General features: G+C 44.2%; 2 protein-coding genes across 2 annotated transcripts; both read left to right on the top strand.

Moving 5' to 3' along the window:
* Nucleotides 1–16,634: 16,634 nt before the first annotated feature.
* LOC141176069 (uncharacterized) lies at nt 16,635–45,193 on the top strand. The gene is made up of 7 exons (XM_073660056.1): nt 16,635–16,723; nt 31,869–31,991; nt 32,121–32,300; nt 32,383–32,503; nt 32,587–32,684; nt 32,861–32,951; nt 41,488–45,193. The coding sequence occupies exons 2-7, from the start codon at nt 31,914–31,916 to the stop codon at nt 42,891–42,893; spliced, it is 1,974 nt and encodes a 657-aa protein (XP_073516157.1). The 5' UTR covers nt 16,635–16,723; nt 31,869–31,913; the 3' UTR covers nt 42,894–45,193.
* On the top strand, nt 44,461–49,683 carry LOC141176188 (posterior protein-like). The gene is made up of 4 exons (XM_073660182.1): nt 44,461–44,520; nt 47,632–47,685; nt 48,039–48,180; nt 48,272–49,683. Exons 1-4 carry the CDS (start codon nt 44,461–44,463, stop codon nt 49,681–49,683), a joined length of 1,668 nt encoding a protein of 555 aa, XP_073516283.1.
* Nucleotides 49,684–72,089: the final 22,406 nt, after the last annotated feature.

Here is a 72,089-nt window from a genome sequence, read left to right as displayed (position 1 = left end):
CTGCATTTCAGGGGACATGTACACTTGTGCCAAACACACGTGCACACACCCCTTCAGTGCTGCAGTGTTGAAGACACAAACACACACCCCATTAGTGCAGGGACACACAAACCATCACACAACCACCCCTTTATTGATGGGGCCATAGAGACACACCCCTTCATTGCTGGGGTCATAGACACACATCCCTTTGGTGCTGGGGTCACACAAACAGACACCGACACACACCTTCAGTGCTGGGGCCACACACAACGCTTCAGTGCTGCATTTCAGGGGACATGTACACGTGTGCCAAACACACGTGCACACACCCCTTCAGTGCTGCAGTGTTGAGTAAGCAAGCACACACACCATTAGTGCAGGGACACGCAAACCGTCACACAGCCACCCATTTATTGATGGGGCCATAGAGACACACCCCTTCATTGCTGGGGTCACAGACACACATCCCTTTGGTGCTGAGGTCACACAGACACAGACACACACCTTCAGTGCTGAGGCCACACACAGCCCTTCAGTGCTGCATCTCAGGGGACATGTACACGTGTGCCAAACACGCGTGCACACACCCCTCCAGTGCTGCAGTGTTGAAGACACAAACACACACCCCATTAGAGCAGGGACACACAAACCATCACACAGCCACCCCTTTATTGATGGGGCCATAGAGACACGCCCCTTCATTGCTAGGGTCATAGACACACATCCCTTTGGTGCTGGGGTCACACAAACAGACACAGACACACACCTTCAGTGCTGGGGCCACACACAGAGCCCTTCAGTGCTGCACTTCAGGGGACATGTACACATGTGCCAAACACACGTGCACACACCCCATCAGTGCTGCAGTGTTGAGAAAGCAAGCACACACACCATAAGTGCAGGGACACACAAACCATCACACAGCCACCCCTTTATTGATGAGGCCATAGAGACACACCCCTTCATTTCTGGGGTCACAGACACACATCCCTTTGGTGCTGAGGTCACACAAACAGACACACACCTTCAGTGCTGGGGCCACACACACAGCCTTCAGTGCTGCATTTCAGGGGACATGTACACCTGTGACAAAAACACGTGCACACACCCCTTCAGTGCTACAGTGTTGAGGACACAAACACACACCCCATTAGTGCAGGGACACACAAACCACACAGCCACCCCTTTATTGATGGGGCCATAGAGACACTGCCCTTCATTGCTGGGGTCACAGACACACATCCCTTTGGTGCTGAGGTCACACAAACAGACACAGACACACACCTTCAGTGCTGGGGCCACACACACAGCCCTTCAGTGCTGCATTTCAGGGGACATGCACACGTGTGCCAAACACATGTGCACACACCCCTTCAGTGCTACAATGTTGAGGACACAAACACACACCCGATTAGTGCAGGGACACGCAAACAATCACACAGCAACCCCATTATTGATGGGGCCATATCAACACACATCTTCAGTGCTGGGGTCACAGGCACAAATCCCTTTGGTGCTGAGGTCACACAAACAGACACAGACACACACCTTCAGTGCTGGGGCCACACACACAGCCTTCAGTGCTGCATTTCAGGGGACATGTACACCTGTGACAAAAACACGTGCACACACCCCTTCAGTGCTGCAGTGTTGAGGACACAAACACACACCCCATTAGTGCAGGGACACACAAACCATCACACAGCCACCCCTTTATTGATGGGGCCATAGAGACACAGCCCTTTGGTGCTGGGGTCACAGACACACATCCCTTTGGTGCTGAGGTCACACAAACAGACACAGACACACACCTTCAGTGCTGGAACCACACACACAGCCCTTCAGTGCTGCATTTCAGGGGACATGTACACGTGTGCCAAACACACGTGCATACACCCCTTCAGTGCTGCAGTGTTGAGGACACAAACACACACCCCATTAGTGCAGGGACACACAAACCATCACACAGCCACCCCTTTACTGATGGGGCCATAGAGACACAGCCCTTTGGTGCTGGGGTCACAGACACACATCCCTTTGGTGCTGAGGTCACACAAACAGACACAGACACACACCTTCAGTGCTGGAGCCACACACACAGCCCTTCAGTGCTCCATTTCAGGGGACATGTACACGTGTGCCAAACACACGTGCACACACCCCTTCAGTGTTGCAGTGTTAAGGAAACAAGCACACACCCCATTAGTGCAGGGACACGCAAACCATCACACAGCTTCCCCGTTATTGATGGGGCCATAGAGACACACATCTTTATTGCTGGGGTCACAGACACACATCCCTTTGTTGCTGAGGTCACACAAACAGAGAAAGACACACACCTTCAGTGCTGGGGCCACACACACAGCCCTTCAGTGCTGCATTTCAGGGGACATGTACACGTGTGCCAAACACACGTGCACACACCCCTTCAGTGCTGCTGTGTTGAGGACACAAACACACACACCATTAGTGCAGGGACACACAAACCATCACACATCCACCCCTTTATTGATGGGGTCACAGAGACACCCCTTCATTTCTGGGGTCACAGACACACATCCCTTTGGTGCTGAGGTCACACAAACAGACACAGACACACACTTTCAGTGCTGGGGCCACTCACACAGCCCTTCAGTGCTGCATTTCTGGAGACATGTACACATGTGCCAAAAACACGTGCACACATCCCTTCAGTGCTGTAGTGTTGAAGACACAAACACACACCCCATTAGTGCAGGGACACACAAACCATCACACAGCCACCCCTTTATTGATGGGGCCATAGAGACACAACCCCTTCATTGCTGGGGTCACAGACACACATCCCTTTGGTGCTGAGGTCACACAAACAGACAAAGACACACACCTTCAGTGCTGGGGCCACACACACAGCCCTTCAGTGCTGCATTTCATGGGACATGTACACGTGTGCCAAACACACGTGCACACACCCCTTCAGTGCTGCAGTTTTGAGGAAACAAGCACACACCCCATTAGTGCAGGGACACGCAAACCATCACACTGCCACCCCGTTATTAATGGGGTCACAGAGACACACCTTCATTTCTGAGGTCACAGACACATATCCCTTTGGTGCCGAGGTCACACAAACAGACACAGACACACACTTTCAGTGCTGGGACCACACACACAGCCCTTCAGTGCTGCATTTCTGGAGACATGTACATGTGTGCCAAACACACATGCACACACCCCTTCAGTGCTGCAGTGTTGAGGACACAAACACACACCCCATTAGTGCAGGGACACACAAACCATCACACAGCCACCCCTTTATTGATGGGGCCATAGAGACACACATCTTTATTGCTGGGGTCACAGACACACATCCCTTTGGTGCTGAGGTCACACAAACAGACACAGACACACACCTTCAGTGTTGGAACCACACACACAGCCCTTCAGTGCTGCATTTCAGGGGACATGTACACGTGTGCCAAACACACGTGCACACACCCCATCAGTATTGCAGTGTTGAGGAAACAAGCCCACACCCCATTAGTGCAGGGACACGCAAACCATCACACAGCCTCCCTGTTATTGATGGGGCCATATAGACACACATCTTTATTGGTGGGGTCACAGACACACTGTTATGATCTGCTACAAGCACTAAGGAAAGACAGGAGATCTGTCCCTACAATAGAACTATGCTAGATCCCTACGATGTAACGGGGAACCTGATCCTGCGATCAGACCCGCTAAAGTCCTCAGCTTGTCTGAACGAAGACCTATAGATGTGAGGGAGGGATCCCTACAAGAACTAGGGACTGGGAGAAAGATGGACACCTCCTAGCAGAAATTGTAGCAGTAAAAAGACAAACAAACAACATAGAACATAGAGGTCAAAAGACCAAGCTAAACTGACTGAGAAAGGTAACAAAGCACCTGGCTAGCTAAAGAGTAGAAATTACAATGAAGGCCAGCAAGGCCAGAAGGGCGGAGCAGGATTAAATAGGCAAAAAAGGTCATGTGACCAGCAAAATAGAAAAAAAACTAACAGGAGGGTTCTAACAGTACCCCCTCTTCTATGAGGATCCTCCAGATCCCCTAGGCCCAGGGTTATCAGGAAACCTCTTGTGAAATTCTCTGACAAGTCTGGAAGCAGAAACATCATCCGCCCTCACCTATGAGTTATCCTCGGGACCGAAACCCTTCCAAGCGACGAGATACTGCAAACTCCCCCTATACCGTCTAGAATTAAGGATGCGGGAAATCTCATATTCCCCGTGCTCCACCACCGGAGGAACAGTGGCAGTGGCGTCTCTATCTGATACATCAGCTTTTTTCAAAAGAGAAACATGAAACACCGGATTAATCTTCCAGGAGGTGGGAATCTCCAACCTAACAGCAGATTGGTTAACTACCTGAAGCACCTTAAAGGGCCCTACAAACTTGGGACCCAATTTTTTAGAAGGAATCCTCAACCACAGATTCTTAGAGTACAACCAAACCATGTCACCAACCGTAAACAAAACCTCTTGACGTTTCCTGTACCTTTTAGATTTTTTGTTAGCCTCCTGAAGATTACACGCACATCCGTCCAAACTCTCTCCATATCACCGGAAAAACTCTCCTCCTCAGGCACAGCCGATACCAATTTGGAGAATGACCCAAAAGACGGATGTCTCCCAGAACAACAAAAAAGGCGAACACCCAGCAGAAGAGGATGTATGGTTGTTAAGAGCAAATTCAGCAAGCGGCAGAAACTCAGACCACCCCTCTTGATTGTCTGCCACAAAACAACGCAAGAACTGCTCAACATCCTGATTCTTCCTTTCTGTCTGGCCATTAGACTCAGGATGATATCCAGAAGAAAACGACAAATGAACTCCCAACCTGTCACGAAAGGCACGCCAAAAACGAGCCACCAACTGAGGTCCCCTATCAGAAACAATGTCAGTAGGAACACCATGGAGTCTGACAATTTCCTTAACAAAGGCCTTAGCGAGTGTCTTAGCGCAGGGCAGTTTGATGAAGGGAACCAAGTGACACATCTTGCTAAAATGGTTCACGACCACCCAGATGACCGTGAAACCCTCAGAGGAGGGAAGGTCAGTAATAAAGTCCATAGCCAGATGTGTCCAAGGTGCACTAGGAACCTCCAGAGGGCAAAGCAACCCCACAGCAGGAGTATGAGAAGACTTAGATCTAGCACACACAGTACATTGACGAACCCACTTAATGACTTCCTTCTGCCATCCAGGCCACCAAAAACTGCGACCCACAAGTCTCTTGGTCTCAGAAACTCCTGGATGACCTGCCAACCGAGACTCATGACACTCAACAAACAAATCTCTCCTAAAGGTCCTAGGCACAAACAACCTCCCATGGGGAGTGTTAGATGGGGCATTCTCCTGTACTTTAAGAATCTCATCTTCCAAAACGGAGTCCAATGCAGCAATCACAACACCTTCTTGTAAAATGCTCTCCTCCTCAGCACCGACCATGGGAGAAAAGCTGCGAGACAAAGCATCAGCTTTAACATTCTTGGTACCCGGGATGTAAATAACAGAAAAATTAAACCGCGAAAAAAAAAAGTGCCCACCTAGCCTGACGGGCATTCAAGCGCTTGGCAGCATCAAGATAGATCAGATTTTTATGATCAGTGAAAACCTGAATGGGAAATTTAGCACCTTCCAAGAGATGACGCCAGTGTTCAAATGCGAGTTAAATAGCCAGCAATTCCCGATTACCAATATCGTAATTAAGTTCAGTCTCAGAAATTTTTTTTTAAAAAAAGGCACAGGGATGTACTCCATCCTTGATTTCCTGAGACAACACCGCACCGACCCCCACAGAAGAAGCATCAACCTCAATCAAAAACGGCTTAGTCACATCAGGCTGCATAAGGATGGGGGCAGAGCTGAACATCTCCTTTAGAAACACAAAAGCTTCAATGGCCTCAGTAGTCCACTGAACCGTATTAGCACCTTTCCTGGTGAGATCGGTCAGTGGTTTAACAATAATAGAAAAATTTTTAATGAATTTTCTGTAATAATTGGCGAAACTCAAAAACCTCTGTATCGATTTCAAACCAATAGGCCTAGGCCATTCCTGCACAGCTTGAACTTTAACCGGGTCCATCTCAAAACCCTCGCTGGAGATAATGTAGCCCAAAAACTAATTCTCTGTACAGCGAACTCACATTTCTCTAGCTTAGGAAAAAGCGAATTGTCAATTAATAACTGTAATACCTCACGTACGCTCCGCCAATGAGACTCCAGATCAGGCGAATAAATCAAAATGTCATCCAAATACACACCCACATTTTTGCCGATCAAAGGTCTAAGGATGTCATTTATAAGATTCTGAAAAAATGCTGGTGCATTGGTAAGACCAAAAGGCATAACCAGATTCTCAAAATGACCCACAGGAGTGTTAAAAGCAGTCTTCCATTCATCACCCTCCTTCATGCGCAACAAATTGTATGCCCCCCGGAGATCAATTTTAGAGAACCACTTGGCCCCCACTAACTAGTTAAACAAATCAGGAATCAATGGCAGTGGGTAGGGATTGCGTACAGTAATTTTATTAATCTCGCGAAAGTCCAGACAAGGACGTAAACCGCCGTCCTTTTTTTTAACAAAAAAAAAATCCAACAGCCACAGGTGACTTAGAGGGTCTGATATGACCGGCGGCCAAGCTCGTCTGTATGTATTCCTCCAAAGCCTTTCTCTCAGGAATAGTAAGATTAAATAAACGACTTTTAGGAAGAGTCGCTGCAGGGACAAATTCAATGGTACAATCATAGTCTCTATGGGGAGGCAAAATTTGCGACTCCTCCTCAGAAAAAGCTTTCCAAAAATCCTGAATAGGTACAGGTAATTCCCCTTTATCCACAGCAGCAATGCGCCTGTTACAACACTTGTCATAACACTTAGGGCTCCAGGACTTAATTTTATTAGTTGACCAATCCAGTACAGGATTGTGCAATTTTAACCAGTGTAACCCCAAAACTACTAGAGAAGGCAAATTATTTAATACCACCAAATCTAAATTTTCTTGGTGAATACCATTAATAGTGAGGGGAAATTCATAAACCTTGTGAGTAACACATTTCAAGGGAGAGCCATCGACAGAAACCACAGCAATAGGGGATGACAAAGGTTTGGGTATTAATTTAGGTTTTTCCAAGAATCCCCCATCAATCACATTCAGAGTAGAACCACAATCCACAAATACCCGAAATTCAATTAATTCTTCCTGAGCTGCAGTAGTAGCAGAAAGAAATACCCCCTTAGTGTTTAAACAGGCTATACGGGCGTAACTGACCTTTTTTTTTTCTTTGTTCATACGAAGCACACAGTTCTTAATGAAATGGTCAGATTTTCTGCAATAAAAGCACAAACCTTCAGAAAACCTGCGGTCTTTTTCCTGAGAGCGGGGTGACATCGCTCCAATCTCCATCGGCTCTCCAATGTCAGTACAGACCCTCTCAAGACTCGGAGCTGACATGGCAAAGGATTTACTCTCATTAACCCTTGCACGCAGTCTCCTGTCCACCCGTATAGCTAATTGCATTGCCTCCTGCAAGTTTCCAGGTGTAGGATAAGCAATCAGCAGATCCTTAACCCTTTCACCTAGCCCAGCAAGAAACAAACTTTTCAGAGCTGAATCGTTCCACCCCACCTGAGCAGACCACCGACGGAAGTGAGTACAATAATTTTCCACATTACCTGATCCCTGCCTCAAAAGTCTCAATTCCGTCTCAGCTGATGAGACACGATCAGGATCATCATACAACATCCCCAAAGCAGAAAAAAAACTATCCACTAATCTAAAGCACAGATCACTAGGTTGGAGAGAAAAGGCCCATCCCTGAGGTTCTTTGCGCAAAAGTGACATTATGAACCCTATGCGCTGTGATTCATCACCAGAGGATCTGGGTCTCAAACGAAAATACAATAAACAAGCATTTTTAAAGGAAAAAAAATCTTGTTGTTCACCAAAAAATAAATCAGGCAATCGTACCTTTGGCTCCACAAAATGAGCTCCAGATCAGCTACTCACGTGTTGTTGGAGCTCGGCCACCTCCAGAGAGAGTCCCTGCAGGCGTTGAGCCAAATCCTGAACCGACACCATGATGGAAACTAGAGGTCTTTCCTTAGAGATATTTTTGGGCTGGACTTACTGTTATGATCTGCTACAAGCACTACGGAAAGACAGGAGATCTGTCCCTACAATAGAACTACGCTAGATCCCTACGATGTAACGGGGAACCTGATCCTGCGATCAGACCCGCTAAAGTCCTCAGCTAGTCTGAACGAAGACCTATAGATGTGAGGGAGGGATCCCTACAAGAACTAGGGACTGGGAGAAAGATGGACACCTCCTAGCAGAAATTGTAGCAGTAAAAAGACAAACAAACAACATAGAACATAGAGGTCAAAAGACCAAGCTAAACTGACTGAGAAAGGTAACAAAGCACCTGGCTAGCTAAAGAGTAGAAATTACAATGAAGTCCAGCAAGGCCAGAAGGGCAGAGCAGGATTAAATAGGCAAAAAAGGTCATGTGACCAGCAAAATAGAAAAAAACCTAACAGGAGGGTTCTAACACACACATCTTTTTAGTGCTGGGGTCACAGACACACTTCCCTTTAGATCTGGGGTCACATAAACCTTCAATGCTGTGCCTACACACACAGTCACATGCACGCACACCTACCTTCTTGCTGAATCCCAAAAAGTCTACTCACTTGATAATTGCCGGAAGTATGATAGTTACTCCACAGATCTCAGAACTGCCTTGAGGAAGGTCAGGAAGAAAGAAAACAATGCAGCTAATAATCATGTGAAATATCATGGGGATGAGGACACAGTCCATACAGCGCACATTGCAGATCTCTTCCTGATCCTGCTCTGCTGTTTGTGCTGTGACACAATGCTGTGCAGCCAGTCCTTCTCCCTTTCCGATGTGATCCCTTTAAGTGATGAGCTACTTACCTGGACTGGTCCTCTTCAAGCTGTGACACAAGATGGCTCAGGAATAGAACTTTGTACATTCTGTAGCAGTTATGATTTCATGTGAGGTCTATGATGTCATGTTCTCAGTGCTGTCATGTGCTTTGTGATGTCATCATAACGGACACTGCTGTTTTATGTATCAAGTTTACACTTCAGGAAATAAATTACTAAACAAAAAAGTCACAGACTGCAAATATCCCCCAGCCCCATGTTATAATTCATGACAGCTATTTAAATGAACCTTTATTTTAATCCATATAACCTGCTGCTATATGAAAAAAACCTTGAGACCTGAACTGGAATTTAAATTGTCGTGCATGCAGCATGTAAGAGCATGTTCACACATGGCCACTAACCAGAAAAAAAAACTAAGACAGAAATACAATACACAAACACCCTGCAGTAAATAAATAAATCGCAATAGTGCATGAAAATAATAAAGCGTACTTAGTTAACAGAATTTTGATCTAAATAATGCGAAAGCCATCCTGCCACGTCACGGCGACCCTTATGGGACAGTCCTAACTCTAATATTTAAAACTTTACCGTTTGTCAAGTGACGTACATGTGGATAAGGTAAGAGAGACTGAACCAAAACAGTGGAAATGGAGACATGGGGCGCAAGATGAATAAGCTTTCCAGCTCACAGAAAGCATCTTGCGCCCCTTGTCTCTGTGTCCACTTGACAAACGGTATGGTTTTAAATATTACAGTTAGGACTGTCCCATAAGGGTCGTCGTGATGATGCGGGATGGCTTTCGCATTATTTTGATCAAAATTCTGTTAACTAAGTCCCCTTTGTTATTTTCATGCACTATTGCGGTTTATTTACTGCAGGGGATTTGTGTATTGTGTTTCTGTCTTTGTCTTCTACTGCTATGTGAGTTACAGGAAAACACTGGACTAAAATCTCTGACTGCGGTGGAATCCCCAATAAAATGTACATTTTATTTCCTTAAATAACATTTTCCTATACACACCTTACCTAATAATCGTGACATTTTGTGGAGCGTGCGAAATATTCCCCTCCATTTAAAGTCTGCCAGCTGTGTTTTGTTGAACCTATTCACACTTGGTCGCAGACCAATACCACACTACAAGGCCAGTGCCTAAAACCGTGGTCATCAGACGTGATCCCATATCACTGCCGTAAAAATCCTGAAATTTTTGGGAGCTGTCAAATATTATACTCCATTTAACCCCTTTAAAGCATGGGGCGTAATAGTACGCACTAGGCTATCACCTCTGGTTCAGTGAGGGCTCCGGCGCTGAGCCCGCACTGAACCGGGCACATGTCAGCTGATTTATACAGCTGACATGTGCCCCCAACAGCTGCGGGTGGAATCGCAATACACCCGCGGCTGTTAACATGTTAAATGCCGCTGTCAATCTCTGACAGCGGCATTTAACAGCACCGCGCCGGAAGCGCTTCACTTTCCCCGCCCATCGGTGACCCCGTCATGTAATCGCGGGTCACTGATGGGTGGGCATGAAAACCCTGGGTCTGCAGCAGACCCCAGTGATTGTCATGTACTGACGCTATGAGCGCCACCTAGTGGTCGGCGCTCATAGCACAGGAGCATTTCTGATACATAGAGTTGATCTGCTCATTCCCTCTATGTAGCAGAGGTGATTGGACAGTTGCTGCTTCTAGCCTCCTAATGAGACTATAGAAGCAAGCAAAAAGTGTAAAAAAAAAAATGTTTTTAAAAATATAAAAAAAGAAAAAATATATATATAAAAGTTTAAATCACCCCCCTTTCGCCCCATTCAAAATAAAATTCTAAAAATACCACCCACATACACATATTTGGTATTGCCATGTTCAGAATCGCCCGATCTATCAATATAAAAAAAAGAATTAAACCGATCGGTAAACAGCGTAATGAGAAAAAAATTCTAAACGCCAGAATTATGTTTTTTGGTCACCGCAACATTGAAATAAAATGCAATAACGGGTGATCAAAACATCAGATCTACCCCAAAATGGTATCAATGAAAACTTCAGCTCGGCGTGCAAAAAATAAACCCGGCCCCAGATCCCGAAAAATGGAAACGCTACGGGTCTTGTAAAATGGCGCCATTTTATTTATTTTTTTTAGCAAACTTTTAGATTTTTTTTTCACTGCTTAAATAAAAAAGAACCTATACATGTTTGGTATCTACAACCTCGTAATGACCTGGAGAATAATAATGGCAGGTCAGTTTTAGCTTTCAGTGAACGTGGTAAAAAAAATAAAAAAAAAACATCTGTGGTATTGCACTTTTTTTGCAATTTCACCGTACTTGGATTTTTTTTCCCGTTTTCCGTACACAATATGGTAAAACCAGTAATGTTGTTCAAAAGTACAACTCATCCCGCAAAAAATAAGCCCTCACACGACCATATTGACCAAAAAATAAAAACGCTATGGCTCTGGGAACAAGGGGAGCAAAAAAATGAAAATGAAAAACGGAAAATCCCAGGGTCCTTAAGGGGTAAAACTACAGTGTATACAGTGTGTGTGTGTGGTGCGTACAGCGTATACAGTGTGTGTGTGGCATACGGCGTATATAGTGTGTGTGTGGTGCGTACGGTGTATTCAGTGTGTGTGTGATGCGTACGGTGTATACAGTATGTGTGTGTGTGTGTGTGGTGCGTATAGAGTGTGTGTGGTGCGTATAGAGTGTGTGTGGTGCGTATAGAGTGTGTGTGGTGCGTACGGTGTATACAGTATGTGTGTGTGTGTGCGTATGGTGCGTATAGAGTGTGTGTGGTGCGTATGGTGCGTATAGAGTGTGTGTGGTGCGTATAGAGTGTGTGTGGTGCGTACGGCGTATACAGTGTGTGTGGTGCGTACGGCGTATACAGTGTGTGTGCGTGGCATACGGCGTATTTGCATATAAAGGATGTGATGTTGTGTTTTGTGTGTAACACAGACCTGTAGAAGCGTCTTCACGTGAATCAGCTGTTGTCGGCTTTTTTCTTCCCCGCTCTCCCTGCTCGCCGGACTTTTTATCCTCATGGAATAAAGATACTGCTTTGAAGGACTGGTGAGTGCAGCTCATTTTTCTTTCTTATGGTTATCTTGGAATTATTGACAAGTTTATTATGACATCATAAAGGTGAGTGCAACCAGCACTTATTTAATATATATTTGAATCTTGATACTGCACTTACAATCTGCGCTCTCTCCCCTCTACTTATTTTATAGTATGTTTTTGGAGTGTGGGAGGAAACTGGAGAACCAGGAAGAAACCCACACAAACACGGGGAGAACATACAAACTCCTTGCAGATGTTATCCTTGGTGGGATTTGAACCCAGGACCCCAGCGCTGCAAGGCTGCTGTGCTAACCACTGAGCCACCGTGCTACCCTACCTTTCCACCCCTCTTTGTTACTTCGGGAGCCGGGCTAACTATGGGGCAGCCGCCACTGGCCGTTGAGCGCTGGTCAGCTGCCCATATATTGATAGATTGGATGATTCTAAATGCAGCGACATCAAATATCTGTATATTTTATTTTTTTTGTTATTGTTTTATTTTGAATGTGGTGAAAGGGGGCGATTTAAACTTTTATATTTTTTTAATATTTTTAAAAACATTTTTTTTTTACTTTTCACTTCCTTCAATAGTCTCTATGGGAGAGTAGAAGCTGCGATCATCAGATCACCTGTGTGTAGCAGAAATGCTCACTGGCTATGAGCGCTGACCGCTAGGCGGCGTTCATAGCATCTTGGCAATGACAACCGCAGGGGTCTCCTGCAGACCCCAGGTTTTCATGCCAACCCATTGGCGATTCACGGTCATGTGAACTGGTTTTGGCTCCCATTCTTGAGAAAAAATACTGAACAAAAACTGATAGTGGGGCCATAGCCTTAATTTGAGGGTATTCACATCCTAATTGAAGGGTTTAAAATTACAGCTCTTTAATATGGAGCAGTATCTTTTTCATGGGACCAAAGTAATTGGACAATTATCTCAAAAGCTCTTTCATTGACTGCATGGGCTCTTCCCTCATTAATCCATCATCAATTAAGCAGGTAAAAGGTCTGGAGCTGATTCCAGGTGTGGCATTTGTATTTGGAAACTGTTGCTGTGAACCCATAACGCGGAAAAGAGCTCTCATGGAAGTAAAACAGACTATCATTATATTATATTAATATTAAAGTGTAAGAAATGCACAGTGGCATAAAGTAACCTCACCAGTCAAAAGGGAAAAACACACCCGACGCACGTTTTGCACCTGGCTTCGTCATGGGGAGATGGTGGACTGAACAACCAGGCTATTTACATGTAGGACCCAATCAAAAAAGTTGTAACGCATGTGGATTCCTGCACATACAAAATCAATGGAACATCATCCAATAAGCGGTAGTGACTTCAGATGCTATCTTCAGATGGCACGCCCACTGAAAACAAGGTGCCTGTGCGCATGATTGATGGTGCTGTTTTCATGTGATGCGACCAACACGTGAGAGGAAGCAGTCATCTCACCGGTGACGCGCCAATACTGGAGGTGCTGACGGATTCGGCACATAAAAAAAATCACATGATAATGAATAATGTGGTGGCAGAATGGGAAGTGATGTACGATCACATCATTATAGTCACGGTCATGTGGCTGGGCCGAGAAGATCACATGGACGGCAGTCACATGATCAGTTCTTCACAATACAGATGGACAATGACCCAAAACATAGTGCGAAAGCAACCCTGGAGTTTTTTACTGTAAAGTAGTGAAATATTCTGCAATGGCGCAATGGCCGCGTCAGTCACCAGATCTCGACCCCATCGAGCTGCATTTCACAGGCTGAAGACAAAACATAAGGGAGAAAGACCCACAAACAACCAACAACTGAAGTCACTGCAGTAAAGGCGGCAAAGCCTCACAAAGGAGGAAACCCGGCGTTTGGTGACGTCAATGGCTTCCAGACTTCAGGCCGTCATTGCTGCAACGGATTCTCTACAAAGTATTAATGAGCATTTTATTTATGGTAAAGTTAATTTCTCCAATTACTTTTCAGCCCCTGGAATGAGGAGGCTTCGTAGAAAAATGGTTGTAATTCCTAAACGTTTCACAGGAGATTTTTGTTTAATCCTTTTAATTAAACCTGAAAGTCTCCACTTCAATTACATCTCAGTTGTTTCATTTTAAATCCAGATTAGCGGCCTGCAGAGCTGAAATCACGAAGATTCACTGTCCAAATATTTCTGGACCGAACTGTATTCATATATTTACACTATATGGACAAATATTGCATCTCTTGCCCCCAAAACAAAACCCAAAATGTTCTCCTTCCCCTTTTCCTAACTCCCAATCCCCAAATAGACAAGGACATTCGGAGTTTCCAATCCTCCCTCTTTGGCCACGGCCCCACTATCAGTGTTTGGTCAGTAATCGGTCAGTATTTTTTCTCAGGAGTGGGAGCCAAAACCAGGTGAGGAACAATCAGAGAAAAGGTATAATAGAAACAAGTCACCAATTCTACATTTATCACCCACTCCTGGTTTTGGCTCCCACTCTTGAGAAAAGATACTGACCGAATACTGACCAAATACTGATAGTGGGGCCGTGACCTTTTGTAGACAAAGCATCTTCAGCCTCGGCTCTTTACCTCCTACAGACGAAATGGTGGGAAAACGAACCACTTTTTATTAATCCGTTATATTTTATTACAGTTTTTACTACAGGGAAATTACAATAAAATGTCCCCAATCCCTTTTCCCTTCCCCCAATCCATAATGCTGGGGTAAGATTATCTCTACAGAGACCCCTGTACAGGAATATTAGGGCTCCAGCGACATCACATCTATTATACAGAGAATAGCGCTATCTCCATAGCTCTGTACACAAGGACATAGAGATCAGACAAGGTCCTCATATTCAGGCAGCTTCTATTTTACTCCAACCCTCTTTATAAGAACAAGATCAGTCTCATTATACCGAGCAGAGAAGCTCCAGGGACAAAGACCCCGTCTGCTCCTAACACGCCGGGGGCCCGGAGTATCCAGCCACGGGGCCCGGATTCTCTCATTTGTGGCCCCAGCGTTTCTTGTAGAATAAATCCCTTTCTCATCCAGTCCTGTAGTAATGACTTTGTTATCAGGTTTTGTAGGAGGGTTCGTCTGACTCCATTTTGTTATCAATACCTGTGCGAGAAACAGGAGACGTCCGAGCGCAGCTTTACCGAGTGTCCAGTGTCAGTTCTTCTACAGTCTGATAAAGAGCCGCGGTGTCTGCGACTGAACCTGGGAGTATACAGCTATAAACAGCGTACACACACGGCTCCTCTCCGTACACCTCTTACACACGCGGCTCCGCTCCGTACACCTCGTACACGCGCGGCTCTGCTCCGTACACCTCATACACACACGGCTCCGCTCCGTACACCTCGTACACGCGCGGCTCCGCTCCGTACACCTCGTACACGCGCGGCTCCGCTCCGTACACCTCGTACACGAGCGGCTCCGCTCCGTACACCTCGTACACGCGCGGCTCCGCTCCATACGCCTCGTACACACGCGTCTCTGCTCCGTACACCTCGTACACACAGCTCCGCTCCGTACACCTCGTACACGCGCGGCTCCGCTCCGTACACCTCGTACACGCGCGGCTCCGCTCTGTACACCTCGTACACGCGCGGCTCCGCTCCGTACACCTCGTACACGCGCGGCTCCGCTCCGTACACCTCGTACACGCGCGGCTCTGCCTCGTACACGCACGGCTCTGCTCCGTACACCTCGTACACGCGCGGCTCTGCTCCGTACGCCTCGTACATGCGCGGCTCCGCTCCGTACGCCTCGTACACGCGCGGCTCCGCTCCGTACGCCTCGTACACGCGCGGCTCCGCTCCGTACGCCTCGTACACGCGCGGCTCCGCTCCGTACGCCTCGTACACGCGCGGCTCTGCTCCGTACGCCTCGTACACGCGCGGCTCTGCTCCGTACGCCTCGTACACGCGCGGCTCTGCTCCGTACGCCTCGTACACGCGCGGCTCTGCTCCGTACGCCTCGTACACGCGCGGCTCTGCTCCGTACGACTCGTACACGCGCGGCTCTGCTCCGTACGACTCGTACACGCGCGGCTCTGCTCCGTACGCCTCGTACACGCGCGGCTCTGCTCCGTACGCCTCGTACACGCGCGGCTCTGCTCCGTACGCCTCGTACACGCGCGGCTCTGCTCCGTACGCCTCGTACACGCGCGGCTCTGCTCCGTACGCCTCGTACACGCGCGGCTCCGCTCCGTACGCCTCGTACACGCGCGGCTCCGCTCCGTACGCCTCGTACACGCGCGGCTCCGCTCCGTACGCCTCGTACACGCGCGGCTCCGCTCCGTACGCCTCGTACACGCGCGGCTCCGCTCCGTACGCCTCGTACACGCGCGGCTCCGCTCCGTACGCCTCGTACACGCGCGGCTCCGCTCCGTACGCCTCGTACACGCGCGGCTCCGCTCCGTACGCCTCGTACACGCGCGGCTCCGCTCCGTACACCTCGTACACACGCGGCTCCGCTCCGTACACCTCGTACACACGCGGCTCCGCTCCGTACACCTCGTACACACACGGCTCTGCTACATCCACACTGTAAACCCCTCCTGACCCCACACATAAACTTCAGCTCATCCAGCACCATGACAACCAGCACAGCAGAGTCCTGCATCCACTGAGGCCCCTGATCATGTGACCCCTGACTCCTCCCCTCCTGTGACCTCATCACAGCTCCTGTGCGCACAGAGCAGCCATATATGTGGTGGCGGCCCTGCAGGTGGAGGTAAGTGGAGACCCCATTACTGGGCGCAGGGGGCATTAACCCCTTCAGCACGGAGACTCTTTTGGGGTCTTGTGTTGCCCCTTTATAAAAATCATAAGGTTTATGTTCTGTTTCCTGTAATAGATACATACGACCCAACTATGGAGACAGGAAGGGAGGAAACGTATTGTTCTCATAGTACAGGACCCCTTTACTGCCCCACAGTGTAATGCCCACATTATGCCCCTTATGCAGGATGTATGATGCCCCCACACAGTGTAATGCCCCCATTATGCCCCTTATGCAGGATGTATGATGCCCCCACACAGTGTAATGCCCCCATTATGCCCCTTATGCAGGATGTATGATGCCCCCACAGTGTAATGCCCCCATTATGCCCCTTATGCAGGATGTATGATGCCCCCACAGTGTAATGCCCCCATTATGCCTCTTATGCAGTATGTATGATGCCCCATACAGTGTAATGCCCCCATTATGCCCCTTATGCAGGATGTATGATACCCCACACAGTGTAATGCCCCCATTATGCCCCTTATGCTGTATGTATGATGCCTCACACAGTGTAATGCCCCCATTATGCCCCTTATGCAGTATGTATGATGCCCCCACAGTGTAATGCCCCCATTATGCCCCTTATGCTGTATGTATGATGCCTCACACAGTGTAATGCCCCCATTATGCCCCTTATGCAGTATGTATGATGCCCCCACAGTGTAATGGCCCCATTATGCCCCTTATGTAGGATGTATGATGCCCCCACACAGTGTAATGCCCCCATTATGCCCCTTATGCAGGATGTATGATGCCCCCCACACAGTGTTATTCCCCTTATGCAGGATGTATGATGCCCCCACACAGTGTAATGCCCCCATTATGCCCCTTATGTAGGATGTATGATGCCCCCACACAGTGAAATGCCTCCATTATGCCCCTTATGCAGGATGTATGATGCCCCCACACAGTGTAATGCCCCCATTATGCCCCTTATGCAGGATGTATGATGCCCCCACACAGTGTAATGCCCCCATTATGCCCCTTATGCAGTATGTATGATGCCCCACACAGTGTAATGCCCCCATTATGCCCCTTATGCAGGATGTATGATGCCCCCACACAGTGTAATGGCCCCATTATGCCCCTTATGCAGGATGTATGATGCCCCCACACAGTGTAATGCCACCATTATGCCCCTTATGCAGTATGTTTGATGCTCCCACACAGTGAAATGCCTCCATTATGCCCCTTATGCAGGATGTATGATGCCCCCACACAGTGTAATGCCCCCATTATGCCCCTTATGCAGTATGTATGATGCCCCACACAGTGTAATGCCCCCATTATGCCCCTTATGCAGGATGTATGATGCCCCCACACAGTGTAATGGCCCCATTATGCCCCTTATGCAGTATGTATGATGCCCCCACACAGTGTAATGCCCCCATTATGCCCCTTATGCAGTATGTTTGATGCTCCCACACAGTATAATGTTCCCACAGTACCACCATCCCCCCACACACAGTATAATCAGTTGCGAAACTAGGATCTGATGGGCGCCTGTGCAAATTTCGACTGACGCCCCCTATCTGGTTGAAAATATGTATGCCCCTTTTCCTGGGCCCTATCCAGGTATATGCCCCCCTTATTCTGTCGCTGTTCTTTAATGTATAGAAAAAAAATAACTATTATACTCACCAGATGCGAACTTAGAAGTCATGGGGCCCCATAGCAGAAGTATAATGCACTCTCCAGGTCCTCCATACAGTATAATGCACAACCTATAGTCATCCATATAGTATACCTCACCGTCCATAGTCCTCCATGTAGTATACTATACCATCCATAGTCCTCCATATGGTATACTGCACTCCCCATAGTCCTCCATATAGTATAATGCACTCCTCACAGTCCTCCATATAGTATACTGCACAGCCCATATTCCTCCATATAGTATAACGCACTCCCCATAGTCCTCCATACAGTATATGGCACTCCCCATATCCCCATAGACCTCCATATGGTATAAGGCACTCCTCATAGTCCTCCAGATAGTATAAGGAACTCCCCATAGTCCTCCGTATAGTATAAGGCGCTCCCCATAGTCCTCCGTATAGTATAATGCACTCCTCATAGTCCTCCATATAGTATACTGCACAGCCCATAGTCCATATAGTATACTGCACAGCCCATAGTCCATATAGTATACTGCACAGCCCATAGTCCTCCATATAGTATAAGGCACTCCCCATAGTCCTCCATGTGGTATAAGGCACTCCCCATAGTCCTCCATGTGGTATAAGGCACTCCCCATAGTCCTCCATGTGGTATAAGGCACTCCCCATAGTCCTCCATGTGGTATAAGGCACTCCCCATAGTCCTCCGTATAGTATAAGGCACTCCCCATAGTCCTCCGTATAGTGTAAGGCACTCCCCATAGTCATCCGTATAGTATAGGGCACTCCCCATAGTCCTCCATATAGTACAAGGAACTCCCCATAGTCCTCCGTATAGTACAACCCCGGAGGATATTCATTCAGTTGTTTAATGTTGTTGAAAAAAAGTAGATCACAGACATGGCACAAAACTAAAGTCATTTCAAATGGCAACTTTAGGGCTTTAAGAAACACTAAAAGAAATCAAGATAAAAAATGTGGTACTCAGTAAGGGTAATTTTTTGCAGACCAAGCAAAGGGAAAAAATGATGGAATCACTCAATTCTGAGGAAAAAATGATGGAATCATGAAAAACAAACACACAAAAGAACACGCCAATACATCACTAGTATTTTGTTGCAGCACCTCTGGCTTTAATAACAGCTTGCAGTCTCTGAGGCATGGACTTAATGAGTGACAAACAGTACTCTTTATCAATCTGGCTCCAACTTTCTCTAATTGCTGTTGCCAGATCAGCTTTGCAGGTTGGAGCCTTCTCATGGACCATTTTCTTCAACTTCCACCAAAGATTTTCAATTGGATTGAGATCCGGACTATTTGCAGGCCATGACATTGACCTTATGTGTCTTCTTTCAAGGAATGTTTTCACAGTTTTTGCTCTATGGCAGGATGCATTTTCATCTTGAAAAATGATGTCATCATCCCCAAACATCCTTTCAATTGATGGGATAAGAAAACTGTCCAAAATATCAATGTAAACTTGGGCATTTATTGAAGATGTAATGACAGCCATCTCCCCTGTGCCTTTACCTGACATGCAGCCCCATATCATCAATGACTGTGGAAATTTGCATGTTCTCTTCATGCAGTCATCTTTATAAATCTCATTGGAACGGCACCAAACAAAAGTTCCAGCATCACCACCTTGCCCAATGCAGATTCGCGATTCATCACTGAATATGACTTTCATCCAGTCATCCACAGTCCATGATTGCTTTTCCTTAGCCCATTGTAACCTTGTTTTTTACTGTTTAGGTGTTAATGGTGGCTTATGTTTAGCTTTTCTATATATAAATCCCATTTCCTTTAGGCGGTTTCTTACAGTTCGGTCACAGACATTGACTCATTTCCTTATTTGTTTTGTTGTGCATTTCCTGTTTTGGAGACATATTGCTTTAAGTTTCCGGTCTTGACGCTTTGATGTCTTCCTTGGTCTACCAGTATGTTTGCCTTTAACAACCTTCCCATGTTGTTTGTATTTGGTCCAGATTTTAGACACAGCTGACTGTGAACAACCAACATCTTTTGCAACATTGAATGATGATTTACTTTCTTGTAAGAGTTTGATAATCCTCTCCTTTGTTTCAATTGACATCTCTCGTGTTGGAGCCATGATTCATGTCAGTCCACGTGGTGCAACAGCTCTCCAAGGTGTGATCACTCCTTTTTAGATGCAGACTAACGAGCAGATCTAATTTGATGCAGGTGTTAGTTTTGGAAATGAAAATTTACAGGGTGATTCCATAATTTTTTCCTCAGAATTGAGTGATTCTATATTTTTTTCCCTCTGCTTGGTTTGCATAAAATTACCCTTACTGAGTACCACATTTTTAATCTTGTTTTCTTTTAGTGTTTCGTAAAGCCCTAAAGTTGCTATTTGAAATGACTTTAGTTTTGTGCCATGTCTGTGATCTGCTTTTTTTCAACAACATTAAACAACCGAATGAATATCCTCCGAGCCCGGTGATTCCATAATTTTTGCCAGGGGTTGTATAATGCACTCCCCAAATTCCTACATATAGTAGAAGTTTCTCCCCATAGTCCTCCGTATAGTATAAGGCACTCCCCATAGTCCTCCATATAGTATAATTCACAGCCCATAGTCATACATATAGTATAATGCACAGCCCATAGTCCTCCATAATGTATAATTCAAAACCCATTGTCATACCTGTAGTATAATGTACAGCCCATTGTCATGCATGTAATATAATGCACAGCCCATAGTCATACGTATAGTATAATGCACAGCCCATAGTCATACGTATAGTATAATGCACAGCCCATAGTCATACGTGTAGTATAATGCACAGCCCATAGTCATACATGTATTATAATGCACATAATACACATCCCATAATCATACATATAGTATAATGCACAGCCCATAGTCATCCATGTAGTATAATGCACAACCCATAGTCCGTACATGTAGTATAATGCACAGCCCGTAGTCCGTACATGTAGTATAATGCACAGCCCATAGTCATCCATGTAGTATAATGCACAGCCCATAGTCATCCATGTAGTATAATGCACAGCCTATAGTCATACATGTAGTATAATGCACAGCCCATAGTCATACATATAGTATTATGGCCTAGGGTACCATGTACTCACTGATTTGAAAAACAACACATTATATTACCTTCACTCCGCCGCGCAGCGTATTTTTCTAGAGCTGGCAGCTGACTTCAGCATGCATGCAACAGGAGCGCATGATGTCACTTCCATTCGCCCCTAGTCAAGTGCCCGCCAAAGTCAGTGTTGATTGGTCAGCAGCGTGTATTGTGGCACACGGACCCGATGTGAGTGAAATACTAGGGATTAATGAGGATCTGGGGGGGCTGGGATATGCAAAGAAAGTAGGGAGCTGAGTAGGAGTAATAAATGTGCTAATAGTATTAAATGTCTGCTGGCAAATGCAAGAAGTCTTGCAAACAAAATGAATGAACTGGAAACTCTTATATCAGTCACAGAATACAATGTGGTGGGCATTACGGAAACCTGGCTGGATGAAAGCCATGACTGGGTGACAAACATAGAGGAATATACTACATTTTGGGACATAGTCAGCAATGGTTTGATGCAGGGATCTGTGCTAGGACCGATTCTTTTTACCTCTTTATTATTGACCTTGGGAATGGGATTGTAAGTAAAGTGTCAGTCTTTGCTGACGACAACAAGCTATGTAGGATATTAAAATCTGATCTTGACATTACAATATTGCAAAACGGATAAGGTGACTAAAAGGGCAAACACTTGGCAGATGAGGTTTAATGTAGATAAATGTAGAGTAATGCACCTAGGACGGAGTAACCCCGTTGCTGCATATACTGTACACTAAATGGGAGTATGCTCACGACTACAGAACAGGAGAAGGACTTGGGTATTCTGGCTACAAATAAGCTGAGCAGCAATACTCAATGTCGAGAAGCAGCCGCAAAAGCAAACAAAATTTTAGGATGTATAAAAGATATAACTAAAATTGCGTGATCCCAATGTATGGGATTCAGTTTTGGGCTCCACATTTTAAAAAGGATATTCAGAAGTTAGAGTCAGTTAATAGGCGGGCAACTAGATTACAAGGGATGGAGGCCTCTCATATGATGAGAGGTTGAAAAAGTTGAGCTTGTTTAGCTCAGAAAAACAACGCCTCAGATGGGATCTTATGTACATGTATAAATATATGTGTGGTCAGTACAAAGGACTACCACATCACCTATTCCTTCTAAAGACCATACTAAGGACCAGGGGGCACTCATTACGGGTGGAAGAAAGGCAATTTTGGCACCTAAACAGGAAAGGATTCTTTGCAGTCAGACTGTGGAATGCCCTACCACAAGAGGTAGTAATGACAGACACTATAACAGCTTCAAAAAAAGGGCTGGATGATTTGCTCGATACACATAACATTGTGGGTTACAGTTAAATTAGACAAAATGTACAATTGGGGGAGGAAGGTTGAACTTGGTGAACCTAGGTCTTTAGTCAGCCTACATTACTGTGTTACTATGTTGCTATGAATGTGAGTCTGAAGACACACATTTAGCTGAAACGGCTGGCGTTGTCTAGGCCCAGTCGTAGCTGTGACTGCGGTCATTAAGCTTCTAAATATAATGCTCCCACAGTACCTACAGCATATACAGTTACAAAAAAAAACAAGAAAACTTACTACACCAAATCACAGAGACAATTCAGTTTAGCCAAAGGAGAGCACTTAATTTGGCCGTTTCGTGAACGGGGGTTCCTGCGTGAACGATATGTATCTCTCTACATGAACATATCCCACACATACACTCCCCCGTGATGACCTCACATGGGCCAGGTTGTGCGCTTGTCTCAGTCCTTCATGATTTTATGCAACCCCCAACTTATGTGATAATTCCACTCCGGATGATCGCAGAAGTTGTAGATTGATGCCATATTTTCCATCTGGATTTTATCTTTACTTAGAGACCAAACATGGCATAGCTGTTGTCAGTTATGTGGCCAGTGTGCATTTATGGCTCATTGGCAGGGGCTACAGTAATGAGAAAATATGTATCATTTCTCTGGCTATCTCCAGTGCTGAGCATGTATGTGTGAAGATATTCAAGGTAATCCCCTGTCAATCACTGTGTACTACGTGACGGTGATTACAGAGATCTCCATACACAGTATAATCTGACTCTTTTGAATACACTGCAACTTGAAAAGGAGGGGGCTGAGAAGCGAGGAGTGAGATCTCCCACAGCAGCTGACAGCTACACAGGATGTCCCATCCCCCAAGCCATGAGGCAGGCTCTTTGTGTAAGATACTATAATTTAATGTTGAGTTATGGGAGAACGATATGTCCCAGTGATAAACAAACCAGATTTTTGGAAACTGGAAGGAAGGGAGAATCTCACCAGCCCTTTCTCCACCGCCCAGCTAGCAAGGATAGAGAGATATGCAGCACAGCCTTTCGGAAGCCCCCAGGGCCACTGTGTTTGGTCTCCACGTATAGCAGAGGCCTAGCTGGGTCCATTGACACCAGAACCGGTTCCCTGGGACTATCCAGTAAGGAGGTATAGCCCATTTTAGTTTTGGGAGTCTCTTAACTAAGAGAGACCAGGGGAGGAAATTTGGGCGCAGCCACAAGGCCGGATTGGGAGTGATCCAGAGGGGTTAAGTACTCCTGGAACCCTGACATCATCGTCTTTGTTCCTGGGGAGGTCGTGCCATCAAGACATGTGGGACAAGTCCATCAACCAAGTGAAGGCCCACAAACCTCTCCTGTGGCAGCCCTTCCCCAGAAAGACAGGTCATCCATCTAAACCAGTAACTGACTTGTAATAACTGCCTTATACCTTTTGCACCGATGCTTTTTTGCTTGTAACTCTGACCACTGTATATGTATAACCCTTATGTATATAGTGTATTGTTTAGTGTGCCCTTATGGCGATTAAATATATAACTTAATCTTGGGCTGTTCTTTTATCTCGACCCACGAAACTTACGCCTGTTGTTCGGTCCAACGAACAAGCTACTGGACTGGTTTCTAGCCCGATATAGTCTATTATATCAAATAGAAACTGATGGTAGCTCTCCCAGGCTGACTAGGCTCTGCTTCACTGGAGCTAGTGAGCGGAGCCTCTCAGCCTATCAGGGTTGTGGGCGAGTGTGGTGCCACATCAGTGACTGAGTGGACCACCTCTACCCACTCCCTGGTTCCTTCCTGTCCCGTGTGGACAGGGAGTGTCTGCGCAAAATGTACCAACCTGACCTTACGCGTCCTTCGGGGGGGTGCGGAATGTCACGTAGGTGCAGAGGGCAGGTCCTTACCACGTGCTCCATCTGACATAACTGTGACGTCAGGTGGGAGGCGGGGTGTGAATCCATCACAAGAGGCGGCAACAGCGAGGTTCTGCGGGGTCACCCCGTTGCCGCTTCTTCACATTATGTCTCATTAATATTGGATTCATATAAATTCCAATATTCTATATTTTCTTTCGGAGACATCCTTACTGCTGAACCTGTGCTGATGAAAGGAATGTGTATGCTGGGTGACCTTGGCTATTTCTAAAGAGTGTGAGATATTCCCTTTTATCCTTAAAATACCTTTTCCTGTCTGAACAAATAGTTTAATCTGCACTCTTTGTCTATGCACAATACACACCCTCATAGTCTTTCCCCTACAAGAAGAAGCTCTTGCATGTTAATTAATCTGATTCACTGTTCCGCAACATTCAATTTTTTACTGGTATTAGTTTCTTGTCTAAGTCTTAGAGACTGTCAGCTGTTTGTCTTACTAGAAAACCTTGTGCCTGCTTTAATCCTCTTACTTCACAAGGGGCGGCCTGCATGTTGATGAGGCTGGTTCACTTCACACTATAGGTAATTTGTTCAATCCTACATCTAAGAGTGTCAACTCAGATTGCAAATGACAAAGGGAAGGAGGGAGGGGGACAATTGACTTCAGAGATTTTTATTTTCTATGACATGTCCAGAAAAAAAACAAACACTGTAACTGGAGACATTAGCATCAAGTCACTCCTTTATTGGTGTTCTTATTAACAAGCTTTTATAAATGAGATCTAATGTGATAAAAAGGTTACAGCCTGGGTAAGACAGAAAACTTTCATATAGATTACCAGTGATGATGTAATCAGTGAAGGACTCTGGCCAAATATGTTTCTAGAGCCATAGTAGAAGATGAAGATGTTATCCTAATCATGAAGTAGTTATTTCTTGGGTCATGTGTAATGAATAAAAACAAAAGGTGTTCACACCCCTATAGGGAAAACATATAGCTACTACCTAATTCCCCGAAGGTAAATGAACCCTAATTCAGGGATGTGTTGAAACATGACTTTTAGTTTTTCTTCTTAAAATAACTGTGATCAAAATTTTTTAAAAACACATCGGTGTGCCAGTGCCAGTCCTATACAATGTATGATCCACTGATCTATTCAGTAAGCAACGTGTTTAGATCATACCTAGCTATATATATCTGTTCATCATGACTGCAGTTCATGGCTTATTATTGAACTGAACTGAACCTATGTTGCTAATGCACTGACACCACCAATGCTGTTTAAGAGACAATCACATAGCCACCCCAAGGGCTTCCTCAGGTGGCTGGAGCTATAATGAATACAGAAATATGCTGTGACCTTTTTAAAGCCTTTGGATATGCACCATAGGTCCACAAAGAACCAATAGACTTTCCAGCACAAATCAGCCAATCACATTCTGTATTTTTCGGACTATAAGACGCACTTTTCCTCCAAAATTTTGTAGGAAAGTGGGGGGTGTGTGTTATAGTCCGATATACATAAATACTGTGGATGTGGGTGGTGGGGGAAGCGACAGCGGCGGAGGAGCGGGGCACAGGAAATGAATATTCATCGGAGTGGGGAGTAGTGAATTTCATTTTCCTTCATAGCCGTCACACTGTGCCTGCAGTGCGGCTCCTGGTATGTATGGCACCTTCATCCCTCTTCCTGGTATGTATGGCACCCTTCATCCCTGTATGTGTGGCCCCCCTCATCCTGGTATGTTTGGCACCCCCTGATCCCCCTCACGCTGCACAGAAAAAAAATAACAATTAAACTCCCCTCCTCTCTCGTCCAGAGCTGTGTCCCGCTCTTTGCTGGAATAGTCACTGCTCCCCATGCCGGGACTGTGTGCGTGGGAAGCAGTGACCATTCATTCTCCCTAATAGCGCGTACACTGTATGCACAACGCGGCTCCTGCTGGGCTCGGCGGTCACCGTGCCTGCTATTAAAGTCCATGAATATCCATGGGCTTTAATAGTGGGCACGCTGACCACCGAGCGCATCAGGAGCCGCGCTGCGGCTACAGTGTGCGCGCTATTAAGGTGAGTGAATGATCACTGCTCCCCACGCACACAGTCCTGGTGTGGGGAGCAGTGACTATTCCGGCAGAGCATCTCGCTGCTTGAGGGCGCATGGCAGTTACGCCATGCGCGGCTCACACAGTGAGATCCCTGTCGGCAACAGAGCTGGACGCAGTGCTGGAGGAGAGAGGAGGTGAGTATGATTGTTTTTTTGTTTTTTTTGTGTAGCGTGACAAAGCGGAATGAGGGGGGCCGTACATACCGGAATGAGGGGGGCCATACATACCGGGATGAAGGGGGCCATACATACCGGGATAAAGGGGGCCATACATACAGGGATGAGGGGGGCCATACATACAGGGATGAAGGGGGCCATACATACAGGGACCAGGATGAGGGGGGCCACACATACAGGGATGAAGGGTGCCATACATACCAGGAAGAGGGATGAAGGTGCCATACATACCAGGATGGGTGTGAGGGGGGCCATACATACCAGGAAGAGGAATGAAGGTGCCATACATACTAGGATGGGTGTGAGGGGGACCATACATACCAGGATGAAGGGTGACATACATACCAGGAAGAGGGATGAGGGGTGCCATGCATACCAGGATGGTGGATTGGGGTGCCATGCATATCAGGATGCAGATGGGGGGCATGTATACCAGGATGGGGGATATTAACAGAATTGGGGGACATTACTCCTATAACAGTGTCAGCAGCAGACCCCCTCCCCCTTAACAGTGGATCATGATCACATTTTTTGCTTATAAATTTTTTTTTATTTTCCTCCTCTAAAACCTAGGTGCGTCTTATGGTCCTAAAAATACGGTATATATCGCATATGCTTAGCAAATCTCATAACTGATACAATGACCAATCGTGACAGTTATGTATTACTTTCCCAAGATGCCTCATCTCAGAGAGCCTATGATTCACCACCGCATCAGATGCCAAGGGGGAACCAACCTATATCCTAGGACCTGATAGGTGTTCCCGTGTCCACTTGCAGCGTCGATAGCCCGTGTACGCTGATGTCAGGTTATTTACCTTTTTCCCTATTGGATAACAGAGCCAGCCACTCATCGCATGCCATGTCTCGCCCTCTGATAGGTGAGTGTCAAATGACATCGCTCTCCATGGGTAATGGAGCCGGCCACTCATCGCATGCCACGTCTCGCTCCCTGATAGGTGCGCGTCAGATGACATCACTCTCCATGCGGTGACATCACCAGACATGCGCACTCACCAAAATTCCAAACTCAGGACACATTGTGTTTCAATAACAAACTGCGCATGTCCTCAAATCTCTTAAAGAGACATGATCCACATATGCAGAAAAGGAGAGATAGACAAATAATCATCATCTCTCCCTATCAGCGTTATTCATTACTCAAATCGAATGTCTGTGAACTATATAGAATAGTTGCAGGGACACAATATTTATATAAATATGAATAAATTCTCTATGCTAATCTCATTAATTACTCAGATCAATTTCATATAAGCCATAAATTAATCAGTTGAAATTGTCTAAATCCTACTATTTACATAAAAAAATTAATTGCTGGTTTACTCTCAAAAGGTTGTAACACTAACCATCAGACATATTTCCATATATCCTAATAAGTCTTGTTATCACAAAAACTTATATATAATTAACTCAATAAATTAATCATCTACTAGTATGTTGTTATTCAACATTCATAGTGTAAATAGGCATAATTCATTCATGTCACTCATATAAATGCTCCTATAGGAAAGCACTATAGCTAAATAAATCCTTCATTAAGCCCCATAGGACTACGTGAATTAAGCTTATAGATCCATCTAGCTTTTTCCCTCAAACATAATTGGTCAAGGTTACCTTTCCTAGGGCCAAGGGTCATTTTACAAATGCCCCAAAATAGCAGTTCCAGGGGTTTTTCTGCATGTAAACCTCTCATATGCTTTGAGAGAACCGTATCTGCACCAGTATTAATAGAGCTAAGATGGTTAGATATTCTCCTCCTAACCTCCTGGATGGTCTTCCCTACATACAATTTAGGGCAGGGACATTTCACTACATAAATTATCCCCTTAGATCTGCAATTAATTTGGTCCCTAACGAAATACTCATGTCCATCAGTTGGATTCGTAAAAGTCGTAACCCGAGTCATATATTTACTAAAGGAGCAGCCCCTACAAGGATCGGAGCCTCCATGATGTTTCGATTGCCAACTCAGAATACTGCCTGCTCCTCCTAAAATTTCTGTAATTGAGGAAATCCCTCAAATTTTTCCCTATATGGAAGGTAATTTCCGGATGTCCACCAACAATCGCCCTCAAATCGGCATCAGCTGAGAATATAGGCCATTACTTCCGCATGATGTTATACACTGTGCTTGTCTGATCATCATAGTTTCCTATATGTCAGACTCTATTATTCTCTGGTGCATTCCTCTTGGGGCATAGCAGCGAATCCCTGTTAGTTGTCTTAGCCCTATTAAAGACTTTGTATAGCACCTGTTTCGGATATCCCCTTGCTGTAAATCTTGAGAATAGATTCCTACTCTCTTGGATAAAAGTATCCTCATCCAAACAATTATGTCTCGCACGCAGGTATTGACCTACCGGTATACCTGCTCTCAACACCCTGGGGTGCCAGCTATCCCAATGAAGGAGATTGTTGGTGGGGGTCGGCTTACGAAATATGTCCATATGAATATTACAGATCCCATCAATTTGGTTTGTCAGGTCAAGGAAATTGATCCTCTTAAAACCGATTTCATGGGTAAAGAACATTCCAATCCGATTCTTATTCAAAATAGATACAAAATCCCAAAAAAATCTGTCACCATCCCACAAAATCAAAACGTCAATGAACTTACCCCAAAATAAAATGTGACTAGTATGAAAACTGAAATCCTCATTGAAAACGTGTTGGTCCTCCCACCACCCCAAAAATAAATTTGCAAAGGTTGGGACACATGTTCCCATTGCGGTCCCTTTCTTTTGATAGTAGTAAAATATATCATCAAAGGTGAAAAAATAATGCGTAAGTACGAATCCTAAGAGTGACAAAACAAGAGTTATGTGATAAGAATTGTCTACTCTTCATATTTAAAAAAATACGCAATTGTCCCAATGCCCAGCTCATGGTTGGTATTACTGTAGAGGGCCTCCACGTCCAGACTAGTCAGAATGATGGTATCAGATACAGTAATATCACTTAGTTTAGAGACTAGATCTTTTGTGTCACTTATAAATGAGGGTAATGCATGAACAAATGGTGTTAAAATTTCGTCAAGATATGTACTCGCGCTCTCTGTCAAGTGGACTTCAAGCACTTCATGCTTCCCTCTGCCGAGAAGCTTTTTGGAGAAGGAAATTTCATTCTCCAGCAGGACCTGGCACCTGTCCACACTGCCAAAAGTACCAATACCTGGTTTAAAAACAACATCATCACTGTGCTTGATTGGCCAGCAAACTCACCTGACCTTAACCCCATAGAGAATCTATGGGGTATTGGGAAGAGAAAGATGAGACACCAGACCCAACAATGCAGATGCGCTGAACGCTGCTATCAAAGCAACTTGGGCTTCCATAACACCTCAGCAGTGCCACAGTCTGATCGCCTCCATGCCACGCCGCATTGATGCAGTAATTGATGCAAAAGGAGCCCCAACCAAGTATTGAGTACATTTACTGAACATGCATTTCAGTAGGCCAACATTTCGTGCTGACTTTGGTCTTGATAAAACAAAGGACCTACACCAGCAGATGACATGGCTTCCCAAAACATCACTGATTGTGGAAACTTCACACTAGACCTCAAGCAGCTTGGATTGTGTGCCTCTCCATTCTTCCTCCAGATTCTGGGGCCTTGATTTGCAAATGAAATGCAAAATTTACTTTCATCTGAAAACAACACCTTGGACCACTGAGCATCAGTCCAGGTCTTTTTCTCCTTGGCCCAGGTAAGACGCTTCAGGCGTTGTCTATTGGTCTTGAGTGGCTTGAGACAAGAAATGCGACACTTGTAGCCCATGTCCTGGATACGTCTGTGTGGTGGCTCTTGAAGCAATGAATCCAGCAGCAGTCCACTCCTTGTGAATCTCCCCCAAATTTTTGAATGGCCTTTTCTTAACAATTCTTTCAACCGGTTATCCCGGTTGCTTGTGCACCTTTTTCTATCACACTTTTTTTCTTCCACTCAACTTTCCATTAATATACAACCCCTGGCAAAAATTATGGAATCACCGGGCTCGGAGGATGTTCATTCAGTTGTCTAATGTTGTTGAAAAAAAAGCAGATCACAGACATGGCACAAAACTAAAGTCATTTCAAATGGCAACTTTAGGGCTTTAAGAAACACTAAAAGAACACTCCAATACATCACTAGTATTTTGTTGCACCACCTCTGGCTTTAATAACAGCTTGCAGTCTCTGAGGCATGCACTTAATGAGTGACAAACAGTACTCATTAGGGTAGGGTCTGAGCACATTGCTTACTGAATAGTTCAGTGGATCATACATTGTATAGGACTGGCACTGGCACACTGATGTGTTTTTATCAAATTTTGATCAGTTATTTTAAGAAGAAAAAATAAAAGTCATGTTTTAACACATCCCTGAATCATTTACCTTTGGGTAATTAGGTAGTAGCTACGTGTAATGAATATCTCCTTAAGTATTGCTAATGCCGATTCCAGTGCCAGTAAATGAGACAAGAATTAGCGTTATGGAAGATGAGTCTATGAGAAAAGTGTTCAGCTGCAGACTCCAAGGAAGAAACTGCTTGTTGTCTGTGGCCTAAAATATATAGGTTTTATTAGTAGATGACAGGGAAAAAAGTAGAATGTTGTAAACTAATAAAAATACCATGGTTGCTTGGGTCCTCCTCCAGTCTCTTCATTTCCTGGTCAATCCCAATGTACTTGTGATTCCTACAGCTAATCAGTTGCCAAAGCAGTGGCCAACTTAGCCAATGATTGGGAGCATGGAGGAGATGTCCTTTTCTGCAATTCAACTTATGTTCCAATCCATACAAGACTAGAGAATATAACATCTACATGTTCTATCTCCTGATATATTTCCCCTTATTGTCTCCAGTAATTGTATTATTACACAGAATTCTTTATGATGTTCCATCACTTTCCTATTTAGGACATCTTCTATATTAAGAGAATTTTTCTGAATCACCTATCAAGGATGGATATTGACAGAGACAAGATGGCGGAGAGGATATTACACCTCACCCTAGAGATCCTCTTCCGGCTTACTGGAGAGGTGAGAGATTCTGATGACGTCACATTACATCATTCTTATCTATGGGAATAACATATGGACAGAACTGGAGAGGTGAGGACTCTGGAAATGTCTGTAGTGATATTTATTATTGTGTCTCTCCATAACCAGGATTACACAGTAGTGAAGAAGACCTCTAGTGAGCGCTGCCAGGCCCCTGTGTCTGAGGGATGGGGAAGACCCCTGAGCCCAATCACGGGACCTCCACCTCACCCCCTGATACATGAGGACATCAATGACCAGAAGATCCTAGATCTCACCTACAAGATGATTGAGCTGCTGACTGGAGAGGTGACACTTCTGGGAATGCTGGGACATTATTAGTAATTATATGAAGGGATCGGGGGGATGACGATATCATTGTATGTGTCAGGTTCCTATAAGGTGTCAGGATGTTGCTGTCTATTTCTCCATGGAGGAGTGGGAGCATTTAGAAGGACACAAAGATCTGTACAAGGACATCATGGAGGTTCCCCAGCCCCTCACATCACCAGGTAATAGACAGGACTAAATACACACTGCCTATAATTATCTGTATGTAAAGAATGAATTCAGTCCCTGTATGTGTTTCCTCCAGATCTATCCAGTAAGAGGACAACATCAGAAAGATGTCCCCGTCCTCTTCTTCCACAGGACTGTAAGCAAGAAGATCCCAATGTTCCACAGGATCATCAGGTAGATGGAGAGAAGGTGTCATGAGATCTCCCCTATGCTTGTGCTCAGTCTTGTTTTATCCACCAGTATTATATCTTTTATATTTGTGTAATGAGATCGGTGGAGATGGCAGGATTAGAGCTGATCATAGATGTGACTTCTCCATCTGTCTGTGACTTTTACATTATTTGTTTCAGGGTGAAGATCTGACCCATATTAATACTACAGAGACATATGTGAGGGATGATGAGCAGTGTAAAGAGGAGATTCCTACATATGACTACCCAGGTGAGTAGTAACCACTAAATACAGAAAAATCACAGATTCTTCTCAGTCACTGGCTGTGGCTGCTTTATCAGTCGGATAGTCCAATCATATCTCAATCGTGTGATCACCATTTTGCCGCTAGACTACAACATTCGCCTCCAAATGAAAAATTGTTCTAATTACTTGGTGAAATTGTGAAAGCCCTTTTCTATAGATCTTACAACCTGAAGGATCCACCTACCCCCTGGGTTTAGAAGACGCTGACCGTTACCTGCCCAGATCTGTGAACTACAAAGCCAAATGACAGCGTACGTAGAATGTGCTGACAAGTGAGAAAATCACTTGAAGAAAAATATTATGATGGGCCTGTAAGAGAAAGCGGAGGGTAATGATGCTGTTGGCTTCCTAGATCCCTGATATCTTATTGGATGAATCTACCTTCTCTCCCTTCTGTGCTGCTGAATGTGCTCATATGGTCCCTACAAGACCAGGTCCAGTCTTTCTGGCCAAACTTCACTTTTATGATCGACAACATTAAATGTGCAGTGAGGGCCAAGTGTGAATTTCTGTACAATAACAACAGAGTTTCCCTTTATCCTGAGTTTACAATTTCTATTGCAAACCAACTAACTTCAAACAGGATTGTGATAAACTATACAAAAAACATTACACCTGTGCCATGATATATCTCTAAGCTGTGCGTGGCTGATGGCTGTAATATACATTTATTCACGCCTGCAGGAGATGTGTTGGCTCCAGCCCTGGTTTCATGGATTCACTCCACGTCATAAATTCCATTATGTTTTTAATCCTCAGGAATTCAGATTACTGCACAATCTCTCCTGAAATGGGGGCGCTAATACTTTCTCTACTCTTCTGGTCAGGACTCCCAGTAACGCCAATGGTCCACCATAAATGAATCCAACTCCGGTTTAGTGTTGGAGTTCTCCCCTCATACATAGGATGTAACATTTTTTTATTCATGTCTTTTTTATCCCTGGTTCCTTTTGTTTGATACCGTGTTTCCCCGAAAGTAAGGCCCTGTCTTACATTAATTTTACCCCCAAAAGTCCCACCCTGCCTTACTTTCGGGGGAGGCCTTACATTGGGAAAAAAAACAGGCTGAACAATATGCAGCCTCCCCATACAGTGGTTCTGCCCCCCACTCTGCCACCACACACACACACACACACACAGCCCCATACGGCACCCATACACATACCGTACACATATCGTATACACACACACACACACACACAGAGAGAGTTTCGGAACTTACCGTTACTTTCCTTCTGTTTCGATCTCCTCTGCGGTGCCGGGCTGACGATTCGGATGCCGGGGAAGCTGGACCAATCGGAGCGAGCCTGCAGGCGGTGACGTCGCAGCTGATTCGGCCAATCAGCTGCGAGCCGGCTAGGGAGCCTGTGACGAACAGGCTGATCGGCCAATCAGCTGCGAGCCGGCTAGGGAGCCTGTGACGAACAGGCTGATCGGCCAATCAGCTGCGAGCCGGCTAGGGAGCCTGTGACAAACAGGCTGATCGGCCAATCAGCTGCGAGCCGGCTAGGGAGCCTGTGACGAACAGGCTGATCGGCCAATCAGCTGCGAGCCGGCTAGGGAGCCTGTGACGAACAGGCTGATCGGCCAATCAGCTGCGAGCCGGCTAGGGAGCCTGTGACGAACAGGCTGATCGGCCAATCAGCTGCGAGCCGGCTAGGGAGCCTGTGACGAACAGGCTGATCGGCCAATCAGCTGCGAGCCGGCTAGGGAGCCTGTGACGAACAGGCTGATCGGCCAATCAGCTGCGAGCCGGCTAGGGAGCCTGTGACGAACAGGCTGATCGGCCAATCAGCTGCGAGCCGGCTAGGGAGCCTGTGACGAACAGGCTGATCGGCCAATCAGCTGCGAGCCGGCTAGGGAGCCTGTGACGAATCAGCCTTACATTCCCCGGCCCCCCCCCCCCCCGCTACCCTGCCTTACAATCGGGGGGTGCCCTACATTGGCGGACCCCCCCGAAACCCCCCACCCTGCCTTACTTTCGGGGGGGTCTTACTTTCGGGGAAACACGGTAGTTTAAAGTGGGATCGGCCGGCCTCACTTAATGTTTAACTCCCTGGTAGTCTTTCATAAAAGATCTCCATTACCTCTTCCAAATGCCCGAGTTCTGAATTTAAGACACCTCATCTCTGCACTATCATAAGTTCTCTTTAAATGTCTAACATTTCTTCTTGAAACTCCATGTGACAGAAAATATTGTCTCTTACGATAGTTTAGATTCCTAAGAGCCGCCGAGCCCCATACTCTAATTACCAGAGAGGTTTCACCACTAGTTACTCATTTTTACTGATGAAGACTGTTGAGTTTGATCATTTCAGTTGACGTGTCATTATTAGTGTTAAGCGAGCATGCTTGTTTAACCCTTTAAACGAGCACGCTTGGGTGCTCGGTGAGTATTTTCGTCGTGCTCGGCGTCTATGTTTGAATCGCCACGGCTGCATGTCTTGAGGCTGTTAGACAGCTGTGACACTTGCAGGGATTTCCTGTTTGTTAGACAGCTGTGACACACACAGGGATTGCCTAACAGCCGTGACACATGCAGCTCAAACATAGATTCCGAGCATGCTGCAAATACTCAGAGAGCACCTGAGCACGGGTGAGCACCTGAGCACGTGCTTGTTTAAAGGGGTAAATGAGGATGCTCGCTCAACACTAGTCATTATCTATGGTCACATTTTTTGACTACAGTAGTTAGTGTCCAAAATAATTTGATTTAACCACTTCCCGCAGACAGTTTTATGTTGCTAATCAGGCTCCATTTTTCAAATCTGACGTGTGTCACTTTGTGGTGATAACTTTGGAATTCTTTACAAAGGATAATAGGAAACAAATGGACCTTAAAAATTATTTTCCAACTTCTCTTGAAACCGACAATACCCTATATACGGTCGTACACTACTGTCTGGGCACATGGCAGGTTAAGAAGTGGAGGAGAGCCATTTAGCTGCTTGAATGCAGATCTTGCTGGAATAGATTGCAGACATAATGTATTGGGGACACTGTTCATGGTCACCTGACAGCTCAGAAAATGGCTACCACGAACAGGGTTGGTGCTATCTACTCCCGTTTTTCAGATCCCAGGGATTGCTTGGCTCAACATTCTTTAACCCCCTTACATGGATCTGGACTTACAAAGAGACCCCTAGGCTTGGGCCACGGTATTACCTGCTATTCTGTGTTGTGAGATGGCAAGAAGAATAGTCAGGTTGCCGGGTCAGAACCATGAGGGCAGAGAAAAATCAGAAAACACGAGTATTCAGTAAATGGGCCGAGGTCACAACCGGAAACAAATACACAAGATGGGAGATGAGCACAGGGGACAGAACCAGAGGAGAACAAGGCTGTATCTGGCAGCTTCCGGCAATATACTCCGAACTTTAGTAGGGTGTGGTGCTTTCCAGTTGGCTGAAGCACGGAGCGAGATGTGCCCTTAGTCATAGGATATCCTATAACTAAGGGCCCATCTCGGTGCCAGAAACACATAAGGAAGTTTGATTTTAACTCGGTTTTAATGATGCACTAATAAAGAATCAATTTTTACCTGGATGGTGATGCTGAATTACGTTCCTCCCCCCTCCTTCCTTGATTCAGACATAAGCACTGACCTAAAAAGGTGCAGGGACATGTGACATAAATAATTTTTAATGTTTTGACCCTGCCAGAATCTTATTTATAATGTCGCTGTGAAAAAAGAGAAAAAATCTATAAATGTCAAAACACGCATACATATTTACTTATATACCGAAGTTATATACATAAGGCTTTCACATGTTCATCATCAATGTGCGACAGTTACAAGTACAATCTTCAGCAGCTTCTAGGACATCCGTCCTGCAGGTAAGTATTGCTGATATTCTGGGCGCATGGTTAGTCATTGGTAAAAAATGGGACAATGGAAGCAAAAAGATTAATGATTAAGTGGAGGAGCAATGGAGCCGGAGGAGGACCAAGGAGTAGAATGATAGAGCTTAGATGGTAAAGAAGTTAGGTATCAGGGCAGTGACATAAGGAAAATGGGTCACCAAATAGATGAGTATAAAGGCATGTTAGGTATAGGGCAGAGACATATGAGGAATAGTGTTGAGAGAATCTGTTTGACATTTCAAATTTGTGTTCGTGTGCGGGGTTCCGAATTGTTCTCGCCAAAAAATCGGCTCCACCCATGAACATCCCTGATTTTCCACGCTGTCACGCAGATGACAGCTGCGTGACAGCGTGGCAAATTAGGGATGTTCATGGGCGGAGCCGATTTTTTGGCGAGAATAATTCGCAACCCCGAACACGAATTTGAAATGCCGAACAAATTCAGTTAACACTAATGAGGAATATAGGTCCCCACTTAGATAAGTAATAAAGCTTTTTAAGTAACAGTTAGAGACATATAGGGAGTACAGGTGCCCAAACAGATCAGTATAGAGGCATGTTGTATGATCTTGCCTGGTGGCTTGCTTGACTGCACAAAGTATGCTGGGTGGGTACCTTTAATGGAGCTGTGAACAGCTCGTGCATCTGTCTCTGGTTGAGAATGAAGGGTTTATGTATGTTTCCGCCATTACCACCGGACCGGAAGTGCGTGTGCTCAAACCCGCCCCCCAGAAGTTGCGTCAAGGGCGGGTGATGTGGCAGGGAGAGTGGGTCTGTTGGGGCGGGCCCGTCCCCCATAGGGCCATGTCACATGTGTAGCGTAACCATGGCGACAGATGAAACCCGCGCATGAGCTCTAGGTTATATGCAATAGTTATTTTATGTTGTCATCACGGTGCATCGATGAGGGGCAAAAGGGAGGTTGATCTGGGTGGGAGAATAAAACGACTTGTGCTGGTTGGATCAAATGGTGCCCGGGATTAAAGCAGTAATGGAAGGGGGTGTAAGGAATGTATGGAGTCCTGTATTAAACTATAGAGTGTGAGGCCATGTTTTTTTTGTATGTAATTAGGTTTGCAAGAATAATACATGGGAGTTGTGTGTAAGAGGGTGAGGAGAAGGTGAGGAAGGGAAGGGGTGGAGAAGGAAATCAGTGGGGGGGGGGAGGTGAGAGGGGAAGGGGGTTTGAGGAACTCACCTGGCGAGAAGGAATAGGAGTAGGTTGTAGAGCTGATCTAGTGTGTTTTGAAAAAAGATTAATCAGGTTAGCCAATCTATTTCACAGTTGAGTCCCTGTGTCAGTGTCTGGAGGGTGGGTATCCAGAACCACTCCTGTTGTTTAAGGTGTTTGATATGGTTACCATCTCGTCTGGGTACTTTTTCAATCACCTGGAACCTGAGTTGTGATACTGTATGCCTGGCGCTGGAGAAATGATGGGATAGTGGTAACCAAGTTTTGCCGCAACGAATCGTGGAATTATGGCTGGCAATGTGGTCCCTGATGTGTTAAGTAGTTTCCCCTACGTATAGTAGACAACATTTGATTACATACAGTACAGACCAAAAGTTTGGACACACCTCATTTAAAGATTTTTCTGTATTTTCATGACTATGAAAATTGTACATTCACACTGAAGGCATCAAAACTATGAATTAACACATGTGGAATTATATACTTAACAAAAAAGTGTGAAACAACTGAAAATATGTCTTATATTGTAGGTTCTTCAAAGTAGCCACCTTTTGCTTTGATGACTGCTTTGCATACTCTTGGCATTCTCTTGATGAGCTTCAAGAGGTAGTCACCGGAAATGGTCTTCCAACAATCTTGAAGGAGTTCCCAGAGATGCTTAGCACTTGTTGGCCCTTTTGCCTTCACTCTGCGGTCCAGCTCACCCCAAACCATCTCTATTGGGTTCAGGTCTGGTGACTGTGGAGGCCAGGTCATCTGGTGTAGCACCCCATCACTCTCCTTCTTGGTCAAATAGCCCTTACACAGCCTGGAGGTGTGTTTGGGGTCATTGACCTGTTGAAAATAAATAATGGTCCAACTAAATGCAAACCGGATGGAATAGCATGCCGCTGCAAGATGCTGTGGTAGCCATGCTGGTTCAGTATGCCTTCAATTTTGAATAAATCCCCAACAGTGTCACCAGCAAAGCACCCCCACACCATCAAACCTCCTCCTCCATGCTTCACGGTGGGAACCAGGCATGTAGAGTCCATCCATTCACCTTTTCTGCGTCGCACAAAGACACGGTGGTTGGAACCAAAGATCTCAAATTTGGACTCATCAGACCAAAGCACAGATTTCCACTGGTCTAATGTCCATTCCTTGTGTTCTTTAGCCCCAAAAAGTCTCTTCTGCTTGTTGCCTGTCCTTAGCAGTGGTTTCCTAGCAGCTATTTTACCATGAAGGCCTGCTGCACAAAGTCTCCTCTTAACAGTTGTTGTAGAGATGTGTCTGCTGCTAGAACTCTGTGTGGCATTGACCTGGTCTCTAATCTGAGCTGCTGTTAACCTGCGATTTCTGAGGCTGGTGACTTGGATAAACTTATCCTCAGAAGCAGAGGTGACTCTTGGTTTTCCTTTCCTGGGGCAGTCCTCATGTGAGCCAGTTTCTTTGAAGGTTTTTGAAGCTCCACTTGGGGACACTTTCAAAGTTTGCCCAATTTTTCACACTGACTGACCTTAATTTCTTTAAGTAATGATGGCCACTCGTTTTTCTTTACTTAGCTGCTTTTTTCTTGCCATAATACAAATTCTAACAGTCTATTCAGTATGATTATCAGCTGTGTATCCACCTGACTTCTGCACAACACAACTGATGGTCCCAACCCTATTTAAAAGGCAAGAAATCCCACTTATTAAACCTGACAGGGCACACCTGTGAAGTGAAAACCATTTCCGGTGACTACCTCTTGAAGCTCATCAAGAGAATGCCAAGAGTATGCAAAGCAGTCATCAAAGCAAAAGGTGGCTACTTTGAAGAACCAAGAATATAAGACATATTTTCAGTTGTTTCACACTTTTTTGTTAAGTATATAATTCCACATGTGTTAATTCATAGTTTTGATGCCTTCAGTGTGAATGTACAATTTTCAAAGTCATGAAAATACAGAAAAATCTTTAAATGAGAAGGTGTGTCCAAACTTTTGGTCTGTACTGTATACCACCACGTTAGATTCTCTGCAGAATGAATGAGGACAGACATGGTGAAAGAAGTAGACATCGCAGGAGTAGATCTCAGAGGAAATGGGACACACGCCCTAATATGACAAAATGGCAGAAAACCAGAGTAGTAGAAATTCCCATAAGGTGACTCCATTTTGGATTTTATAACCCTCAGTGAAATAATCTATAGGAGTAGTGACTATTTTGACTCCACAGCCACTTTCCGGAAATTAGCACACAGTGGATGTTGGAACGTGAAAATTGAAAATATACTATTTTATTGCCCAACACATACCAGATTGTGCTCCAGGAGACACAGACATCATAAATGAAGTGGGTTCTTCTCACTATAGTAATGCCAAATACATGGATGCTATGTGGTTTGGGCACACTGCAAGGCTCAGAAGCAAGGGGGAGATCTGACTTTGGGAGAGTGGATATTGCTGGATTGGTTTATGGAAGCCATGTTGCTTTTCAAGAGCCTCTCAGACCAGTGCCGTAACTATAAACTTCGGGGCCCCAGGGCAAAACTTCATTGTGGGGTCCCTCAACATTTCAATCACTAGAGGTTGTGCGTAACGTGGTGAAGCCTGCTACGCATTGCTGTATACAGCACACAGGCTTCACCACGTTCCGCAAGACCTTTAATAGATTTTGTTGTTTATGATGCAAGTTTTAGAAGTTAAATATTCAGTGAATATGTTTGGAAAATTAATAAGGTGAATAATTCCAAATATTGCACAATTTTAAAATAACTGTATATGTTTATTAAATAGCAGGGCTTCTCACATCTGTCACAGAGATATGTGGCCTCGCCAACTCTCTGTGATCTCCAGACTAACATATTGTTACAAATCTTGTGCTATGAGACTTTCCAGGCCAGTGCAGGTTTCCATTCATTGACAGCTGGCAGAGCTCCTGGAAATTATTGAAATGATAGTCTCTCCTGTCCTCCGGGTGACATTGTCTGACAGGAATATAGGAGCTGGGTATTTTATGAGATATTAAAGTATTAAAATACAATTTTTTACCATCAGTTTGGGGCCCCTTGGGTGGTTGGGGCCCCGGGGCAGTGCCCCGGCTGTAGTTACGGCCCTGTCTGAGACCCTAATAATGTGGAAACTTCTTTTTTTCCTTTGACAGATGATGGATCGGAGTAGGGACTTGTTTTTTGTGAGATGAGTAGAAGTTTCTATTGGTGTTATTTTCACCTACATAACATTGTTTGGTGGCTTTATATTCCATATTTGGGAGGCAGAATTAACAGACAGTTGAACACCACGGTCTACTGGTTCATCCTATGAGGTTTTCTATTAGACTGTGAACTGTCATTGTCTTGGTGAATCATTCAATGTTTTTACATAACTTGCCATTCCTACAGACACTTTAAGTAGATATGTTCAAAAATATAAAATTCAAGGATATTTTATTCAAAAATAGTAATTTGTTTTATTTTTCGCAGATGACAGTACCCAGAGATCAGAGGGACAGCTGACATCTTCAATTTTTAAATCAGATGATCTTGAGATCCCACATAATACAACTGAAGTGAATGCCATTACTCCAGATATACCATCATCCTTTCACACAAAAGATTTGTCATTTGATTCTTTAAAACAGGTCCTGTCTTCTGATTTATTACTGACTACTAAGGAAAATCATAGCCACAAAAGAGGCATTAAGAAACAAACTGCTCCTAAAGCAAAGAAGCCATTATCAGAATATGGAAATAGTCATCAAAAAATGTATACAGCAGGGAATAGATTTTTTTGTTTCAAGCATGGGAAATGTTTTAACCAGAAATCCAATCTTGTTAGTCACCAGAGAAGTCACATAGCGGAGAAACCATTTTCATGTTCAGAGTGTCAGAAATGTTTTACAGAGAAATCCACTCTTATTTCACATCAGCGAATTCACACAGGGGAGAAGCCATTTTCATGTTCAGAATGTGGGAAATGTTTTACAGAGAAATCAAGCCTTACCAAACATCAGAAGACTCACACAGGGGAGAAGCCTTATTCCTGTTCAGAATGTGGAAAATGTTTTGCAAGGAAATCAAATCTTATAGCACATCAGAGAACTCACACAGGGGAGAAGCCATTTTCATGTTCAGAATGTAGAAAATGTTTTACAGAGAAATCAAGTCTTGTCAAACATCAGAGAACTCACACAGGGGAGAAGCCTTTTTCATGTTCAGAATGTGGGAAATGTTTTACAAAGAAATCAAGTCTTACCAAACATCAGATAACTCACACAGGGGAGAAGCCTTTTTCATGTTCAGAATGTGGGAAATATTTTCAAAAGAAGTCAAATCTTATCAAACATCAGAGAGCTCACACAGGGGAGAAGCCTTTTTCATGTTCAGAATGTGGGAAATGTTTTACAGAGAAATCAAGTCTTATCAAACATCAGAGAACTCACACAGGGGAGAAGCCTTTTTCATGTTCAGAATGTGGGAAATATTTTACAGAGAAATCAAGTCTTACCAAACATCAGATAACTCACACAGGGGAAAAGCCTTTTTCATGTTCAGAATGTGGGAAATGTTTTGCAAAGAAGTCAAATCTTATCAGACATCAGAGAACTCACACAGGGGAGAAGCCTTTTTCATGTTCAGAATGTGGGAAATATTTTGCAAAGAAGTCAAATCTTATCAAACATCAGAGAACTCACACAGGGGAAAAGCCTTTTTCATGTTCAGAATGTGGGAAATGTTTTGTAGATAAATCATCTCTTGTTAGTCACCAGAGAACTCACACTGGGGAGAAGCCATTTTCATGTTCAGAATGTGGAAAATGTTTTGTGAAGAAAATATCTCTTCTCAGTCACCAGAGAACCCACACAGGGGAGAAGCCTTTTTCCTGTTAAGAATGTGGGAAATCTTATACAAGGAAAACGAGTCTTATCGCACATCAGAAAACGTACACAGGGGAGAAGCCATTTTCATGTTCAGAATGTGGGAAATGTTTTGCAAAGAAATCAAATCTTATCAGACATCAGAAAACTCACATCAGGGAGAAGCCTTTTTCATGTTCAGAATGTGGAAAATGTTTTTACCATGAATAGGATGTTGTTATACACTAAAGAAGCCACAAAGGGGAGAAGCCATTTTCTTGTTTAAAATGCGGGAAATGTTTTACAGAGAAATCAAATTTTATCAGACATCAGAGAACTCACATAGGGGATAAGCCTTCTTCATGTTCAGAATGTGGGAAATGTTTTAACCAGAAAGTTCATCTTGATAGCCACCAGAGAACCCACACGGGAAAACGTCGCAACTACACCCAACTGGTCTCTGTATAGACTAAAAAGGCCCTAGCTGCACAACTTAAAACACCACCTCGGATCTAACTCTGTAATAGGCCGCTGAGGGGTTTCTTGTACCTTCTGAGGAATCAGAGGAGAGGTCGCAACACATTGTCAACAAGGGGAAAGGAAAGGGAGAAGTAAGATACAAAAACCATGGGTGAGAAACTAAGATACATTCATATAGGGCAAAGAAGGCAAGCTAAGGAGAATCAAAAATAAAAGGAACAAGTATAACCTCCCAGAAGCCTAACTGGTAGAAGGAAAAGCTGCTGGGAGGGAAAGCAAACAGATGGGGAGGATAGTTTCACCTTTGATGAAACTTACAAAAATCATCCTCACCCACAATTACTGTGAATTTGATAACCACACATATCTACATGAGACTGGTACAGATATAGGAAGTAAAATGGCTTAACAGTATGCAAATTTTCATGGTCAAGCTTGAAAGTGACTTCATGTCCTCACATCACATCAGGCCTCTGGCCTACTACCGTTACATTGACGATAGTTTAATCATCTGGACAGAGTCTGAGCAACAGCTAAAGATGTTCCTTGATCTGATTTAATCAATTTCATCCCACCGTCAACTTAACACTCAACTACTCCTGTACTGAAATTAACTTTTTGGACACCATCATTAAGTTGCAGAACAATGAAATAGAGACGTCCGTGTACCAGAAGCCAATTGACCTTCCAACATACCTTATATGGGTCAGTTTCCATCCAAAACACACAATCTCCACTGTCTACAGCCAAGCCATTAGAAAAAATCGGATATGTTCCAATACTATGGACAGAGACAAATACCTTGGTGGCCTCTGAAACACCTTTTTGAAGCAGGGCTACCATCAAACAACAATTGAAAACCAGATTGCAAAAGCCATCAGACTATCAATCATGTCCTACATTTCAAAACTAAACAAGAGAGCAACCGGGTGCCTCTCGTAGTCACTTACAATCCAAATCTGGAGGTGTTAATGGGAGCTGCACGGAAATTACAACTATTATTACAAAAAGATGCCTGATTACAATCTATATTTTGAGACCTCCCACTTCCTGTCCTCTCCAACAGCTTCAGGTACCTTTCCCTGCAGCCAGAAAAAAATGTAAAACCTGTCCATTTATAATGAACACAGACAAGATGAAGATACACAACTCACATCAGGAGACAACCACAAGATCCCAGGTACTTTCAGCTGCATCATATCTAATGTAGTGTACTTAATTATATGTTCCAAATGTTCAATTGGGGGTCTGCATGTAGGGAAAACAGGGCAAAAACTTAGAACAAGGATGAATTCTCATCGCCACACAATAAAAGAAAAAAGAACAGATCTACCTATGGCCAAACATTTTTGTATCCTTGATAACCGCATCATGGACATGAAATTACTTGTATTAAAATGTAACTTCAAATCTCAGAAAGACAAAAAAAATTTGGGAGTACAAGCTTATGACAATCTTTGACACACTCACAGAGCAGCAATGAATGTATCGTATGGATTTATGTCTTTCTACATCAACTAAGGAATGTGCTCCTCAGACCATTTTGGGAGTTTTACAATCATGGACCAGACCTCAATCACAGGACAGTAAAACTTTCACACTCCTTATCTATGAACTGTTCCAATATTTACAGCCACAACGACTTCTCCCTCTTCAATACTGATCGTTCTTCTTCACGTCACTTGTCTTATCTATTGCATTATTCCTGTGCCCTGCTGCGTATAAATATGTGACTCTTCAGATTGTGTTATAGTATGCCTGATGAAGAGATCTGAGTAGTCTCGAAAGCTTGAAATTTGTTACCATCTTTTCAGTTAGCCATTAAAGGGTATCAACCCCTGAGGACTCTCAAACCTTAATATTTTTCTATCTACTGGCTAACACGATACTATGATATATATTTTTTGCGAAATTTTTGCTAAACTTGAGAAATGTGTTTTTTTTTCTGTTCAGGAACTTTCATTCATGGGTGTTACGGGTCCGGGTGGTGGAACCTCTGTGCTTTGGTGCAAGGAGGGACCAGAGGGGCGTAACTAAGTGCCTACTCGGACCGACCCAAGTCACACGGCGGCTTAGTCGACTCCGTGAACCAGGGAGGGACCGGGCAGGTGAACCAGGTGCCACTCTAGGACCGACCTTGTGTGATAGCAGGTGACTTCCATGGGTCAGATGACAGGAGCTGACCGGTACAGCGGATGAGCATGGCAGGAAGGCTGGCGGGTGATCCGGGTAGATAAGCAGGCAGGTATGGCTGATAGCCAGACAGGTGCTCCGGGTAGGCAAGCAGGCGGGTGCAGCAGATAGCCAGACAGGTGCTTGGGGCAGGCAAGCTGGCGGGCAACGCAGGTAACTGGCAGGTGCTCCAGGTAGATAGATTGGAGGGCATGTCAGGTAACTGGCAGGTGCTCCAGGTAGGCAGGCTGGCGGGCACAGCAGGTAACTGGCAGGTGCTCCAGATAAGCAGACTGGCGGGCACGGCTGATAGACTGGCAGGCAGGATTGTTAGACAGACTGGCGGGCAAGGCTGACGCAGCGGGACCTGAGGGCTGAAGAAAGTGTTAGCACACAAAACAACAACCTTGCACAGGCACCTTCATTTTGGAGGAGGTGCCTTATAAAGGGGAAGTCCTCCGGGGACTCTTTAGGACGGCGCCCGGCCCCTTTAAGAGGAAGGAAGCGCGCGCGCACCCTAAGTACTGTGCCCGGGAAGCTGCGCGCGGTGCGCGCCACAGCAGCAGCAGGAGGGCGCCGGACCGGGACCACGACAGTGAGGGGAGCGCCGTCTCTGCCCGGCAGGAGGCAGAGACGCCAATGCTACAATGGGGTTCATTTTATCAGCTGAAGGGTTTAAGATGGATCCTTGAAAAGTTTTTTCTTCATTATGGTTTCCATCCCCATTTTGGTGGATTTTCAAAGATAAGTTCTGAATGTACTGAGGTGGAGGACGCCAAAGAGAAACATGGGGATGTTACATGGGTTGAAAAAAAAAACCTAGGTCCATCAAGTTCAACCCTTCTCCACCAATTATACATTTTTTGTCACTAAATTATCTATAACCCACAATGTTATATGTACTGAGGAAATTATCCAGCCCTTTTTTAAAATTTGTTAGTGTTTGCCATTACTACCTCTTGTGGTAGAGCCTTCCACAGTCTGACTGCTCTAACTGTAAAGAACCCTTTCCTGTTTGCCGGAATGGCCATTCTTCCACCAGTAATAAGTGCCCCCTAGTCCTTAGTATGGTCTATGGATGGAATAAGTCAGCTATTGATAGTCACCATCGTGCTCTCTAGAAACCCCAGAGCATCACCTAAGAATAAAAGTAAATCATAAGCATACAATGCCGCCTTCTCTTCCTTGGTCCCATATTTAAATCTCAGAGGTTTTACTAATTATTGCCACAAGAAGTTCAATTGCTATTTGTCAGGGAGATATTGGTATCAGGAAAATATTCTTCCATATTTCCCTGACATGGATATTGACCATTTCTCCCTTTTGTCAGTACAAAGCTGCCTCCATAAAAATCTTAGCACAAAGCCCCAATTAACACAGTCATGAGTAAGGCCTTAAACCAACTGCTGTCAGCCAAGAAGTGTTACAAGCTACTTAGAATGCGAGCCTCTTGTACCTGGATGACGCAGGGGGTGATTAAAACGCAGGATTGCCATAATTTGCGTGTAACTGGGAAAGCTTGTTTCCCGAGCTTCAAACAGAAATCTATAGACACTTCGACTTCCAAAACGAAGTATGAAATATTGTAAGTTTCATACTTCCGACAATAATGGGACCTATATTTTTAGTGGCAGGGACAGCCGAGAAACGTATACATAATTTTTCATTATTGTAAGCAAGATCAGGGAGCTGTAGCGCGAAAACACCAGAATAACAGACTGCAGCTATGCAATGTGTGGTCTCTAAATGCAGGTAAAATCATAACAGAAAAAATGGCATAGTTTGCAAGCTTCTGCGATCAACGAGCAATGAGTTATCGCAGACGTTAGCATTTTTAATAAAAATGTGCAGGCTGGAGACCAGCCCACATGATGTCACCACAAGGGGTGTGTAGACAGATCTCCACTTAGGTATAAGAGAACCCATGGAAAATACATAACCACTCATTTCCAGGGGGGTATAAGGATTATAAGCAACGGGTCTCGTTCGATAACGCTCAAATCAAACTGAGGAGCCACTCCTCCACCTATATTGAATCGTTTCAGCGATCGTATAGTAAGTTATCTTTTTTTATCCTGTTTATTTTATGTAACTGCTTATGTATTTTAATGTCTCCTAGGTTCAGGCCTGTTTGTCTTATTTGTTTAGTGGATTGTTTGTTGAATTGTTGCCGGTAAAGTTAGGGTAGCACCCTGTTGATTGAAGTTCTCATAAGATCTAAAGGGTAAAACCAGACATCTCTGAGAAGAAAGTGAGGTAGAGGTTAAAAGTCTAAATCTCATGTTAAGGGGAAGTAGCCTTATGCTTCAATAGGAGATCACTCTTGGCCTGGATCTTGGATCTGTAGTTGATCAAGTGCATGAGACAAGACTGTGGCAGTGATTGCCTGAGGGAAAAGATTATATTCAATCTGTGTCCCTGTTTTAGTGAAGTGATATTCACTGGTTTCTGTATTGTGTTTCGTTAATTTGTAATTTTTGTTTGGAAAGCTGATTTGTTTATTTTTGTTGTCTTCTGTGAAAATAGTTGGAAGTAATTAACATGGAAATAGTCAGTAAATTTATTGAAAAATATGCCTCTGCTCAGTTCAGTACTTGTGCAGATGATGCATTGACACATCAGTTTAATGACCTTATGAAACAATGTGAAGGGCAGAATGATAACAAAAGTAAATTGTCGAAAAAGAAAGCAAAGAAAGAGAAGTTAGCAAATGTTTTGTGTATGTTGTTGAAAATGAAAGGAATTGCACTGGTATTCAGAGAAAGCTCAATTAAGAGGTGAAGTGGACAAAATTGAACAGGAAGTCAGTCTGGCTATTGCTAGTGCTGAAGATCATAATTGTGAGTGTGAAGATCTAAGGGATGAGGTAGACAATATGAATTACCAAAATTGTGAATTAGAAGATAAGCTGGCGGAGTATAAGGAGAGATGTAAACTTAGGGAACAGCGTATTGCTTTGCTAGAAGGAAAAGAAGCGAAGTATAATGATGATATGACAATACTTAGGAACCAGTTGTATGATGCTAATGTAAAATTGGAGCTAAAAGAACATTGCATTATGTCCTTGAAATCACAAGAATGTACTAGAGTGAATAACCATAGTTATTGTAATCAAATGTGCAAGTCTGCTGATCAGGAGGAAAGAGATTGGAAAAGAGGGGAGGAGCAGCCTGTGTGCACGGCTGATAACCCTGAGTATAACCCAGATCATAGTTCCTCTCTCTTTACTCCTGAGTCAGGAGGGAGCAGACAAAGGAGAGACAATTTGCTTAGTAACAGCAGTAATTTAGTCCAATCCACAACACTCTCCATACAGGATAAGACAAATCTATGCCAGATATTAGGGAAGTTTGATACAAGTGCCTCAGCCATTAGTCTTTCCAATAAGTTAGAGGCAGTAGTGACACAATACAGTCTGGGTAATAGAGCTGCATGTGCCTTACTTCGGGTATGGCTCCCATCTCAACTTTGTGAAAAACTGCAGCCCCCTGTAGGAGCTCACAAAGGATTATCTGCAGATCTTGAATGTAATTGGGGAAATGCTAGTGACAGAGTGGAGGAATTAAAGAGAGTTATGGGGGGACGAGATATGAGAGGTACTAATGCCTTAGAAAATGCAAAATTAAATAGAGGAGATGATCCTATTATTTTTTGCAGTGAATGTTTGACATTATATCGTTCTACCTATAACTGCCCTGACATGTCTCCTGATGATAGCCGTTTTCTATATTCAATGGCTAACAACTGCACCTTTGTTGATTATCCAACAAAGGTTGCCTTGAGGAACGCAAATTCCTATCAAGCCTTTGTAAATATATTAAAGGATTGGATTCAGGATACAAGTCATGACAACAAGCCCCAAAAGAGGATATCAGAGGTAGTCAAAAATGAAGGCAAAGTAAGATTTATTGGAAAATGTTATAAATGTGGTTACACAGGTCACACTATGAAAGAATGTAGAAGTAGTAAAAGAGTTATCAATAATAGACCTTTTAATAATAGGAAGCAAAGACAAGAACCAAATACTGCAAGGAATGGAGAGCATAGTCTTCCTGAAGTTACATTATATGGCCCACTTCTGGATGAACTGAGGAAGATTGGGAAGGCAATGGCAGAAAAGCCAGAGGAATTAAAGACCCCACCTTCAACAAATCCTTATGTAAAACAATAGGGATGTCACGCCCCAGTGTTGTCCCTAGTGAGTCAGCTTAGCAGGGACAAGGGCGGGAGACCCCTTATTCAGGGTACGGTAGGGGGCCATCGTACAAACATTTTACTGGATACAGGGGCTGCTGTCAGTTTGACTAATCTGGATTTGATTAAAGACCCTGGTGGTAAACACATTTTTCTGAGAGGATTTGGAGGACAGTTAGTATCTTCAGAACAATCTTTACCAGTGACAATAAACCTGGGAAATCTATGTGTTGAGTATGGCTTATATCTTTCACCAACACATGAAGGTACCATTATTGGGTCAGATATTATGAAGGAATATGGACTTATTCTTGATTTATGCAACTGGATGTTGTGGAGAGGATCACGGTATAAAGGCTATTTAAAAATGGTAACTGACAATTATGGTATTGATTCCATCAAAGGTGCTCAATCTTTAGATCCAGCCATGATATTGAGAACAGATTATGAAATATTGGCCGACATCTTGTGGCAACATAACAATGTGTGGGCAAATTCAAAAACCCAATGTGGCAAGGTGTCCAACATGGTAGTAATGGTAGAGGGTCCTGATCCCCCACCCCAAAGACAGTATAAAATACCACCAGAGTCAGTCCCCTACATTAAGAGAATACTGGATGATTTGCTGATTCAAAATGTCATCAGGGAATGCCAATCCACTAATAATGCACCCCTATGGCCAGTTAAGAAACCAAATGGTTGGCGTCCGACATTGGACTACAGAGCTTTAAATAAGTGTACCCCTCCTGTCACTAATGTGGTTGCCAAAATGCCTGACATGTTGACAGCACTCAAACCCTTCTCCACTGTGTATTAATCAATAGACATCTCAAATGGATATTTCTCCATTCCTTTACACCCTGACTGTCAATACAAATTTGCATTTACATTTCAAGGGAAACAGTTAACATTTTGTCGGTTACCACAAAGATTCAGGTCCAGTTCTACTTACTTTCATAAGTGCATGGTTGAAATTTTGTCATCTTTTTCAGAACCTGATTGCATTGTACAGTATGTAGATGACGTTCTGCTCCAAACTGACACAAAAGATCAGCACTACACATTGTTGAATGAGCTGTTAACACTCCTTGAGAAGGCAGGCCTCAAACTTAATCCTAACAAAGCCCAGCTGATGAGAGATTCTGTGTCATTTTTGGGAGTAATAGTTTCAAAAGGGGGGAGAATTCCTGACCCCAACAAATGTGAAACTATTAGGAAGTTGCCTAGGCCAAACACAAAAACAGGAATGAGACAGTTCTTGGGACTTGTCGGATTTTCCAGAGATTTCATAGAGGGATTTGCTGAGAAAGCAAAACCCCTCTATGAACTCCTAAAAGGTGATCAGGGAGAAGCTGACCCACTGGAATGGATGGAAGAGCATGAAGGAGCTTTTGTCAGGTTTAAAATCAGCCTCACTCAAGCACCTGCTCTGAGCAATCCAAACCCAGATCTACCTTTTGCATTACAGGTTCATGCCTCTGTGATAGCAATTACGGCTGTATTGCTGCAGGAGAGGCAAGGAAAATGGGTTCCAGTCGGATACCTATCAAGGTTGTTAAGTCCTGTGGAAATAGGATTTGATGATTGTGTTAGGAATCTGTTGGCAGTGCATTGGGCAATACTATCCACAGAGTACATAGTAGGATTTTCTAAAATCATACTCCAAACACCCCACACTCCTATCAAAATGCTCTTGGAGCGAACACTCAGTGGTGTATCTTCTCAAAGGGTAGCAAGATGGCTTGTACATTTAACACCTAGGAACATCACAGTGACTCACGATACTAACTACATCCTGCCACAGTTGATGCAATACAAAGGGGAAAAACATGACTGCGGGGAGTTACACATGACCAAGACACAGGAAGTGTTTAGGTTAATGACAGGAAAAGAAGATCTAAAAATTTGGGTGGATGGAACAAGGTATTGGGAAGAGGGACAATTTTACACAGGTTATGCCCTGTGGTGTCCTCAAGCAAATTAACAAATTCTCATTAAATGCCCAAGGAAATTCTCAGCGCAAAGAGCTGAACTGGAAGCTGTGAGGGAAGCAATTTTGCATTTCAGTACAGGGCCTATCACAATTTTCTCTGATAGTGCATATGTCACAAGATCACTTACTGAGTACATGCCTTTATGGCACACAAGAGGATTCAGTGATGCATCAGGTAAGACACTAGTACATGGTTCAGTTTTGAAAAACATTTGGGAAAGGACTAGTGCAGAACCACGAAGAGTGGCAATAATAAAGGTGAAGGCACATCAAAAGGGCAGTGACGAAATTACAGTTGGTAATAACAAGGTAGATGAATTAGCCAAAAAGGTAGCAATGATAGGAGAAAAGTGGACTTCCTATGATATAGAGGGAAAGCAAGCCTGGGAAGAACAAGATTTTGAGGACAAGGACAAAGATGAGGTTGAATTAGAGTGTTTACCTGTTGTTAAAACACCTACATCTTGTTTGGCAGCAGAGCAGGATAAAGACCCAGTTTTAAATCAAATAAAATGCAAAATTAAGGAAAAATCATCAGATAAGCCCCAAAAATATATCCTGCAAGATGAGCTATTGCTGAGAGAGACTTCAGAAGGCCCTAAATTTGTAGTGCCATCTCAGTACCAAAAGGATATTGCTAAAGAAAACCATAGATTGACAGGACACATGGGGGTTGACAACACTTTAAAGTTTATTCAAACCAAGTACTGGTGGGAGAACATGAAAACTAGTATTACAGAAATTTATCCAAGAATGTTTAATCTGTGCCCAAATGAACCGTAGGCCAAGGGGACAAAAACCTGTGCTTTCCAGGGTGCCTTTGGCTGAGGGGCCATGGGAGAGATTACAAATTGACTTTGTTGGTCCCTTGCCAAGTGCTCCAGGAGGTTATCGGTACCTGCTAGTGATAGTTGATGTTTTTTCCAAATGGGTGGAAGCTTTGCCCATAAGGAAGGACACTGCTACCGCAACAGCAACTGCATTATGGAGGGAAGTTTTCTCAAGATGGGGATTCCCAAAAGTCATTGAATCAGACAGAGGTACACATTTCACCGGCAAAATCATGACTAATATGTGTGAAATGTTGAATGTAGAACAGAAGTTTCATGTCTCATATCATCCGCAATCATCTGGGATGGTAGAAAGAATGAATCGGACTTTAAAAGAGAGATTAAAGAAAATGGTGTTGCAATCCGGAAATAGTTGGCTGTGTCACTGTCATGGTTGTGTCGCCACGAAGATCGTCACGATTGCACAGCCTGACTTCTCGCAGCTGAGTTTTTGGTGTTTTGTGCTTTTCGGCAGTGAGGGAGTTAACTCTCTCTCTCTGTGCTAGACAAGGTCCAGCCTCGCCCAGCTGCATTCAATGCTGCAGTAGTGAGATTCCTTCATATGTCTGCTGATCTGTTAGGGAAGTTGTCGGTGAAAGCATTTCATGCAGACTAACAGAGCTTATCGTGGTATTTGGAGTTTCAGAGCTAAGTGTATTTGGAGTGGTTTTTCCCTTCCTCGCTTTATCATTTATCTCCTTTCCCGTTGGTGTTCCCTCTGTTGTGGTTGTGTAGTTTTTGTATGCAAGGTGGTTTTGGTTTTACCCTTGTACTGTCTCGTTCGTCTAAGTACTGAGTGTTGGCATATTATTACCTGCCCCCTTTTGTTGTGATCGGGGTCCTTCTCAGGACTAGATTACTTAGGTGCAGGGATCCTCAGGAGGTAGGGGTTACGCTGGGGGCCTGGACCTCTGTACCTTTAACAGTACCTCCAGGTAGAGGGATTAGTCAGGGCCCCAGCTTAGGGTCAGCTTAGGCCCCCTACCTCCAGTACACAGAGACAGCGTGACAGTCACCTGCCTGCAATTCTACTGGCAATACGGGGCACGGATGCAAAGAGCACTGCAATCACCCCATATCAATTAATGACTGGTAGAGTAATGAACCTTTGCCATCCTGCGGATCCCAAACTTAGTACTCCCATGAGAGAAAGTGCAGAGAAGGAAAAATTCCTGATTCAGTTACAGGACCAAGTGCAAAAATATTTAAATTTTGCAGCTGCCAATATGGCTCCAAAGGCAAAGGAAGAACCAGGCAAGCCACCAATAAAATTACAACTAGGTGACAGGGTGATGGTAAAGAATTTTGTACCCAAATCTTCATGGGATGCAAATTGGACAGGACCTTATGTGGTAACTGTGACGCTGAGTGAACAAGTGGTAAAAGTTAAACGAGTAGAGAAGAAAAGCGTCAAATGCATGAAGAGAAGGGATATAGAAAAGTGGGTTCATGCAGATCAGTGTAAACGGATATAACTGATAAGAATTTGATGCCGCTCTTGTTCTTGTTTTCCAGGATCCTAAATGAAGCGTGAATTAAAAAATGGAAATTTCTGGATTCTGGATATTAGAATTGCAGCAGTTTTGTTGTCAATTGGGATCATCAATGCTATGGAATCAACTCACATTGATCACTCTGGAGATATCGATCAGGGTATATTACCTAACGAGAAATATGGGAACGTAATATTTACACACCCAGACATAAACATTGATGCAGATTCTAACTATAAAAATAATGGTGTTAAAAGTAGGACAGTGAGACTGATACCAGAGGGTAAAAGGGTAACTGGGAGATATTATCAGGGTCCCAGCAATCAGTATAGTGTTGTCTTTTCATTTGGGAGAGTCAATCACAGTTCTAGTACCCAGAGGTTAACATATATGGAAGGTGTACAAAATATAGATCCAAGATCACTGCAACCATTTATGATGGCTACAGTATATGTAAATGAAACTGGGTACTGGTTGGGGGAGGAGTCTAAGTTACCCAACAAAAATGAGCAAAAGGGGATAGATTATGGGTCCTTTAGTGACAACTTAAAAGAAGGAGAATATTTGTTTGTATGTGGAATATATTGGCATAATAATATACACCCAATGTTCAGGCCAAAAAGGATCACCTTAACATATCGTAAGGCGTGCATTGGAGATTCCACAGAGGTTGAGATGTCAGTTCAGCAAGGGCAAAATTATATAATTGGTTCCCTATCTAAACCATATAAATCCTATAGGGAAATGGTTGGTTATTGGGCATGTGGAACACCAGAAATAGAAATAGGTGAGATGCACATTATTGATGCCGCTCCAGATCATATCAAACCATGCGTGTCCAATGAATCTGACAGCAATCAACGGACAATGTACTTAGAAGAAGGCCACCCTTTACAGGTCAACCTAGATTCTACTAAAACCATTGCTAGTGACGTTCAATATGCATTTGTTACTTGGCGAGTTAATATCTCTCTATGGTTGATAAAGACCTACTATCCAATTTGTGCAGGATGTACGCTAAATCATGTATGTGCACTATATCGGTGGTTTACTACTAAAAATGCAGAAAATCGGATAAAACACCATCATAAACTATTTAATTCGAGGAATGACAGAGGGCAAAGGGATACTTTCAGCACACTGTTGGGAGGATTAGGAACAGGTATGGGTGTAATTAACGAAGCTGATATCAGTAGTTTAAGGACAAAACTTGTAGATATAGCAACCAATAGCAAGAAAGGTTTTGAAGTACAAAGAAAAATCAATGATATAATTAACAATTTACAACAAGATCATGTAAACACTTATATCAGGTTAGCGAAAGATTTTATCCAACACTTTAAAGAATTAATGGAAGATACACTGACTAGAGGTAGAAATATGTCTTGGGCTCTAGTCTGTTCACAAGGACAAATGGCTTATCAACTAACATCAAGTTAGCGGTACAGTCCATTTATGATGGACAATAGCCATTTAAATAGTTGTCTCAAGCCATTACTGTGTTACCTGAACTCATGAGCTTTACACATTCTAAATGGTGGGTGAACACGTGGGTTGGGTGCAGCAACTATGACTTTGAGAAATGCTATGCTTAATTTATTCCATATACTAAGTCACCTTTAGAGCTCATGCATAGAGTTAGTTCAATTGGTATTTTAACTGGAGATTCTACATTACTACACCCGAGATTAGAACATCCTCAAGTGATTAGGAAAAATGGAAGATGGAAACAGGTTGACATTTCACTTTGCATACAAAGGATCATAATATTCTATGTACGCCAGGACAGTTTAGGTTGGTTGAAGACAAATGCTGGAGTAATTCATCCACGTGTATTCTAGATGAGGAATCAATCTCAAAAGACAAAGCACCAATCTTCTATCTAGGGCATAAAAGAGTTTGTTTCTTCCTCCTAAATACCACCAATGTATCTATAACAACACAACATTGTTCTGTAATGACATCTGTAACCAGGGGAGCATGGTGCACTCTTAGTGGGGTTACAGAAATCAAGACACCCAACTGGGTTTACGCAATTCCTACTATTGCTAATCTGTCAGTTGATCTGAAATATCACACTCCAGTTAATTTGCAAGCCTTAAGCCTAGGAATGGGAAAAGAACTTGGAGAATGGTTGGTAAAATTCAATAAGGATGAATATTTATTGATGAAGCTTAATCAAGAAAAGGCAAATGCCACAATTCTATTGCATCATGACCAAAATGAACTAAAGGAAGTTACCCATCTGTTAGAAAATAATGCCAAGGGTTATTGGTGGGAGGTAATATTTGGTCATTCAAATGCGGCAAATGGCATACTGAATTATTTAATCCACCCAATTGTCATATTACTTGTTGTTTCTGTAATTTTATCGCTTTTTCAAGTATACATGTGCTGTGTAACCCGTTACCTATATAAAAAGGTACAGAGTTTAACTATAAAAGAACTAGCCAGTGTCAAAATTGCATCATGTGACACAAATGTACAAATTCCCATTGAATTAGAAGAAATTGTAATATGTGAGAACTGCGGCAGAAGAGGGCACAGTAAGAAAGATTGTTTGATTCCAAAGCGAAACCTATAGAAAAAGCCAAGTAAACATGGATATTCTATCACAAATTATGTTATTGTTTGTTGGTTGATCTAAATGATTTTTTGTGTGATGTGACGATCATATGTATAATTTGATGTGTATTTTCTTTATATGCCTCCTTCAATGTCCTATTAGAAATCAAGCTATTGAAAAGTTAATTTTTTTTTTTTTTGGAGTAAATGTTGGCAAATGATGAGTGAATGTGTTAGAAGACTCCTTGCCCTAAGAAGAAGAATCAACTATGGTGGTGTTATAGCAGAAGATGGAGTCTCTCAAGTTTAAAGGCCCCATCTATGCTATATAAGTCTGACAGTTATTTTAGGTAAAAACAACAGCAAGCTGAAATGTTCCTTCTTGTATCAATAGCGTGTCCTTGCTAAGAAGATAAAGTGTACTCCCTGGCCAGATATTTCATCTTGTAGCAATAATGTGTTCTTGCAAGAAGATAAAATGGCCTTGCTAACCAGATAAGTCTAATTAAATATTTTAAAGCATACAGAAACTAGCTTTTTTCGCTTGTTCAGCTAAACTGTATAATCGAACCATATATGGCAAATCCGTTTCCTGCCTTAAGGGTGTATATTAGCCCTGTGTTTTGTAATAAAGTTTAGAGTATGTTTAGACACAAACATCCTGTCCTGTGTCTTCTTCTCTCCGATATCGTAATCCAAAGGATAGAAGACCAAGAATGCAGTGACGACAGCTGGCGCTTCGAACAGGGACCTTGAGTTAATCTACCCAGGGGTGCTCGACCGGTCCGAGACGTGGGACGAGTGAAGCTCTCTGTTGGTGATATATACAGTGCTGAGGTAAGAATAACTGTTATATTCTACCTAATTATATCACTGCATAGAAGAGACTCCCTCACCCCCGAGCAGTCGGCTCCCCAGCTAAATTAAACAGATTGTTGTCTGGCTCAGGTCCCTTTGAACCAGTAAAATCCCTCAGATAAATTGACAGTCCTGCCTTCTATCCTTTGGAGAATTTAAGAATGAAAGTATGGATCCAATGATTGTGTTGTGGATGTGTCCCGGGATTGATGTTTTTGGTCTGTTTTTCTGGCTGGCGTATAAGTCCTAGAGAGGCTAGTAGTGGAATGGTTCAGAAACCTTTGTGGCCCATTGTCTAAGTGACCATTGTCTAAGTGACTGAGGAGTCTCTTCTAGGTGAGGAGAACCGAAAAAAATGGGGAACCAAAATGCCAAGGAAGGCATTATAGCCAAAGACTTAGTGGTACGCAGAGAAGGGGAACAGGCACTGATTGGAATTGACAAAATATTGTGTAAAGCGGGAATGAATGAGAATGGAGAGATGAATGGAGAGAAATGGAAATCCTTCTTTAACTCCTACCATGGATGGCTGAAAGATAAGGGTCTGTTAGGAACAGTGGATGTATGGATGAATGCATGCGCTTATTTTGAAGGAAAGATTGAAGAATTAGGAGACGGACGTTACAGACTGACAAAAACCGGAATGACAGATTTTCCTCCCTGTCCGCTCCCGACGTCACCCCCACCCCAGTATCAGAATTCCCAGGAACCTAAATGTTGGGTTTGCCCCAGATATGGACAGCAGAACCCCTTGACAGTAGACATCTGTGTGGCATGTGGAGGACCGAGACCCCACCCAGCTAGACAATTCCCAATGAGAACGGTAGTTGTGCCAGGAGCAGCGGGAGCAGCAGCAGCAGGGGGGGGATGCAGTGGTTCCAGGTCAGGAAGCTCGTACAATGTTAATGTATAGACCATGGAGTCCTTCAGAGCAGTTGGCACTGATCTCCCAGCTGCCAGACCCATCCCAGTCCCCTATGCGTTTCGCTAGAATGATCACCACCATACAGGATACGTACCATGCCACTAGAATAGATCTGCAGGGGGTAATTAAGGGAAAATTGGCAGATGAAGCCCGCTATGATAGGTTGATAGATGAGACAAAAAAACAATATGCCAATAGGACCGGACCCGTAGATGCAGAATCTAATGATGCAGCAGCTGGAGTCCAATTCGCAGCAGCGTTGGTAAAAGCATGTCAAGACAGTCAAGCAGAAAAGCAAGTTACACTAGAAGATAGAGTGCAAGGGAAAGAGGAAGATCCTAAGGATTATTTCTATGCACTAAAGAAAACCTGGTCAGAAATGGGGTTCAACCCCGGGAATAAGACTAGTGAGAGGGTATTAGCAAGTGCTTTCATGAATGGACTAAAGAAAGAGATTGCAGAGAAGGTAAAAGCAAGTAGACCGGACTGGAGATCAGTGAAGGCAGAAGATTTAGCTAGAATAGCTCAGGGGGCACAGCATGACATAGCGCAGGCAAAAAGAGCTGCCAGAGTACATATAGTAGAGACGACCCCCAGAAACAACAGAGGCAGAGGACGGACTGAAGGAGGAGGACAGAAACTGTGTTACGGATGTAAAAAGCCAGGACATTTTAGAAAGAACTGTAGGACCAACCCGTATCCAAATGCTCAGAGTACGGGTCCTCCAGCCGACCAAACAACGCCCCCATAGGATGAGGGTAGCTTGCACATGAACCCTCTCATCTCCTTACCCCCAACTCCCAGTTGTATAGTGCAGGTGAACCTACCAGGGGGACATGAAATCGATTTCCAAGTAGATACGGGGGCCGACAATTCAGTAATTACGCAAGGTGATTGGCCATATACTGACACTGATTTTTCACATCATGTCATTGCCACCCCCTTCAATTCCCCATCTGTCCTGCTCCCTGTCACTAAAAAATTCCCCTGCAAATTCAAGGAGCTACTGTACATAGCCAGCTCATGGTATCGCCCCAAGGCCAATGTAATCTTTTGGGAAATGATGTGTTGTCCCAATTACAAGCACATATTGAGTATCATCCCGATGGCACTGTCACCATGACCCCAGGTTTAAAACCAAGTACCCTTTGCAAAATGATGTCACTAGATATTGCCAGCATAGAAGAGACAAATGAGTTTCCCCTGATATTAGAGCAGGCTGTGCCACATGATTTTTGGGCCTCAGACAAAACAGATGTTGGTAGGTTAAGAGTTCAACCAGTAATGGTGAAATTAAAATCAGGAGCAATCTTACCTCAACAGAGGCAGTATCCCCTTAGCTCGGCTCAGGAGAATGCCATAGCCCAGCAAGTCCAAAAATGACTACAGAGAGGAGTCCTAGTCAAAACCCAGTCCCCTTGCAACACTCCCCTGTTCCCAGTAAAGAAAAAAAGCGTGCCAGGACAACCAGCCGCATATAGAATGGTCCATGACCTCCGGTTGGTTAACAAAGCCACAGAACTTCTAACACCAGTTGTGCCCAACCCGCATACTCTTCTGTCACAGATACCTTCTAACTCTCTTTGCTTTTCAGTGGTCGATTTGGCAAATGCATTTTTCAGTGTACCATTACATCCTGACTGCCAGTACTTGTATGCTTTCACATTCCAGGGTAGTCAATATACATGGACAGTGTTGCCACAGGGTGCCCAGAATTCACCCACAATGTACACTGCAAGTCTGCAGGAAATACTGGAGGGATGGTCAGAACCACATATCGTTGTTTTGCAATATGTCGATGACCTGCTCATTTGTGCCCCCTCCAGGAAACAATGTTATAGTGCAACTATATCGCTTATGTTGTTTCTCTATCGCGCTGGCTGCAAGGCATCGAAAGATAAGCTTCAGTTTTGTAAATCTTCAGTCACCTTTTTGGGACATTGCATTACACCAGGAGCTCGTCATTTAACAAATGCACGTAAACAAGCAGTACAGGCATTCACCGTCCCCATTAATGTTGCAGCCCTCAGAACTTTTCTTGGACTTGTTTCCTATTGCAGACAGTGGATTCATGCCGTCTCTGTTTTAATGCAGCCCCTCTATGACTGTCTTACTCCAACACCTTTTGTACTAACATCAGAGGCAATAGACTGTTTTTATTCTCTCAAAAAACGTATTTTGGCCGCTCCAGCTTTGGGTACCCCTAATTATGAGCTCCCATTTACTCTGTACCTTCATGAGCAAGCTGGACATGCAGCAGGAGTTTTAACTCAAACACACGGTGATAATCAGAGACCTGTTGCCTACTTTAGTGGCAGATTAGATGCGGTAGCCAGAGGTGCACCATCCTGTGTACGTGCTCTGCATGCTGTTGGACTATTACTCCATAAATCCGCAGACATTGTTCTAGATCATCCGCTCACCGTGCTAACACCTCATGATGTCTACACTATATTGAATCAAGTGCAACCCGCTCACCTCTCAGCAGCACGTCATCTCAGGTTACAATGTGCACTGTTAATGCCTCCCAATGTTTCTTTACAGAGGTGTACTACCCTGAATCCAGCAACTTTGTTACCTCTCTCGGATCTAAAGGAGGAGTCAGGTACTGTGCTTTTTAAGGAAGATCCAAGAGAGGAAGTTCCTCATGACTGTGTACAAATGATGGCACAAGAAACGGCAGGTTTACCTACTGTATTTGAACATGAATTACAAAATGCAGATTTTGAATTTTTTGTAGATGGATCCCGTCACCAGGACGATTCAGGTACTTTCCATACTGGATATGCAGTTGTCTCCCTCAATGCAGTAATCAAGGCAGAACCAATGCTCCCACACCAGTCGGCTCAAGAAGCTGAACTTAGGGCCCTAACCGAGGCCTGTAAACTAGCGGAAGGTAGTATTGTTAACATTTACACAGATTCTAGGTACGCATTCGGTATATCGCATGATTTTGGTCCAATATGGAAGTCAAGAGGTTTCCTGACGGCAGCAGGACACCCCATTAAGAATGCTGATGCGGTCCAGCAGTTAATTGATGCGCTACAACTACCCAAACAAGTAGCTGTCATAAAGGTAAGAGCACATACCAGACGCACCGACCAGGTAAGCAGAGGTAACGCAATGGCAGATGCAGCGGCAAAAACAGCAGCCTGTAAGCCGCAACAAGGGTCAACAGTACGTCAGTTAAGTGCCCCTAAAAACCCCTTTGTGTCGGAGGACATCTTATCCCAAATGCAGGCTCAGGCTCAAAAGGAGGAGGTTGATAAGTGGTTAAAGGAAGGGGCATGCCTGAATGAAGCAAATGGGGTATGGGGGAAAGGGACACGACGATGCCTTCCAAGGGCACTGTACCCAGCAGCTGCCCAGATACTACATGGGCCGACACACCAATCTAAAACGGGTGTGATGAGTGTGATGCAGAAACATTGGGTGGCACCAGGATTCTCCACCTGTATTGAAAACCTGGTACAAGGGTGCATGATATGTGCTACACATAATCAGGGTAGAGTAGTTAAAACACCACCCAAACACCCCCCCCCCGGCCCCTCTATCCATTCCAGAGACTGCAAATTGATTATATTCAGCTGCCAAAGTCAGGATCATGGGAATATGTGTTGGTCTGTATTGATTTGTTCTCAGGATGGCCAGAGGCTTTCCCGATTGCCAAAGCCACGGCTGCGGCAACCGCAAAGAAACTGCTTGCGGAGGTGGTCTGCAGGTATGGGGTACCAGAGGTAATTGAGAGTGACAGAGGTATACACTTCACAGGTGAAATAATGAATGAAGTCATGTCAGCTCTAGGAATTCAACAAGCATTCCACACCCCATATCACCCACAAAGTAGTGGAAAAGTGGAAAGACTGAATGGGACATTGAAATTAAAAATTCAGAAAGCCATGGCTGAGACAGGAAAACCATGGCCGGACTGTTTACCGCTTGCTCTGTTTTCAGTAAGATACACGCCTAATAAAAAGACTGGACTCTCTCCATATGAGATATTGTTTGGCAACGTACCCAGCCTAGGGTGTTTCTATCCGCAAACATTAGAAATGAACAACCATGTGCTAAGTTCCTATGTAAGGGCTTTACACAAAAAGATTAAGCAAGTACATGATAATGTCTTCAGTTCTCTTCCAGATCCAGATCAAGACTCTAGCAGCCATACGCTGCAACCTGGAGACTGGGTGGTTATAAAAAGACACGTGAGGAAAAGCCTAGATCCACGGTTTGACGGACCCTTTCAAGTTCTGCTGACCACAAGTACAGCCGTTAAGCTAGAGGGAAAAGAGACCTGGATCCATGCGTCCCATTGCAAAAAGATACTAGGAGAACCAGCGGACAAAGAATGAAGACATTGTTTATACTTACCTGCATCCTTACAACCACAGGTGCATGGACTAGGTTGAGCGCCACAGATGGAGATGACAATAGATTCATTAGACACTATCTTGCTCTAATCGATGGACTAAAGGAGCAAAACCAGACCATTGCTAATTGTTGGATATGTACACATGCCCCTGTGACATCCACTATCATACCCTTTCTCGCTGTTCCAGTCTCATGGGAAGAGATAAACTTTTGGGTGAACTGTTCAGATACTTGGGCCAATAATTCCACACAGAGATTTTCCTTTCTAAATCCCGCAAATTGGTTTAAAGGTATCGGTGGGTGGTTGGCTGGTATAGTACAAGCTATTTTACAGGTTTTGCTAATGTGTCTTGCGGTTTATTTGGTTTTTAAGCTTTTTCTAATGTGTATTCAGCGTTGTACTAAAAGAAAACCTAGAGATTCGTATTGATAACTGAAGGAACAAAAGGATGGAATGTTATAGCAGAAGATGGAGTCCCTCAAGTTTAAAGGCCCCATCTATGCTATATAAGTCTGACAGTTATTTTAGGTAAAAACAACAGCAAGCTGAAATGTTCCTTCTTGTATCAATAGCGTGTCCTTGCTAAGAAGATAAAGTGTACTCCCTGGCCAGATATTTCATCTTGTAGCAATAATGTGTTCTTGCAAGAAGATAAAATGGCCTTGCTAACCAGATAAGTCTAATTAAATATTTTAAAGCATACAGAAACTAGCTTTTTTCGCTTGTTCAGCTAAACTGTATAATCGAACCATATATGGCAAATCCGTTTCCTGCCTTCAGGGTGTATATTAGCCCTGTGTTTTGTAATAAAGTTTAGAGTATGTTTAGACACAAACATCCTGTCCTGTGTCTTCTTCTCTCCGATATCGTAATCCAAAGGATAGAAGACCAAGAATGCAGTGACGACAGTGGCGAAGAGGATTCTGGATTTGTGGCTCCTTAAAAGTTATGTGTCATTCAGACACAAAGGGGGGCATGTTGGAGGCCAACAGGTACAATATATATATATCATAGGAATGACTGAACTCTGTATTGAATTTGAGTGCTGGATATTTCCAGGACTCTATCAAGAGATACTAGGTACAAGGTTGTGAACCTGCTAGGCGAGAAGGCCGGTGTTCTTTGTGTGATGTCCTTTGTTTTAGTGATAAAGTAAAGGTTGCATCTACATATGGAATGAGTATAGGCCCTCCAGCCTCTTGGATGATACAGGTACACACACCTTCTGTGGTGAACTTGAATACAGATCCTGTTTGTCACCTAGTGTAATCTACATATGTACACTGCCCCTCTGGACTTGAATTGCATACCATTGCTCCTGAGGTATACATCCTGTCTCCAGCCTATGGATATGTATATTGGTGCACAATGCTTTTGATGAACATCTTGGAGCCAGCCCAAATGGAGTTGAACCTGTCCTACACAAGGACTTTCTTCCAGAAGTACAAGAGTGCCATCTGCAGGAAGGTGTTGACCAATGCAGCCAATGACAATGCTCATACTACCCTGAAGATGATTGGATATTTGCCACAGAAGATACCGGAGAAGAAGGGCGGAGTCGGGGGTTGTATGTGGGTGTGGATGTGAAATTTTTAGTATAAATGAAGTAGAGTCAAGACTATCTCTCTCTCTCTGCCATGAAGGATCATTGCTAAGTATACTTATAATTGTATTTGTATTTTCTCTAATTAGAGGACATTGAAGAAAGGTTCTATTGTGAAATTGTTGATTGAATTGCCTTATTATTATCTTATTTTTCTTGCTATTAAACATTTGTATTATTTTCCCAAACTTGAGTTATTGATTATATAGGAAAGGTTCAGGACAGGATATAGAACGGGAAATCACAACCTACAATCCTTGTATATATTTTTACTAAACACTGCCTCCATTTTGGATTAAATATAAAATTTATTAGTTCTGTTTGTTTTGTCCTGTAATCATTCCCTTCACCGAAGCCATATATGCAACAAAATACAGTCGTCCGGCCAGGCCTGCATTATATTTCAAACTCGGCCGGTGGTGGCAGAGAATAATAATAATTGGGCTATCGTGAAGCTGATAGTGACCGTACGGAGGGCGTAAACACGTATTCCATGTTTTGGAACCCAGAGGTGTGACGTCATGCTTACTGGTCACTCGCCAATACCCACGTAGCGAGCAGTCTGGATTGCGTGCTCGCGATTCTGGACGAAATACTGACAGCGTGACGGCAACGGCGAAATATTGCGTGATCTCCCCAGTGTCGTCGATGTGGAGTTCCTGACAAATTGGTGGCAAGCGGTGGGATATAACAGAACATCAGTGGCTGGATTGAGCAATCATTCCTGTCACTAAAAACTTGCATGATTCTTGCGAGAATTCTGTGCAAAGATTTAAGAAATCAGACTCAGTGTTTTAATATTTTTTATCTGGGACATTACTATATGTCGCATGCACATCGGACTGCGTTATACCAACTACAGTCACTCCGCAATACCGTCATAAAACCAGCTGACAAGGGAGGGAACATCGTTCTGTGGCCTCATCAAAAGTACGAGAGAGAGGCGTTGCGTCAACTCAAAGATGAAGACACTTACTCTAAATTATCCTATAATCCGACAGCCTCCTTCTCTGCTGTCCTTTAGGGAATCTTGACACGTGCCTGTGAGCGGGGTACGATAGATAAAGGGACTGTTGAGGCTTTAACCGTATGTTTTCCTAAGACAGCAACATTCTATCTGCTTCCAAAGATCCACAAGGATACCGTCAACCCACCGGGACGTCCGATCGTGTCCGGAGGAGGGGGTGTGCGCGTGCGTGGCGGTGCTCCGTTCCCTTGTGCCCGGGCCCGGCTGTCTCAATGCTGCCAGTGCGCTCCTGCGATGTGTCATTGATGCATTCGCCGACGCGCGTGCGGTGGGCATGACGGCCGGGACTCGCGCGGCGGGGGGGCGGGACTCCGGACCCACGCGCCGCTAATCCCCCAATAGGTGGTTAGTATTGTGGTCACATGCTCATGTAGGGGAGCACATTAGGAATGTCCTTGTGGCACTCTAGCACACGCGTACCTTGAAGAAGGCAGACAAAACGCACGTCTGTTCAACCACCACCTGCACACCAGGGATCCTTCTGGATCAGAGGGCTTTACATTTTGAACCATTTAGGTGAGTGGCAGCGCTGGGAGTAGTAGAATAAGGAACGGAATCTTCCATTTGCCCTGGTCCATTTGGACCTTTCCAACTTCAGGAAATTCTCCTGCCAGTGATGCTGCATCAGTAACAACCTCACTGATTTATAATTATTGCCACACATCTCTGAAACCTCAGGTTGTGTGTCCCTGGTCGGCTAGAACAGGGTTCCCCAACTCCAGTCCTCAAGGCCCACCAACAGGTCATGTTTTCAGGATTTCCTTAGTATTGCACAGGTGATGGAATTATTGCCTGTGCTGATGATGGAATTATCACCTGTGCAATACTAAGGAAATCCTGAAAACATGACCTGTTGGTGGGCCTTGAGGACTGGAGTTGGGGAACCCTGGGCTAGAAACCCTGCATTTTACACTGTGTGCCGAATTATTAGGAAAGTTGTATTTTAGAGGATTATTTTTATTATTGATCAACAACTATGTTCTCAATCAACCCAAAAGACTCATAAATATCCAAGCTTAATATTTTTGGAAGTTGGAATGTTTTTTTTTTTAGATTTGGCTATCTTAGGAGGATATCTGTTTGTGCAGGTAACTATTACTGTGCAGAATTATTAGGGAACTTAATAAATACCAAATATAATCCCATCTCACTTGTTTATTTTCACCAGGTAAACCAATATCAGTGCACAAAATTTAGAAATAAACATTTCTGACATGCAAAAACAAAAATCCAAAAAATTAGTGATCAATATAGCCATCTTTATATGATGACACTCAGCAGCCTCCATCCATAGATTCTGCCAGTTGCTTGATCTGTTTTCAATCAACATTGTGTGCAGCAGCCACCACAGCCTCCCAGACACTGTTCTGAGAGGTGTACTGTTTTCCCTCCCTGTACATCTCACATTTTATGATGGACCACAGGTTCTCTATGGGGTTCAGATCAGGTGAACAAGGGGGCCGTCATTATTTTTTCTTCTTTTAGACCTTTACTGGCCAGCCACGCCGTGGAGTAGTCGGATGCATGTGATGGAGCAATGTCCTGCATGAAAATCATGTTTTTCTTGAACGATACCGACTTCTTCCTGTACCACTGCTTGAAGAAGTTGTCTTCCAGAAACTAGCAGTAGGTCTGGGAGTTGAGCTTCACTCCATCCTCAACCCGAAAAGTTCCCACAAGTTCACCTTTGATGATACCAGCCCATACCAGTACTCCACTGGAGTGGAGCTCTCTGCCCTTTACTGATCCAGCCTCTGGCCCATCCATCTGGCCCATCAAGAGTCACTCTCATTTCATCAGTCCATAAAACCTTTGAAAGATCAGTCTTAAGATATTTCTTGGCCCATTCTTCACATTTTATCTTATGTTTCTTGTTCAAAAGTGGTCGTTTTTCAGCCTTCCTTACAGTGGCCATGTCCCTGAGTATCGCACACCTTGTGCTTTTTGATACTCCAGTAACGTTGCAGCTCTGAAATATGGCAAAACTGGTGGCGAATGGCATCTTGGCCGTTTCACGCTTGATTTTCCTCAATTCATGGGCAGTTATTTTGCGCCTTTTTCGTCCAACACGCTTCTTGCGACCCTGTTGGCTATTTGCCATGAAACGCTTGATTGTTCTGTGATCACGTTTCAAAAGTTTGGAAATTTCAAGACTGCTGCATCCCTCTGCAGACATCTCACAATTTTGGACTTTTCAGAGCCCGTCAAATCTCTCTTCTGACCCATTTTGCCAAAGGAAAGGAAGTTGCCTAATAATTAAGAACACATCATATAGGGTGTTGATGTCATTAGTCAACACCGCTCCTCATTACAGAGATGCACATCACCAGATTTACTTAATTGCTAGTTGGCTCTCAAGCCTCTGCAGCTTGGAGTAGGACAACATGTATAAAAAATATGTGATCGAAATACTAATTTGCCTAATAATTCGGCACACAGTGTATAGCTCCCATCCTATTTATATGAAGTTATTGGTATATTTTATCATGTAATTTGTATTTAATAAAATGATGCTTTTACTGCCGCAATACTCATTTGTTCTCCTCTTTTCTTCTACATTACTATATGTGTAGCTGTTGCATCCCCTTCCCTTCTCTTGTTTTTCTGTCCTATCTTTTATTTGGCAACAATGGCTACACATGGAGAGCCCTGGTATCACCAGCAGTCCAAGGACGTTTTTACTGCCCTCTGTGAGCTGAGACAGATTGACCCCACAGGCAAACCAGGCACCAAATGATTACTGAACTGTTGCAAGGTGCTGCAGAGCCTGACCAACAGCAGAGCCCTGGTGATGGGGCGGCCAGCCAAGGCCCCTGCTGCAGGAGTCCCACCTGTGACTGCCAGCCATACCCGCAGCCAGGGTAGTGTGGACCCGCACCTGCAGATGGCCCTGGAGCCGCTCGCCGCAGACAATCATAATGGACTGCTGCAGCTCATCCTGAAGTTTCCAGGAGCGAGCATATCAACAGGCAAAAACTGACCGAGAAACTGACCGACAAAACCAGCTGGAGCTAGCCCGAATCCAACTGCAGACATCCTCCACACAGACCTGTGAATCCAAGAGTGCTAACTGTTTTAAACCCCGTCCTGAGCATTTCCCTGTGATGGAAATGGATGGGGACTTGGACACATTTCTGCGAGGCTTTGAAAAGGCCTGCAGACAGTATCAGTTGCTAAAGGACCAGTGGGCAAGGTACTTAACTCCAGGGCTCAGTGAAAAGCCCTGGAGGTGTTTGCTTCTCTCCCTCGAGAACAAGATGGAGACTACGAGGCCGTCAAGCAGGCCCTGATAAAAAAAGTACCAGCTGACTCCAGAGGTTTACCAAAAAAAGTTCAGAGCCCTCCAACGTGGACAACATGATAGCTACAGTGACATGATAGACGGGCTCAGAATCAACTTTGAGTAGTGGATCCAAGGACTGTCAATCACCACCTTCGAGGACCTGAAGGATCTGATGGTGAAAGACCAGTTTCTTCATCTTTGCCCACTGGAAATGCAATAGTTTATGTTTGACCGGGAGCCGAAGGAAGCCACCAAAGCAGCCCAGATCGCGGATGTCTATGAGGCCAACCGCACTCCAGAGGTGCGGAAGTCAGCCGCCGCCAGTGGGAAAGGGGGTAAATCTACTGTACAACTATCCCCAGTGTTCCAGCCAACCGGCCCTCAGCGGGTTCTGCCCCATCTTCCAGCACCTGGACTGCATTTAACTCCCGTAAGTGCTATACTTGTGATCAAATGGGTCACATCAGTCTTGTCTGCCTGGAGAGGCAGAAAATGGACATCACACCTGAGGCCCCAGGGTCTACTGCAGCTATTCTTTTTGTGGGTGGGGTGGTTGGCAGGGCCCGGGAGAACTTACAACCTATTACTGTGGGCAGCACCATTACTGTTGGCCTTAAGGACACTGGCGCAGAATGTATCCTCATCCGCCCTGAGTTCGTGTTACCCGAAGAATTCATTCCTGGGAAGACCCTGACTGTCACCAGGTTTGGGGGTGTTCGCCATCCCATACTGATGGCCCGAGTTTTCCTGGACTGGGGTGCGGGGAGGGGTGTAAGGGAAGTAGGGGTGTTGGAGAATCTCCCCACTAATGTGCTATTGGGAACTGATCTGGGACGGTTGGTTGCCCGATGCATTCCTGGCAACTTTCCCAGATCTGATCTGTCATGTAATGCAACTGTCAAAAATGTCAATGTGATGTATAATAAAAATGTGTGTTGTGGTAAATGGGAACTCAGCCACCCCACCCCGCGGAGTGATGCGGCTGAGGATCCCCTAAAGTGAGCCAGCATAAGTGCTATGGGCAATGGGAGCAGGCACGGACACCAGGAAGCAAGTTGTCCCGTGCAGGTGACCAGTGTCACGCCAGATAGTGGGATGGTCAATGGTAGCTGCCCCATGACTAGCACGGCTCCAGAAGTGATGATAAAGGATGGGGAGAAACACGGGAATCATAGGGAAAGTGGTTCTGTGCCACTGACCAGTGTCACGACGGACTGTGACATGGCCGGTCGTAGCTGTTCCATAGCTAGCCTGACCTCCCAGGTAGCCATGAGGGGTGGAAGGTTAGGCCCCACAACCAGGAAAGGTAAAAGGTGTGTCCCCCATCTGTTAGGAGTATGGGAGGAAGGCACCCATAGCCTGTCAGGTGTGGGGAAAACGTATCCCAAACCTGTCAGGGTGGTCAAATCAGCTGGAAGGGTGGGCTGGGAGATGGGCTTAAGGGGTGACCTGTAAGTCAGCCCCCGCGCCACCTCAAGGAGGGGGAGATGTCAGGGAGATATTGATGTCAGGAAAATATTCTTCCATATTTCCCTGACATGGATATTGACCATTTCTCCCTTTTGTCCGTACCAAGGTGCCTCCATAAAAATCTCAGCACAAAACCCCAATTAACACAGTCATGAGTAAGGCCTTAAACCAACTGCTGTCAGCCAAGAAGTGTTAGAAGCTACTTAGAATGCGAGCCTCTTGTCCCTGGATGATGCAGGGGGTGATTAAAACGCAGGATTGCCATAATTTGCGTGTAACTGGGAAAGCTTGTTTCCCGAGCTTCAAACAGAAATCTATAAACACTTCAACTCCGAAACTAAATATGAAATATTGTAAATTTCATACGTCCGACAATAACGGGACCTATATTTTTAGTGGCAGGGACAGCCGAGGAACATATACATAGTTTTTCATTGCTGTAAGCAAGAACAGGAAGCTGTAGCGCAAAAACACCAGAATAGCAGACTGCACCTATGCGATGTATGGTCTCTAAATGCAGGTAAAATCATAACAGAAAAAATGGTGTCGTTTGCAAGCTTCTGCTATCAACGAGCAATAAGTTATTGCAGAAGTTAGCGTTTTTAATTCAAATGTGCAGGCTGGAGACCAGCCCACATGATGTCACCGCAAGGGCCGTGTGGACAGATCTTCCCTTAGGTATAAGAGAACCCATGGAAAATACAGGAACATTCATTGCCAGGGGGTATAAGGATTATAAGCAACGGGTCGCATTCGATAACGCTCAAATCAAACTGAGGAGCCCCTCCTCCACCTATAATGAATCGTCTCAGTGATCGTATATTAAGTTATCTTCTTTTATCCTGTTTATTTTATGTAACTGCTTATGTATTTTAATCTCTCCTTTGTAGCATCCTTGTATATATTTTTCCTAAACACTGCCTTCATTTTGGATTAAATATAAAATATAATAGTTCTGTTTCTTTTGTCCTGTAATCGTTCCCTTCCCCCAAGCCATATACGCTACCAAAACTCAGGCGTCCGGCCAGGCCTGCATTATATTTCAAACTCGGCCGGTGGTGGCAGAGAATAATAATAATTGGGCTATCGTGAAGCTGACAATGACCGTACCGAGGGCGTAAACACATATTCCATGCTTTGGAACCCAGAGGTGTGACGCCATACGCTCACTGGTCGCTTGCCGATATCCACATAGTGAATAATCTGGATCATGTGCTCGCGATTCTGGACGAAATACTGACAGGGTGACGGCAACGGCAAGATATTGTGTGATCTCCCTGGTGTCGTCACTGTGGAGTTCCTGACACTATTGTAATCAATAAGGGAGACAGGGTGTACTCTTGTCTTGTTCCTCTGTGCAACAAAAATTGTTTAGACTTAGAGCCATTTGCTCCTATTTTGGCCTTTGGGTCCGAATAAAGCAATTGCACCCATTTTATAAATTTGTCACCAAAATCCATCTTCTGCAACGTAGCCCACAAATATTGCCATTCTCTACTGTCAAAAGCTTTAGCGGCATCCAAAGACAGGATCACTCTCTGACCAATATTATCAGCCCTTCCTTGCATATTAATATAAAGCCTTCTGGGATTGATCACAATAGACTTATTGAGCATAAATCCAGACTGATCGGGATGTATTATTGAGATTACTTTTGAGAGTTTGTTAGCAATAAGTTTGATGTCTAATGTTAAAAGAGAGATGGGTCTATGGGATGCCGGCAAGCTGGGTTCCTTGCCTTGTTTAGGTAATACCGTAATTATGGCTTCCTGCATGGATGTGGGCAATGATCCCCTCTCAAAACATAAATTGTATACCTCCAATAACACTGGTAGTAATACTTCCTTATATCTCTTATATAGTTCCACTGTCCATTCCTGATGCTTTATCGGTGGCCATTGAGCTCAGTGCCCATTCCCATTCTATAGCGATTCATCTAATAAATTCCGAGAGTCTTAAGGAAA

This window comes from Phyllobates terribilis, unplaced genomic scaffold (genome assembly GCF_046119375.1).
Source record: "Phyllobates terribilis strain yellow unplaced genomic scaffold, ASM4611937v1 Scaffold_17__1_contigs__length_24005725, whole genome shotgun sequence".
Lineage (NCBI taxonomy): Eukaryota > Metazoa > Chordata > Amphibia > Anura > Dendrobatidae > Phyllobates > Phyllobates terribilis.
The sequence above is the reverse complement of the archived record's forward strand: the minus strand, read 5'-3'. Positions and strand labels throughout refer to the sequence as shown.

Coding starts and splice junctions, on each gene's coding strand:
- LOC141176069 (XM_073660056.1), top strand. CDS start 31,914: ATGGATATTGACAGAGACAAGATGGCGGAGAGGATATTACACCTCACC. Junction 31,992..32,120: donor TCTTCCGGCTTACTGGAGAG/GTGAGAGATTCT, acceptor CTCCATAACCAG/GATTACACAGTAGTGAAGAA. Junction 32,952..41,487: donor TCCTACATATGACTACCCAG/GTGAGTAGTAAC, acceptor TATTTTTCGCAG/ATGACAGTACCCAGAGATCA.
- LOC141176188 (XM_073660182.1), top strand. CDS start 44,461: ATGAACACAGACAAGATGAAGATACACAACTCACATCAGGAGACAACC. Junction 44,521..47,631: donor AGACAACCACAAGATCCCAG/GTACTTTCAGCT, acceptor AATGTCTCCTAG/GTTCAGGCCTGTTTGTCTTA. Junction 47,686..48,038: donor TGTTTGTTGAATTGTTGCCG/GTAAAGTTAGGG, acceptor CTGTGAAAATAG/TTGGAAGTAATTAACATGGA.